Source organism: Adiantum capillus-veneris, chromosome 28 (assembly GCF_014529385.1).
Source record: "Adiantum capillus-veneris isolate H3 chromosome 28, ASM1452938v2, whole genome shotgun sequence".
NCBI lineage: Eukaryota > Viridiplantae > Streptophyta > Polypodiopsida > Polypodiales > Pteridaceae > Adiantum > Adiantum capillus-veneris.
Window position 1 is genome coordinate 62,081,003 of NC_140958.1, and position 62,079 is coordinate 62,143,081.

General features: G+C 40.8%; 1 protein-coding gene and 1 pseudogene across 5 annotated transcripts; one reads left to right on the top strand and one right to left on the bottom strand.

Annotated features, from left to right (window-relative positions):
- Positions 1-53,352: 53,352 nt before the first annotated feature.
- Positions 53,353-60,732, bottom strand: LOC147420552 (pentatricopeptide repeat-containing protein At3g26630, chloroplastic-like). 5 transcript variants are annotated; one of them, XM_086504724.1, is made up of 4 exons: positions 60,435-60,732; positions 55,110-55,180; positions 54,811-54,871; positions 53,353-53,528 (listed from the first exon to the last, which is right to left on the bottom strand). In XM_086504724.1, the coding sequence occupies exons 1-4, from the start codon at positions 60,466-60,468 to the stop codon at positions 53,506-53,508; spliced, it is 189 nt and encodes a 62-aa protein (XP_086360850.1). In that variant the 5' UTR covers positions 60,469-60,732; the 3' UTR covers positions 53,353-53,505. The 5 variants fall into 4 exon arrangements, with proteins under 5 accessions (XP_086360850.1, XP_086360851.1, XP_086360848.1 ...); XM_086504725.1 differs by lacking the exon at positions 60,435-60,732 and adding an exon at positions 55,795-55,967; XM_086504721.1 differs by lacking the exons at positions 53,353-53,528; positions 54,811-54,871; positions 55,110-55,180 and adding an exon at positions 58,665-59,696 and having other exon boundaries at positions 59,771-60,732.
- Positions 56,313-58,374, top strand: LOC147420553 (uncharacterized; annotated as a pseudogene).
- Positions 60,733-62,079: the final 1,347 nt, after the last annotated feature.

The window sequence follows — 62,079 nt, forward strand, 5'->3', positions numbered from 1 at the left end:
CTTAAATTTTACGAGTTACCTAAAGAAGGTGACACACTTTACTTTTTTCTTTGGTATTGTTCTTATCATAGACTTTGAAGTTTAAGGTCTTGGCACTATTTATTTTGTAGTGCTTGGCACAAAGGTCGCTTTTGTGTGCTGAAACTCGATGAGTGTCAAATAGTGAAAGGCCGAAGGTTAGAGAGGCTAAGTGTCACTCTAATGAACGAGGCCCTTTTGCAAACCAAGCGAAGGATTCAGTCGAGCCATCTCCCACCCCATCTTTTAGCGTGCAATCAAAGAAATACATTTGGTGGTTGGGTGCTATTGAGGTGCCCAAAGAGACCAATGGAGTACTTTCATGTATTTTTGAGAGAACTCCATGGATCACAGAAGTAATACACTCCCAAATTGCAGGTCAAAAGTTGGAGATTGAGGGTTTTGGTAGTTATGATATGGAGTGGCACTTAGGTGGGGATTTAAAGACCATAAAGTGTTTGCTTGGTTGCAAACAAGGGGCTTCTTCTCTCATGCCTTATCCATTTTGCACTCGAGGGTACAAACCTAATGGACAAAAATCACATAAGAGCACTGCAAAGGTCAGTTCCATGCTTCCATGGCAAGGGCATGGAGAACAACAGTTAGATTTTCGTGATGTCGGATATGAAGGTAGAGGATGGGAAGCGTCTATTCTGAGATATCCCATGCTCAATGCCCCAGACCCTGATCAAAAGGACCACACTTGGAATCCAATCTTTCCATTTCCTCTATCGAATATACATTTCTGTACATTACACGCATTCATGTGCAATTGGGTCCAATAGGAATTGAGAAGAAATTGGGATCCAATACGAATTGAGAAGAGAATTAGGGTCCAATAGGAATTGACAAGAGAATGAGGGTCCAATCGGAATTGAGAAGAGAATTGGGGTCCAATAGGAATTGAGTATTCCACCCACCATTTCCTATATAAGCACCCCCTCTCCTTTTACATATATTGCTAAGCTACTTGCATACTTGCCATGCTCAAGATTATTCTTAAGTAAATCAAGGTTTCCATTAAACCTTGCTCTTGCACTCTCCCTCTCTTGAAGGCCAAACCCTTGAGGGTTTTCTGAAGAAGCTCCTTTGTCCTTCCTCTTTATCCTAAATCCCTTTCCTTCTTCCTTGTGCCTCACATCTCTTCAATAAGGACTTCAACTCCACTTCCCTCTTGATTAGAGGAGGTAATCTTCACTTCTAGTAGGATTAATTAACCTAAACCATGTGTTTTAATACTAGGAAGGTTTATGTACATCATTTTAGGTTTAAGCTTTAATAGTAACCTTGGAATTACGGTTAAGTATTAATGGTAGTTATGCATCATTAAGTTAAGCTTCGAAGGTAGATTTTCATCCTTAAGCTAAGCTTTAATGGTAACTTTGCACTTAAGTGTAAGCTTTAGTGACTACCTTGTATTTTAGGTTTAAGCTTTAATGGTAACCTTGGAATTAGGATTAAGTATTAATGGTAGTTATGTATCATTAAGTTAAGCTTCAAAGGTAGATTTGCATCCTTAAGCTAAGCTTTAACGATAATTTTGTACTTAGGTGTAAGCTCTAGTGACTACCTTGTATTTTAGGTTTAAGCTTTAATGGTAACCTCACAATTAGGGTTAAGTACTAAGAGTATCTATGCATCATTAAGTTAAGCTTCAAAGGTAGATTTACATTCTTTAAGCTAAGCTTTGATGGTAACTTTGCACTTACAAAAAGCTTTGAAAGACAAGCTTGCAATTTAGGGTTTAGCTTCCATGGTGACCTTGTGTGTGATTAGGGTTAAGCTTCCATGGTGATTTTGTGTGATTAGGGTTTAGCTTTGATGGTGACCTTGTGTGTGATTAGGATTAAGCTTCCATGGTGTCTTGTGTGATTAGAGTTTAGCTTCCTTGGTGACCTTGTGTGATTAGGATTAAGCTTCCATGGAAACCTTGTCTCATTAAAGAGAGAAAGGTTTAGTCTCATTATGGTAATCAAGCTTAGGGTTTGCATGTCTCTTTATGGTAGGAAGAATGTATGGTTATAATCCTCTCTTCCAAGATTTAATGGAAAGCTCTAGATTCCCATTTTATCCCCAAAGCGAGCTTTAATGGAAAGCTCGAAGACTCCATAAATTATAGGATGACCTTCTAGCTTCCTAAATGGAAAGATAGGCACCATAAGAAAAGAGTAGCTGTCTAAACTCGATAGAAGTAGTTCAATTTTTGGTATTGAAGAGTATTTCTAAAGTTGTCAATTTCAAGTTTGTTTGCAAAATACGGGATGGGGAACATAGGGAATAACTTCGCGAAATTGATCTCCGTGTTGTTTTGAACCGAAAACTCTACAAGCTTCCATGGAGATGCCCCATGGATCACAAAGGATTGCAAAACCTGGGAATCGTACAAAACGAGGATTGAACTTAAAAAGTTGGCATTTTTGAAGAGACATTAACCATCAAATGCCTATGGCAAAAACTGGCTTGTATTTTCTAAATAAACTTGGCTGGTAGATAATTAATGAAAGTAGGAATTAAGGTTGATAAATGAATAAACTTGGAAATTACCAACTAGGAGTTAAAAAGGAATCTCGAGAGATGATAGAGATAGCCCATTGCAAAACACGGATTTAACTAGGAGTTTTGAAGATTGTCTGGAAATGACCAGAAACCAAGATGGATCTTCTTGGGGTCAATTTGATTGAAAGGCCGGCCCATTGAGAGGATTCTCTTGGGGAACTTGATCAAATTTTGTCCAAACTTGTTGAAACTTGCCCAAGGGCTTTAACAAGTTGTATACCTGCAAAGCCAATTCAAAAAGTGCAAAAAAGTGACAAAAGTAAATAATCGCGACTATTTACTTCTGCCATCCAAAGACTTCAAATTTGACTTTTGGGCTTTTACAGTGTTAGACCAACATAATATAAGGCCACTGGGAAATTTTGGGTTCAATCGGATCAAAATTGGTACAAATACACTCAGTTTACAGGTTGCAGATTAGACCTTTGATTTTGCTAAGCTGAATCTGAAAGTCAAAATTTTGACTTCCATAGCACGAATTGAAGTGAAATACAAAGACCAATCACTGGAGTTATCAAGAGCTCTATTGTCCTTATAGAAAAATAGCTAATTTGATGAATTTTGTACAGGAATCAGGCTGCAAATGAGCAATCAGTGGCTTGACAGAAAGTTGCAATTGAATCAAGTGGAAATTGACGACAAGTCAATCTAAGGTGAGTACTCAAACCAGGGCCTCATAAGTCTATATGAACCTTAGATTCGGTCGTGTAATAGGAAATCAAGGCCTATTGGGACAAAACACCAGTAAAGTATCCACTGAAGAAAGCGTGAATCAAGGCAATTCCTTGCACACAATTTCTGAAAAAGTCTCGGACCCTTTTTCAAATTCAACATCCGAAATGTCTTCTTACTCGACTCACTCAAAAACCGGAACGACAATGCGCTATAAGCATATACTCTCTTTTTACAAGACTAATCGTCATGGAGCCCACGTTTACTAGGACCCTAACGAAGAGTATGCTATTGGCATTGATGACCATGGTATTGAGTTCGAAGAAAAATATTAGGGCCAACAAACAAGGAAAAATGTACATGGATCGAAACGGAACTCAATATGTACAAGTTGAAAATCCTGATGTGGTAGACAAATGGGGATTAGAAGAAAACACTATAATCTCGGATATGTCAGCAAAAGAAGGACCACCAACTTTGGAATTCGAGGGATACGATCAAGTAGACTTGAAGCCTTTGAAATGGCTTAGTACAGATAATCCTAGGATCGGAGTCTATTGTTGGGAAGATAGAAACATAAAAGATCTTTTGTGGACTTCTCATGCTAAACCAGGACATTTAACACCCATGAAAATCATCTATATCTTCAAAATCAAAGATAAGGGATCTGTGGATCAACCAACTTACTTGTTTAGGAATTGTTATAACAACAATTTTGTTATGATGACTCTTGAGGAGATAGAACAAACCAAATACCAGGGGTATTCCATACGGGATTGGATATTGGGTCAAGGACCAAAAACCACTCCAGAGATGAACATCGTGAGAGATCATCTGAGAGTAATGTTTAGAGGTGTTCTGGCTCGCTCTCAGCAAAGTGAAATTCTCTCTGTCCGTAGTAGAGCAGAAGTGGATGGGTGGATCGGTCGATCCCTACACAGGGTCCGATGCTCTGTTAGTTATTTGTCATAAAAAAAAATTTAATGTTATGGTATACCCAAATTTGGTCATCGTATTAATATATGGTTGCCTATTTCATTTAGATAAGGCATTAAAAGATTCTCTGTTGTCATTCTATCACATCTCTGTGCACTCGGTTTCATCCTCCAGCATACTCTCTCTCTCTCTTCCCGCAATGCGGTGTACGCATATATTCACCCTTCACAATGTTATATTTTTCTTGACTACGCTTTCATTCATAACACCCATTTAGGGGTAGCACAATCATTAGGTGCCTTTGGATGTAGTCCAGCTCATGGCATAAACTCCATGCTTGGTCGGATGTTGAGAGCTCCTCTCCTATGCAAACGATTTTGCAACTCTAATGTATATTGAAAATTGTATAAAGGTGTAGATTGTATATTTTGTACATAGATCCTCAGGGAGGGGTATCTCTTCACCTGGTATCAGAGCCTATGCTTAAGGTTATCGGGATGGAGTAAAGCCTGATACTAGTCGGGCTAGTTATGCATCATATACACATTCATGCGTACTGTTTGGGAAAGGATATCGTATTCATGATGCATGAAAAAGTGACATTGTTTGGTGGTACTTGCTTGACTTGTCTTCTTGAATGGAAGTGTTTGGTTTGAGTTATGGTAAAGTGGTTGGAGTGTTCAACAACGGCGTTGTAATTTCTTTGAATGTTTGTTTTGTAGTAACAAATGGCTCCCAGGTGACGTTTGAATGCTTTAGCGATGGGACTGAGGTTTTGGCCATAGTGTTCAACAATATGGCAACACGGTTATCAAGAGATGAAAGGGAACTCTTTTACTTAGAAATTGGGACCAAAGTCTTTGGCATGCGAGGAAGCAAAACTTGTTGGTGGAAGAGCCTTGACCGTAGTTACCTTACCCATCACCAAGAACCCTTTCCTCAATTCTTTATCTACATTGATGGCAATCCAAGAGATCGGTTTGCCAACCTCGGGCTACTTCAACTCAAAATATGGTTAGGCCTAGACATGTTCTACTACTTGGCGATGCGCTTCCAAATGTTAAGGACTGTTGAAGTTGCTAAGAAGTTTGAAGCTCTTGCAGTTGTCATAGGGAAAGAAAAACTAGAAGATAACTATAGGCCACGTTGTCGTGTGGGAAGTCTAAGAGAATACCCTGTCATAAGAGCTAAAAGAATATTTAGAGACTTGGCTTTGAGACATCCATAATATTGTAATGAAATCATAAAAATAAAATTTTGATAAATAAAAGAAGCATAGACTCAATTTTGATTCAATGTGTACTAAGTTTTCTCTCTCTTTATCTTGTTTTTAGATGGATCTTTTTAATTGTTTTAGATGAACTTCCAAGTGATTTTGCGCAAAGGGTATTTTTCAATTATACTGTTAGATTCAATATCCATTTGGGAATTGAAGTGGTTCGAGCTTCAAAGGGGACTAGAGACTACCTTGTTCAAAACACTTACATAGCATGAGAGTTATATATTGAAGCCCAACTTGAACATCGAACACAAGTTCCTGATAGGTTTATGACCGATCCACAGCTTTGAGTCAAGGAAAAGATCCAAGAAGGTGATGTTAAAGTACAGAGATATGTTTTTTACCTTAAAGCTGTGCTCTCTTTTGGACATACCAAGTCAAGAGCTCATACTTAGTAAGAAGGCCCTCATGCTAAACCAAAGATATGGCTTTTGTGAAAAGGTTATAATCAGAGTATGGAAGAAGTCAAATGGTGGCAACCAATTCTATTATGTATCCCAGGAGAGTCTATGGGCCTATTTTCAAATACAATCCTCATAATGTCACTATTATCTTTGATGACTATGAGAAGTCGAGGTGCATTAGTGACTTTTTCCAAGCACAACCAATGGCACTAAACTCAAGTGGATATTTCTACAAAGATGATGTAAATAAACGTCATTCTCATGTAAACTGCTTCAATGGAATACCACCCACGGATGTATCACGAGGAGAGGAATGGTACGAAAAAAGACGTGAATTTTAGTGCACAAGTATAAGTTCTAAACTTTGAAACTCGAGGATGTGAACAAATATAGGAGTAGGACCTTGGTTGTAGGAACAAAGAATTGGTTCATAGGACCCTTTCGTATTTATGTATATTCCTAAAGACACTATGTATCTTTTTGGTTTTCTACGGTTATAAAAATTTGATTTTGATATGACTCATATTGTTTTGAGGTCATAATATTTGAGTTTGAATCTTGGTTTTATCATTCTAGCTTGAGTGATGGAGTGTGTGTGTAGATGATTGACATCTTACCTCAAGGGATATGGGTGGATATACTCTCCCGCTTATGGTGAAAGAGCATCTTGAAATAGAAGTGGAAGTGCAAAGGCTTGTCACTACCACGCATAATGGGGAAGAGAAGAAAAGGTTATTGTCCATGAATTGTATTGTACATAATGCATTCCAAGCTTGGTACCATTATGTTGCAGGAAACCCCATGTTTAGATCACTTGAATATAAACCCTCGCTTGTTAGGAGTATCAAGTGGATACAATCCAAGTTGAGAAAGGAGATAGTTATCACTAACCAAGTGTTGTACATAAATGCTTATGAACTTACCTTAAAACCGACAAAGGAAACATGGATAGCTAGGAACATACTACCCTTAGTAATGGATATGGGATGTTTCAACATTGTTATGTTCAATGTATGGGGCCGCCAATGCCAAACCAACGACCAACATTCATTTAGCCTGGTACCTTGGAAGTTGTTCTTTGACTTATTTGGAAAGTAACTAATCCACAATCCTTGCCATGTAAAAGTTTTATACAATGCCTATAATAGACCCCAGTTCCTTGCAAATTGTGTGAATATACACAGCTCAGATGGGTGGGACACACCGGAGGTGTTTCCAAAAGAATCTGCTTACTTTGATGAATACTTCGGGTACGAGAAGGCAATAGTTCATAGCAAAATGGGAGTATCTGTAACTAATTGATCCCTTACTCAACAATGGTATGACTCACATGCTAATGAGGAGAAGTTTTAACCAAAGATCAAAAAGGATTATTGGGATCACCCGTCCGATATACTCAAGAAATGGGATAGCTATGTTCCATTGGTGGAAGGATGTCACAATGGTTGTTACCGGGTACATTATGTCAGAGCCATTAGGATTTATTAGAACTTTCCACTTTGTGGACTTTTTAGAACCCCAAAGTTTTGTGATATAGAAATTGAGTTAATTTATTCGTTATCCTTTCTCCTATTTTCTCTATCATCTTATCTTCAACTGTCTATTCTATTTGGCTTAACACTAGAATGGCAACCTAACAGGACATAAAAGTGTTTTTTCCGGGTTTTGGGAAAAATTTCCAAAACCATACTAGATCCACTCGTTTTGAAAAATCCTTTCATGAGCTTATAGTTCAATAACTACTACATATGGAAAAAATGAGAAACTTGTAATTTTTCTCATCACTTGGTCACTACAAGCCTCCAAAGTTGATGGACCACTGCATTTTGCCCAAAACAGCAATTTCTTACGGTTGATTGCATATAAATAAGAGTGGGAATTTTTATAGGACATGAGATAAAATGCCCCGTTAACTTCAATGGGTTGGTGACCAAAACATATGGTTGCTTTTACCTCACTAATTTTTTTTGGGCAAAAAAAATAGGTACAAAAAAGTTGCATTTTTGCCATTCTGTGGACCTATCATCAAAGTTTCTATAGTCACGCTCAATACAGATACTATATACATGTTTTCTTGGTTCCCTTTGGGCCTTTGGATTCAAAAGGAGCCATGGAGCATGTCAAAAGGATAATGGATCTCTTAGAATTGGAACCTTGGGGTCAATGATAAAGTGCTAAATACAGCAAACATGAAAAAATTGGGTTTAGCATTATGACCTCTAGAAACCCATAGAAACTACTCAATATCTAGCCAAGTTTGTAGTCTATGATTAGATATGGTTACTACCTACAAAATACACACAATTGGTCTAAGAAACTAGCAATATTGAGAAAGTTATACTTGCTACTCTAAAATGTATCGTATTCTTCAGCAATCAAAAAAATCAACCATTATCATATACTATGATATATAGCATATTAGGTCCCCCAAAACTCAAGGAAGATTAACTTTATGTTATACATTACACTTAGATAATCAAAATTGAATTTGGATATCAAGAAAGCCACCAAAAAAATCATAAAAGTGCTAATTTTGGCAAAAAAACAGGATTATGCAATTCTTGTAAATTGGTCATAACTTTCAATTTTAACACTTAGCTCTCCCTACAAGCATCAAAACATGTTGAGAACTATGAAGGCCTAACCTCTAGCCATCTAAACCTCACAAACATGAAGTTTAGAGTGGTATAGTTTCCAAAATTGAAAAAAAGCCAAAAACAGGACCCGTTTTTTCACACAGTTTAGGTTCAAAAATATTGTGCAAGAGTAAGGTTAATGGTGAGATCGATACTCCAAAAAAAATGCTAAGTTTGTTTCAGCTCATAAGGCAAATCTGTGGATATATAGCACTTAGAAATCCATTTTCATACTCTTCAAATAATTCAAGCAAAATGGTCACTTAACAGGACACAAAAGTGTCCAAGGACGTAAAAGTGTCCTGGTACCATTCTAGTGTTAAAGGACTTTGAGCGGATTAGAATATTGTACTAAGTGTAACCTTGGTTGATATGGTGCAGTCAGTTACCATGCCTCCTAGAGTAAATGAGGTTGCTACTAATGCAAATGCGCTTATTTTTTCCTCGACACAACATAATTGATAGAGACATCGATGCTATGCTTTGCAAGTCTCAACCTAGAATTTTAGTGAGGAAGGCAAAGATATAGCAAAGTTCTTGAAGATTGGATTGAGCGCATGGATGAATACTTTGATTTGGCTCATTCGTTTGCAGTAAACAAAGCTATCATTGCTAAGTTCAAACTAGAGAAAACAGCCAAGGGTTGGTGGAGAGATTATTGCACAAAAAACAATGTTGATCCTAATGCTACAACTTGGGATTAGTTTATGACCGAGGTCAAGAAGAATTATCAGAACAAAGTTTATCATTCAAAACAGTATGAACGAGTTTCTTGACTGTACTCAAGGAATTAGAGATCTGGAATCATACTATCAACATTTCTTAACCCTTGTCAAGTATGCTCCAGCAAGCATGACTCAAGAGGTCAAGGTAGCTCGATTTGTGTCAGGGTTACATAATCCTATGAAGACTAGACTCCAAAGTCTGCATCTTACCAATTTTGTAGATGTCCTTGATGTAGACAAACCCATTGAAATAGAGTTATTCACTACCGGAAAGAGGAAACTAGAAACCTCCTCCCGTTCGTGAAATAAAAAGGCCTCATTCCGAGGAGGAACAAAGGTCTAAAAATCCAAAGCAAAGAAGAGAGAACTTATTACGTATAAAAGCCAGACAGGATCATTTGTGCTAGACTTGTCTTGATCTTGGTCTTCAGCCTAGGGATTGTCCATTTAACAATTCAAGCTTCATAGGATTGGTAGACAATTATGAACGTAGAAACTTCAATCCGAATCGGAATTTTGAAAATCTTACACCTAGACCATCGACTATTCAGAGGAACTTCAATCAACAGAACTTTAACCAAATGCAAAGACAATCTCAAAACACCAAGGGACCTCTAGACCAGGCAATCCACCTTTTGTCTAGAATGGACCGCATTCCAACAATAACAACAGTGGAAATGTTAACCGTCAACATCGTCCAGGAAGAGGAGGAAATCAAAGTCTAGCCAAGGTTCCATTAGTTGCCCAGGTACTATTCAATTGCCCAATTTTATTATAAAAATTGGATGGTAAGTGGGAGAGTTGACCACTAAAAGCAAAGGCATGCTTTTAGCAAAGTTCACAACAAAAATCTGCAGCTATTCCTAGCCCAAAAACTAGCCCTACTTTTCTGGCTCGGGCTTCACTCTGGCTTGTTGCAGTACCTATAAATTGACAGTTAGTGCTCAGTTTTCAGTGTCGTATGTTGCGTTTACTATGTCAAGGCTATGCGTATCTATTATATGGAGTGGTGCAAAATCTTCATCACCATTTCCATAAGCTCTTTTCTCTCGTACACGATGTGTTAATGATCACGTGCTTGCATAAAAAGCGCTTTTTGTTTCACGTCATAGAAGCGGTAGGAACATTGTTTTGGTCATAACTCACAAACCGTTATGAATCAGCCCGAACCCTTTTCACCAGAGATGAACACGTCATTTAGAACATTTTCTCTCTTTGGTGTCATGTGAAAATCACACACGATCTAAGAGATATGGTCAAAAAAACAGCTTGCGGACCACTACACAGTCAAATTTTATAAGTGCAGGCTCCTTGGAGAACCACTATATAGATTCACCGGATGGGAAAATTCACTTAACCAATTGAAAAGCTTGATAAAACTTGATGATAAATGTATTTAGGTCTATGTTATCACCTCGGATATGCAAGTTATTAATCATTCCATAACTGGTTTTACCTACGCGTGTAGGGGTGCTACCAAGGGGGAGTACCATATGACCTCGTGACTTAACCGAGCCACTCATGTATGATTTATGGTTTTTTTTGGTGAGTTGATTTCAGTATTAGATGCCCATAAACTTATGTGAGGGTATATGGTTAGATAACCCGAACGGCATGGGCAGATATGATTAAAGTGGTTTTCTTTTTGGGTTACCGTTTGTTGTGTAAGATCATATGGAAAAAGTGATGTGATAAAGTGCTAGTGTATAATATGTTACTGAACTTGATGCATTGGTTTGAGGTCAAATACTTTCATTTGCATTTATGCATGCTCCCGAAAATGTCAAAAAGATGTTTTTTTGCATATGTGTGAAGTTATGGTTTATGGTTGACCTAAAGGTGGGAGTTGCTTTGCATCATGTTTATGGTGATGGAATGTTATCATATGATGTACGGAACCTTATGGCTTGATGTGGATTCCTTATGTGCATGGGTATGATTGCTTTCCACCTTTCTAGGTCAAGACTAGCTCTATGTGCTAGAGAGGTGAAGTGCAAATGTGATGCATCAACTTGCATGATTGGATGTTGTCAAAAATTGGATTCTTATATCGTTTTTAGTTATTGTTAAAACTTATTTTATGCATTAAAAGCTCATGTCTTAAAAGTCATATGTGTGTGGGCTCCGATTAACTCCAGGAGATATGTCAAACTCCAAGTGTGGGAGTTGGTTCATTGTGAATATGATTTGTGGTTAAGTGCTAAGATCCCTCATGGATTACGGTTGTGATTTTATGGTGGAAGCCGGTGTGGCTCTTGGTTTTTTTTTATATAGTTATGCTGCCAAAATTTTTGCGGCCATGTTATGTTCTAAAGTGGTTTTGCGGGATGGGTTCTGCCTCAACCGAGTTGGGTGGAGTGCTCACACATGTGATGTGATTGGATTATGGTTTATGGTTTTAGAGTAGATCATGAAGTGATCTAGATGGTTTATGGTTGACATGTAAGGGTAGAGATCCTGTACATTCTAACTGCTTGGAAAAGATTGTTTGTGCATATGGAAAGCGCTATTGTGATTGGACTTACGTGTTATGTTTCTCATGGCAGCGTCACTATAAGACTAGGATCACCTACATCGCTTAGCCTTAGACAGCAGGGTCGTCGACTTGGGGCTTTACTGGATCGGGGGTGTTGCGTAGGTCTTCTTCGTTTTGTTAGGCTCATCTACATGGCTAACGCGGCAGGGATTTTGCCTTGGCTTTGCCTAAACACCCGGTGTTGGGCATCAAAGAGGCGTGGCACCTAAATTGGTACGGTTGGTGTTGATACCCTACCATCTACTTGTACTTGCAATCCTTTCAGAGCTCGTGTTCATGGTGGGAGGCGAAGCAGCCTTAGCTTATGTCTGGCTCAGGTAGGTTGGAGGTACTCACTCTCGGCAAAGTGAAATTCTCTCTATGTGTAGTAGAGCGGAAGTGGATGGGTGGACCGGTCGATCCCTACACAGGGCCCGGTGGTCTGCTTAGTTATTTGTCATAAACTTTTCTTTCGATGTTATGATATACCCAGATTTTTCCATTGCATTAATACATGGTTGCGTGTTTCATTTAGATGGGGCATTTAAATATTCTCTATTGTCATTCTCCTACATCTCTGTGTACTCTATTTCATCCTCCACTATACTCTCTCTTTCTCTTCCCACAATGCGGTGTACATATATATTCACCCTCCACAATGTTATGTTTTGTTTTAGTATGCTTTCAGTCATAACACCCAAGGATAGCACTAGTCGCTAGGTGCCTCTAGATGCAGTTCGGCTCATGGCCTAGCTTCCATGCTTGGTCAAGCGTTGAGAGCTCCTCTCCTATGCAAACGCTTCTGCAACTCTGATGTATATTGAAAATTGCATAAAGGTGTAAATTGTATATTTTGTGCATAGACCCCCCGGGAGGCTTATCTCTCATAGCACATCATCTGATTCAACCAATGCATCTAAACCTCCCTCTCAACCATGTAAAGCAGAGTTCCTCTCAAGAGAACCTAGTTTCTGGCGGATAACACATTGTATTGCTATACTTACAAGCTTACCTTTCAACCCTAACTGACATACCTGCCTTGAAATCTTGGACACAACCTAGGATTCTTCATCATCTGCAATAGAATACACTTGCTGCACTGGAAGCTCTTGTTAGTAGCAAACTAACTCGGACAACATTTTTCGGAGATTTTATTGTAAAAAAACTTATTATTTTGATAAATCAGGAATGTTGTAACTCCTACTTTCCAGATAAGCAGTGTAATTGATAAGCCGGGACTATAAGCTTTTAGATTGTATCAACCTATCTTTAGTTAGAGCTCCCAGATTATTAGTTTTGACCAAAGAAACCTTGGCTAAGGTATAAAAGCCAATTTTTGTAAGTATTTTGTAAGTTTTTGGATAATAGAACACAACGTGAGCTAACGATGCTCACTTCTCTCCTTCTCGCGCTTCCTACTATCTCCCCGATTGTCACATTGCAGTGCCGTCTGTTGCGTTACAACCGCAAAATAAAAGCTCTACGAGTTGACGTAAACATTTCATGGTAATCTGTAGCCTTTGGCGTCGTCGACTCACGGCCTAAGTTCATCATAAGTAGAAATTTAAGCTAGAAAATCATAAAATAAGTATAAGCGGGGTATTGGGGCATCATTGCTATAAGCATTTAGATGCATTCTGGGTCGAAAACGACTAGGTCAAAAACTCACTTCTCTTAATAATCGCGATTTGTACACTTGACCTAAAGTGAAATTTGAGACCATAAGCATGTGTTTTTAGGTCTTATAAACATGTCCTAGAAGTTTCGTAACGTTTGGATGTTGTTTGATGTTGTAACGGTTATGATTTGTTTGCCGATTAGCGACTAGCTTTTGGTGATTTCGGTCATTTGAGTGTAGCTTGAGTTAGATGCGAGTTGTATGTTGTTTTCCAAGATATTGATAGCCTCTTGTGGCCTATAATATGCACTAGTCGAATCAGCTTCGTTCCATGGATTGACAATTATGTTTGTGGTTCTCGCTATGTCTGCAATAAGATAGAAGTGAGGTTAAAAACCCGTCCCACATTTGGCACCGCTACCGGGGATCAAAGACACTTAAACTAGGAAAAATATGAGCGTCTTGTGTAGTTGTCCTTTAACTTCCTCTAAGATCACCTAGAAACAAAACTTTCTCTTTAAAACCGCATAGCTTAAGATTGTCGTCTTTTGCTTTGTAGAGGTAGCTTGGAAGTAGGTGTACTTGCTACGTACCTTTTAGGATTGTAGGATTGTAGGATTAGATTAGGATTTTGAAGATCATTGATGGACGAGACAAGTCTTAAGATCAAGGCTCAGAAAACCATAAAAAACAAAGAAAACAAGTATTTGTGGACACTTTCCACAACCCCATTGCAGTAGAATCTAGGAGTAGTGTAATAAGTAGAACCCGATGTGGGATCTCAAAACATTGCTCACCCTAGAAGAATCGATTGTGAGTTGCTTATGTGAAGTTGCAAAATTTCAGGTCTACGGCTGGAAACAGCACCAAAAGACTGTCAAAAACCACTGAATCCGGCTAGAGATTATGCTTAAAAAGTTGTATGAATCAGTGGGTAAGCTTAAGGACGCATTTGAGGAAAAATTTCAGGAGTTTACAAAAACTCGGATTATTTACGTTTTCTTGACATTTTATGCCAAATTAAGTTTTGACTTGACTCAGAGGCTTGAAATAGATCATAAAAAGACTGTTTACTGAAAAATTTGAAAAAAGTGTTCATTTTGGACCAAAAGTAAATAATCACGAATATTTACTTTTAGCTCAAAAGTAACCAAGGTTGATGCCAGAGACTCTATGCATGTGTAAAAACATCTTTTGTAAAGGCCTATAGAATTTGGATCACCAAACTGACTAAAACCTTGATAAAAACTGAAATCTGTACGGATTGTCGAGAACTTAAGTGTGTGACTTTGGAAAATCTTGTTCAAACTTACTGAAAGTTGACTCAGAGGCTTATATTGAAGTGTTAAACAAGTGTACATGCTCTGTTGACCAAAAAGATGCAAAAATTTACCAGAAGTAAATAATCACGATTATTTACTTTTGTCCCATTTCTCAACTTTTTTACCAACCTAGCATACCACTAGTTTTAGCATGTTATAATAATCACACAAATCAAATTTGGTAAGATTTGGATCATTGAAGTGAAAATTATGGGCAAATTTATAAAGTCAGTCTGTAGACACAAAACTGTTGACCAATTGAACAGGGATTATCCAAACTTGATGAAACTTGGCTAGGGGGCTAAAGTTGAGCTACTTAACCATTCTGTGTCAACTTTGTGGCAAAAATTTGCACAAAATATCAGAAGTAAATAATCGCGATTATTTATATCTGCTATAAAATTGGATATTTTTGCACATTTGAGCATACCTCAAGGACAAGCATATCAGGTAGAGTCCACAAATCAAATTTAGTGAAATTTAGATCACAAAAGTGAGACTTAATCCACATTCTCAAAAACTGCGTCTGCAGACACGAAATAGTTGATAACTTGGATATATTTTGTTCAAACTCAGTGAAACTTGTCCAGAGACCATAACAAGTTGAATACCTGGCAAAACAAGCCTAAAAAGTGCAAAAATTTGAGAAAAGTAAATAATCACGATTATTTACTTCTGAGACACAGAGACATAGTTTTAGACTTTTGAGCTTATACAGTGTTAGAACAACGTAATACAAGGTCACCGGTCAATTTTGGGTTCAATCGAATCCAAATTAGTACATGTTCACTCAGTTTCCAGGTTGCAGATTAGTTTCAATTACTGACTCACTTAGCTCAAATTGAAGTGATATACATAGACCAGTCACAATAGTTAGCCCAAAAAAAAAAGTACAGTCTTCGTGAAAGAATAGCTAACTTGATTAAAACTGATACAGGAATCAGGTTGCAGAAAAGGAATTAAAATCTTGACAAGAGTTGCACTCGAGTCAAGTGGAAGAAACTGATAACAAGTCAATCCGATGGTAAGTACTCTATCCATGGCTTCACAAGTCTATATGAACCTTAGATCTAGTCATATACTATCAAACCAAGGTATATTTTGAGAGACCGCTAGTAGAGTATCCACCGAAGAGAGTGTGAATCAAGACGATAAGTCTCAGACACTTTTTCAGAATCAACATATAAAATGTCTTCCTATTCGATTCATTCAGGAACCGAAACAACAATGCAATATAAGCACATACTTACATTTTAAAAGATGAATGACCATGGAGCTCATGTTTACTTGGATCCTAATGAAGAGTATGCTATTCACATTGATGACCATGACATAGAGTTTGAAGAGAAAATAAGGGTAAATAACCAAGGAAAAATGTATATGGATAGAAACGGAACTCAGTATTTAAAAGTTGGAAACCCTAATGTAATAGACAAAAATGGGGATTAGAGGTGAATATCTCATTCCGAATATATGGCAGCAAAAGAAGGACCACCGACTTTAGAATTCGAGGAATACAATCAAGTTGATTTGAAGCCTTTGAAATGGATTAGCACAGATAATCCTAGCATTGGAGTCTATTGTTGGGAGGATAGAAACGTCAAAGATCTTCTATGGACTTCTCATGCCAAATTAGGACAGTTAACACCCATGAAGATTATCTATATCTTCAAAACCAAAGACAAGGGTTCAGAAAATCTACCAACCTACCTATTTAGGGATTCTTATAACAATAACTTTTTTATGATGAGTCTTGAGAAGGCAGAACAAACCAATATGACCACTTAGCAAGCTTTAAGCAAGTGCTAAGAGCAGAATGCATATTTGATTTCCATACTCAATTTGAAGAATTTGGAATGACATTAGAAGGAAAACCACTGACATGGTTCCAAAACATTCCACTGAAGTCAATCATGGATTTAAATACATTAGCTCAAGGATTTGTAGCTGCATGTTCCAAAATGGGGAAGAATGAAGCAATACATTGCAAGATGCATAGAACTAGAAATACCTGCAGAAAAAAGATTAGTATCATTGTTTCTAGAGGGACTGCTAAACAAAGAACTTCATGCTATATTGTATAGCAAGAAATATATAACCCTAGAAGAGTGTGTATCGGATTCCATTGACTTGGGAAACAATTGTGATATTTTCAATGAAGAAGATGTCCCTAAGGATAATCAAAGTAAGAACAGCATCCGCCAAACCAACACAAGTGGGAAAGGCTGCTGCATCACCGCTTACATCCATAGAAGACATTCTCAAAACGATGAATGAAAATGATGAATAACATGCAAAAAGCACCTATGAGGGGACCAAGGCAAGGGATACCTCACAAGTGACAACCAATTAGGATGCAAAAATGGTGTGCAATCAAGGGTAAATGGACCAACCATGAGACCAATGAGTGCTATTACTGACCAAAGTATGATGGAAATGTTCAATATGTGCCTATGAGGCCACAAGGACAACCATGTACAGATATCAGCCTAATATGGCCCCAGCTCAAAGACCACCGATAGGTATGGAAAGACCTCAACCCGTGTTGGGTCAACAACCTCCATATCTTGGACATAATGGAGTGCCTGTAAAGTACATACATTCAGAGGGAATCATAGATGAACAAGCACTAGATCCCGTTACACCCTATGTTGAGCCTAGTCCATCTACAGTAATGATAGAAGGAGAGTGGTATAATTCACATCCACCACCAATGGAAGAACCTGTGACTTATGCTACACCAGAGCTTACACCGTTGTACTATGTAGCTAATCAAGGTGTTAGACCTCAAATGGTAAGACCCATGATTAAGCCAAGAACTGGAAATTTCCATAACCGTGGTGCAGATGATCACTGGAAAAATGAATGCCTAGAGCCAGACAAGAACATTAAGCAAGTTGAAGCTTTTTGTATACAATGTTGCAAAAAGGGAGGACACTTCCCTGAAGATTGTCCAAAAAAATCCTTTAAACAAGTGTAAAGGAGTAGTGAACATAGTCCAAGTGAGACCTAGTAGCTCATCGGAGAGTGAACGTATTGTTCCAATCAAGGTAGTCACTAGAGCCTAGGCTAAGAAAAAGAAACATAACTCCTCTGATGACTCGGAGAATACTAAAATTTCCTCTCAGAAGACCAAGAGAAGAAGAGCCAGAGGTATGAGATAAGAAAACAGAAACAAAGGGTTGAGGTTGAGGAGAAATCGAAGAAACTATTCCAGGAAAAGTGAAAGAAACTGGAAGTGAAATCAAGGAAGCCACGGTGAAATCTGGAGGATCAATTTTGGTAGAAAAAATTTTTGAGCCAGTCAATGCAACCTTGGAAGCTTACCAAGCTGACTTAAAGCAGGCCAAAACATGAAAAACAAATGGAAAAACTATCCTTCTCCAGATATGAAAGCAGCTAATCTTGAAGCTTATCAGAATCTGATAAGAATTACCCAAGAGATGTTCAAAGAGGGGCATTAAAGTAAAGAGAGATGTGAAATCAAAGTTCTGGAATAGGTTTTATACATCGTTCACTTTTGTGTATCAAGAAGATCCAAGCAATTATGCTATGGAGGTGACTAAAGCATTTGCTAGGGATCTTTCTAGACGAATAATTGAAGGGATATGTCGATTGGGATTTTTTTTCCAGAGAGTATGATCACACAAATGGATGTAGCCAAAGTGCAGGCAAAGAAGCAGAGATAAGATGTTTTCCATTCCTCCTTTTCCCCTTTAAGTTCTTGACAAATGATGAGAACTCCAAATCACTTGGTGGTAGGACACGAAACTCCGATCTCTAGAGTGGATGATATGCATATTTTTCTTTATTTTATCCGCCATATCTTACAAACCTAGCTACTATTTACAACATGGATGAAAGCAGGCATTCTTTAGTATTGCTTGAGTGTAATGAAGCTACCAGAAAGCTTGATTTTCATAAGACAAATGTGCACTAAGATGAAGGTGCCAACCTCGTAGTAGACATGCTCATCTGGAAATTGAAGGATACAGAGGTTGCATTACAGAAGACAAAAGACAACATGGATGTTGTGGATGCAGACAATGTGGAGCAACTTAGAAATAATGTCGGCATGTTAACACTGACAATCCAAACATTGCAACGAATTATTGTGGACAAGGCATCAGTTGAGGCTATGGCTAGGGCTCAAGAGGAGAGAGATTTAGCACATGAAATGGAGGAGTATACACCTACACATATGGATTTTCTGAGAATCATGCATGTCAAAATAAGTGCAATATTTTTATCTGTGCCTCCAACAAAAGTTCCACCTATGGATATGGGCATTGTAGTGCTTGCTTGCGTGTTGATGATGTACGACGATGTTGCACTTGGCATGTTTCTATTGCCCTATAATCATGCCTTTCATATGTATTGTTTTGATCACATTGTTGCAAGCAAAGATACATGCATGGAAATGGGATGCATGCAACCCATTTTGAGAGCTATGCGCACTTTAGTGACGCTCAACAATATTGATGCCAATTTCCAAGGAGTTCAGTCACAAATCAAACCATCGTCAGTGCTCTTAAGCAATTGTGATGCATCCAAAATCATGGACTATGGTATTCACCCTAACTTCTTTTTGTAGCATTGAGTTAAAATTTATTTTCTATCTATTGTTATCAAAGGAATCATGTTAACTGTAGCTTCTTGTATGGTAAGTATTAGTAATGACCATAGATAGATTAATTTCTGTTACATAGTGGTGGCTACCAATGATAGTGTGGTAGCTACTTTTGGTAGATAATGTAGCTACCACTATGAGACTGGAACCTACCAGGATCACATTTGTAGCTTCTAGTGGTTAAACTATCCATTGCCTAGACTAGTAGGGCTCCACTAATACATGATTGGTAGGTACTAGCCTAGCAAGGTAGCTACCACTTTTAGATTAGTAGTTTCCAGGACCATTCTCATCACAAAGTGGTGGCTACCAGTGTTAGCATGGTAGCTACCTTTGGTAGACAATGTAACTATCACCTTAAATTGGTACCTACCAACATTACATTGGTAGCCAGTAGTGGTTAGATTATGCATTGCTTAAAATTTGGTGAGCAATGTAGCTACCACTATGAAACTGGTACCTACCAACATTACATTGGTATCCAGTATTGGGTAGATTATGCATTGCTTAAACTAGTAGCCATCAGTACATGACTTGTAGGTAACTAGCCTCATAGTGGTAGTTGTCATGCTATTATTGGTAAAGGTATCTACCAATATGGTAGTGTTATCTACCATCCTGGTAACTACTAGCCTCATAGTGGTAGCTATCAGAATGGTAGTGGTAGCTACCAATATCATAGTGGTAGCTACCATGTTATTACTGGTAAATAATTCTACCAATTCAGTAGTGGTGGCTACCAATATGGTAGTGGAGCTACCGTTCTCCCATTAGATAGCATTCTCCCATGGAAGTCTTGCTCATAGCAAGGTAGTTACCAATGTCATCAAGGTAGCCACCATTGTAATAGTTACCCTTATGGTACTGGTAGGTACCCATATGGTATTGGTAGCCACTATTACATTGGTAGCTATCAAGCTGATAATGGTAGCTACTACCAGTCTCATAGTTGTAGAGCTTCTAGGTGTGTCTTGATCAAGGTATCTAGCAAGATGATAGTGGTAGATAGCAGTCTGTCATGATTTCCCTGGTAGAGTAATTACAACCACTCTTAGCCTGGTAGCCACCTTTACACAATTAGCTGGCATGCTACTCCTTGGAAAGGTTATTGCTAGGCTCTGATTATGTTAACTACCACTATCAGTTTGGTAGCAAGCAAACTAGCCAGCTCATTCAACTAGCTAACATGATAGCATTGGTAGCTATTAGGATATGATTGGTAGCTTCCATGATAGGATTGGTATCTACTTGCATAGTACTAGTAGCTCTCAGTGCTATCCTAGTAGATACCATTGTCATGTTGTAGCCATATGTAACTTTAGGTAGTGTCCTTAACTCCTTAATACTTGTCATGACTATAGAGACTGAGCTTGCCAAAAAGATGGAGATTGTAGGAGGTAAGAATTGTGAAGAACACTTTTTGGAGGCGCATGTACAAGTTGAGAGAGGACCTAAACATACTAGCGAAGAGAGACAGGCTTCGCACCTACAGAGGATGGACAAGGGCCAAGAGAGACATTGGAGGACCACGTGGACAAAGAAGCAACAAAAAATATTTCCAGAGATGCTGGAAGAAAAGGTGCTACTTCCATAGTCAGAACCCATTTTTGACATTTTTCAATTAGCCTGTCACCCTTTTTGTCTTTGTAATAGTTTACGATTTCCTATGTATTTTGAAAGCCAAAATTCAAATTTTTATGTCGTGACTATCATTGATTTTTATCTCTTTATTGTTTTTTATGCTCAAATACTGCCACTAGCTTCGATGGCAATCTAGATAATGTAATTGATGTGGTAGTAAAGGATATAGTAAAAGACTTTGGTAATTGTGAAGAACAATTTCTGGAGGTTCACGTACATGTTGAGAAGGAAGGTGTGTTAGACAAGGATGGTCTTGATAAGGAAGATGAAGCCGAAGATGATCCTTCACTAGAGAGAAGACCAATATTGTTGAAGCCATAGACACCAGTCCTTCCATCTTGCAAACCATACAGATGGTGCAAAGGGAAAGAAAGAGAAAGATGATAAGTGGTAATTTTGGTTCTATTTTATCCTTAAGGCAGATAATACTATGTAAAGTTCAATCTTGCTCATTGTTGCTTCTTCCCTGCACATGAGGCTGCTAGAAAGCCTACAGAGGATGTAGAAGGACCAACAAATACATCAAAGGACCTGACAAAGAAAGATGCAAGAGAAAATAGATCCAAAGATGTTGGAAGAAAAGGTGCTACTGCAATCAGAGTCAGAAAAAGACTCCAAACTTAGTCTCTGTATTTTTGCTTTGCGGCCTATCCCGATTTTTTGCATTTTCCATAAAGCCTGGCTTTGTAACACCACTTCATTTCCTCTGTATTAAGAAAGCCAATAATGAATTTTTTTGTGTCCTTTCTATCATTGTTTTTTATCTTATTGTTTTTTTTTATCCTTAGACGCTTCCAGTAGCCTCATTAAGGATCTAGATCACATCATAGATGTGGTAGTAAAGTCTGCAAACAAAAGACCCTCCTGATGTAGATACTTCATTTAGGATTGAGGGCAAAGTTCTAGGTGCTATCACTCTTGAGGACCAAGAGGATAAGGACACAGGTTTTGGTCTAAGTTGGGATTGTTAGAAGCTGGTAGGATTGCCTTCACTGCATAAGACACTCAGTGGGTTGGGTTATGGGCTAAATGTGGTTAGCAAAGGTGAGTTATTAAAGGAAATCAAATCTTTCACCACTAAAAAGTATGAAGCAATTGAGAACAATGAAGATGAATTTGTGGATATTGTTGATAAACTAGATGGTAATGCATCTAGAGCGATGGTGATGCAAGTTGTGCAGGTGGTGATACAGGTGGTGTTGCCTCTAGGGGTGATGCATGTGGGAGTGTTGCATATAGTGATGCAAGTGGTGATGCCATTGGGGGTGATGTAGTTAATGACCCATCTGGATGTGTTGCAGATAGTGATGCACAAGGTGATATAGGTGGCAATGATGCATCTGGGGCTAGTGGATCTGTGAAGTGCAAGGATGGGATGGTGTATCGCCATGAAAGGATGGGATGGTGTATCGCCATGAGAGGATCCAAAGAATACATTGTTTGAGTTGAAGCCCCAGCGGTAATCTTTGATATTAATGGTTTCCTACTTAGTTCAATAAATAGCAAGCAAAATAAATATGCACCTTCATACTAGGATCATCTCAAAATTGTGAAAATAGCAACAGGAGAGTTTGCTAGATTCAAAACGGATGCACCAACCTTCTTGGACTAGTGCCTTGAGCACTTTGATAATTTTGTGGACATGCTGTATGAGGAAGAAAGCAGAAAGTGGTGTCCTACTAACTTCAATAGATAGAAAGAACATTAAAGATGCACCTTCCTCTATTGGGATTATCTCACAATTGTGAAAACGGCAGCAAGGGAGTTTGCTGGGTTCAAAAGGGATACACGCGCCTTCTTGGACTGGTGCCTTGAGCACTTTGATGTTTTTGTTTAGACATGTTGTATGAGGAAGAAAGTAGAAAAACTCTTGAAAAGCTACTTCCCAAATCACTTTCCGAGGTTCACGGTAGCATTTTCACAAGAAAACTGCACAAGAGATAAGAGATTCACACTGCAAGGCAAGCCTGTATTTTACAAGAAGCTATCTGACTTCTGGGAGACAAGTTACTAGTACACTCTCACGTACACAATTGTAGTGGATGACTCAGAGTACAAGTCGCTGTAGAATCCTAAAGGCACGTTTTGCATAGTAAAGACAATGGAAGATCAAAATCCCATAGAGATTCAATAATATCTTACAACAAGTGTTAGATCTTGGATTTATGCCAAAGATCCCCTCCAATTTTTTATTCACTCACGGTTGTCACGAGTGATCGATGATGTGAGCATAGAAGTTGCAAGGAAATGGCACAGAGAATATGATTACTAGACATTTTATCTTGACATGTAATCAGAATAAGCGATGTAAACAATCAAGTATTTAATGTCGTAAGAGTATTTTTCTCTTCCTACATATCCTTATAAAGTCTCTCCTTAACCTACAGTAGCTCCAACTTTATCAATGGGTAGGGCAGTCACTTGTTGATGCCATTGAGCATTGATTTGGTTGAGAGAGAGCTGAGTTACATTTATTGAGTGGAGAACTCTCAACTCCCAATCCATTGTTGCTTTTCATTTAGCATCTACCACTTGGACAATCGTCTCTTTCAATGCATCTTCCTCAGCTTTAGAAAGCTGGACCATTGGCATTTTCTCGGCTTCAGTGATTGGTACTTGAAACTCTGATTCTCCTGCTAGCCCTTCTAACAGCTTTGTATCCATATCAACAAAAAAGATTGATGGTATGTCTATGGTTGGTTGTTTAGAAGTTCCTGCCTCCTCCTGAGTTTCTGTATGTCCCTCTCTTAGTGGCTGATTGGCTCTCTTCAATTCTTCTATGTCCTTGAGAAATTACTCTTCTCTTTGTATCCGCATCAATGCAAGGTCTCATCTTTGTGTTTGTTCCAACTTCAGCTCAAGCTCGAGGTCTTTGTTCCTCTTTTCTAAAGTCTTTTAGAATTCATATGTTCCCTTGATTGAGGCTACAGTGGGGTTTTCTCTTATCTCTCTTAGAATTGTTGCTTGATCATTGATTTGTTTCTCGGAGTACTGCAAGGAGGCATTAGCTACATCTAGCTGCATTTGGATCTTTTGTAATGGGAGAGTAGTGATTAAAAGTTCATTGGTTACTTCTGTCAGTTGTTGATCTTTGCTTTTGCATGCATCAAATAACTTTGTCACGAGCTCTCCCAGCTCTTCCATTTCTTTTTGTATTTTCTCCCTGGAAATCTCGTGTTGTTCTACTTCATTTTTCAGCTCTTTAATCTGCCTTTGAAGATCTTCAATGATGTTCATTCTACCGTCCAGCTCTTCTTGTAGAGCATCAATGACTTGTTCCATCTCTTTTGCCTTAGCACTACGGCTAAGTAATGTTGTTCTCATCTTGTCTATTATCAGCTGCATTTTCTTTGCATACTCATTTACCTGCATGATGACTTCATCATTGGTTTCCCAGTCTTTAGTTCTACTTGGGGTTTTTTAGAAGTTTCTGATGTTTTGGTTTGTGGCTCATTTGTTGGTGCAGTGGTTTCTGCTTGTGGCCGTGGAGATGGTTCTACTGCTTCTTCTCGAGGCTTTGCAGGTGTAACCGCTTCTTCTTCTTGAGACTTCATGGATGCCATAGTTGTTTCTGCTTCAGCTGTTTTGGCTTGAGCGGTTGTAGAGGAAGGTTCTGCTTCAGCTGTTTTGGCTTCCTTGGGTTGTTCGAAACTAGCTTCTTCCTGTTGCTCAGGTTCTTTTTTCTTTGTTGTGTCGCCTTCATTAGATTTATCTGTTGGTGAAGGCCTTGGACTCGGCATGGGCTGATCTTCTTGTTCCGTATTTGGTGAAGAGGGTCTTGGAAACATGTCTCCTTGATCAGGATGTGACTCGCTTTGTTGTGCAGCTTCCGCTTGTCTTTGCTGCTCATCCGCTTTTTCCATTGCTTTTCTTTGAGCTTCTAGAGCTTCTTTAATCTTTAAAGCTTCAGCTTCTGCATACATCCGCTCAAGTAAATCTTTGGGATCCTTTGGAACCTGCAGGGTTCTTGGTTATGGTCCCTTTACCTCCTTTGGACTCCATTTTTCGAGGTCTTCACTTGTAGCTTGGCGGCTCCTTTTGTATGTTTTCTTCTCTTTCAAATTTAGCCCTTTTTTGCTGCGGTTCCTCTTCGTGCTACTACTGCTTTCTATTTCATTGGTTCCCTCCTTACCCTGGTTTCTTTGTTGTGAGAGCTTTCACTGATGTGGGCTTCATGGGAAATTTCTACAGATTTCTCATCTGATTTATATACTCTTTTTGTTGATCTAGTGAGGTGAAATGATCCATGTGTTCTAACCTGGGGCTGGCGAAAAGTTGTCGGGCGGCCATTCCAATAGCATGATATGCTATTCTTGTTAGCACTTCTAGAGCGCCTAGATATGTGATCTTTCCCTTTTTCTTCGTGCCCTTCAATGTTGTAAGCATGTACTACGCGTGATCTATTGCTTGCCTAGTTGTCGACTTCAATACTTGAGTGAAAGTAGTCGCAACTGCATGGTTTGGAGTTGTGTACCATGAGCGGTCTCTTTGAGAGGAAGTGGAAATTTTGATGGTAGAGGCGAGCTGGATCCTCCACTTGCCTTTGGATGAGATTCGAAAATGTGGCAGCAGTATTCTTGGTAAAAGTACCTGCTGTCTGTCTATCCCTGGCCCGCATTGTCATGAATCCTTCTGTTGGCACCTTCAGTGCCTCGGTCACTATATCTTTAGTGATCACCACTTCAACCTTTTGTCCTTGTTGATCCGTGATTTGGGCCGATCCATCTTCTTTGATCATGGATAGCAATTCATATGCTTTCTGGAAATCCACTCCGCATGGTTTTTGGTCGTAGAAATCTCGAAGCCCTAACCTTCTGTTGGTTTCTTTGGTGTCTGGAATTGCAGCTATATCATAAACCTCCTTGGGCAGCATTTGCAATTCTACCTGGTGTCCTTCACTCTTGAATCTACCAGTGAATACCGTTGTGTTGTTTTCTTCAAGGTGCTCTTTAAACAAGTAGGTTTCCTTTGCCGTCTTCACTGAAAATTGAGTCTAACTGGTACGATGGAAAATCTTGTAGCTTATCTTTCTTGGACATCCTTTCCTTTGCCTTCTCAACCGCTTGCATTGCTCCTGTTAGGTGAATATAGTGTCAAAGTTAGAAATTATGCAGATTCCGCTCTAAAATGCCCTGACTCTGAATTGTTGGCAATTGATGTCCATTTTGCTTCAAATCAATTTAGGAGCATGCATAGATGCATAAAAACATGTAGAGATCAAAATCGTACAATCCAGGCAAAATTTGGAACAAAAGTAAATAATCACGATTATTTACAACTAGGGATTTTTTCCAACTTTTTACATTTTTGACATCACGGGCTTGAAACATATGGCATTTGAGTGAAGGTAGACTCATTTGAGTGCATTGGGTAGAAATGGTGTCAGATTTAGGCTTTTAGACTGTGAAACAATAGATATAAAGAGATTTTGGGTTTTTGACATCCAAACTTGCTCAAACTTGATTAATGTGCTTGGGACATCATGTTCTTTGGTTCCGTTTTGGTAAAAAAGTAAATAATCGTGATTATTGACTTTTTTATCAATTTGTACATTTTTTGGTGCAACTTTGTTCTAGGCATGATGTAGTGTCTGTGTGTGAGATATGGGGTGATTTGGATCAAAAAATGTGACAGTTAAGTCAAAAATTGGATTGAAAAAACTTTGGTGCGTTTTTTGACAAATTCAGAGTTTTCCTTTATCATTTTTGCTCATACTTGACTTGTGGCATGTAATAGATGTGTACAAGTGATAGTTGAAGTGAAAAGATGAATTTCAATCCAAATAAGCACAAAAGTAAATAATCATGATTATTTACAGCAGTCACTTTTTTTGCAAGAATTGACAATTTGATGACCTAAACATCTTTATTATATCTAAAACAACTCCTAACATGAATTTGGTAAAGTTTGATCCTGTCGGCATCACTTCGTGCTCTTGTTGACTCTGAAATCACCGATTTTTGTGACTAGCTGGCATGTAGAGTTGGTTAGTCACTTTTGAAGCTATGGACTTGTCCGCTACATAGTCCTGATGCTGCTCATCCAGTTTGGGCCCATTCGGAGTCAGTTTGACATCATATGTCAAATTTGACGCTTTGTAGCCTTAGAGCTGCATTCTGCTATTAGAGAGCTTGCCTTGAGTATTTCCATGAAACCGTCTACGTACATTGTGTATAGACCTCGTCTATAAGCTGTCCATGGAGTTAGAATCCAATTCTGACAAATGGCAAAAACCTAGATTATTTACTTGGGACCCCTCGACCCCTGCCAAATAGTCATCTGGTGATATGGAAGTGTTCTATTATATAGGGGCATGCTATAGTTCAAGTCTCGTCCAATTCGGTTGAGCAGACAAGTTACTATGGTCAATTTTGTACCGTAGGACTTCGTGCACAGCTAGGTTTCTAGGGTTTTTTCCTGAGCCTAGACTTGCTACTCGGGCATATAGAAATGTTCATTGATAAGTTTAGAACTTTATAAAAATGTTCATTGATAAATTTAGAACTTACCCCTCATGTCTCGTGTGAGACGACATTGTAAATGGACGACTGTAGACTCCAAAAATCACACGCGAAGAAGGCAGAAAGCTCTCTCCTCTAAGAGTGACTAGTGAAAATGAGGTGATTTTGGGCTACCTTGTCGAACTTCTCAAACCATTTTTCCCTAGATTCCCCTATTAGTCCTACCAGGCCGTGAAATGTATGTTAGACTCAAAAATTTCTTCAATCGGATTTCGTTAGCTCATTCTGCAAGAATTTACGAAAGTAGACCTTAGTGGCTTAATTTAGGCTTCCTGCTTCCATTTGTCGATTCGATTGAAATTTTTTGTGCTTGTCCCCCTTGTCGTCTTATTCTTGAGCGTATCTTCAGTTTCTCCATCTGAGCTCATTTGCTATTAATTATTACTTTTTGACCTTTTTATTGAAAAATGAAAGAAAATAATAAAATGCGCTAAAAAAGCAAAGTGAAAAATCAACAATTAAGAAATTCCATTGAGAAACACTGCTTTACTGTTTTTTGGTGGATTTCTCCATTTTTAAGTCCCAATATCAAGAAAAATGATGAAAATAAGAAAAAAAAACTATTTTTGGTATATTTTCTTATAGTATATACACTATTTACACTCATCGAGGAGATAATATCAGTTAAATTCCCATGTTGATGATTTTTTTAAGGGCATTATAAGGTACTTTTGCAAAAAATCACACGTTAACATCCAACTTTTTTCTCCCTCTTCAAACATTGCCCTTAATTACGTAGTTCCCTTCCACCCCTTCTAGATGGCGTACTCCGGGACGACTATGTGCATGGGTTAAACAATCGTGTCTATGCATAGCCTTGGTTGGCTCTACTATGCTTCAAAGATCAATGCAATTCAAACCATTATGTTGTGCAAGAGTTGGATCTTGAGTAATTAACTCAAGGGTTTCTGTTGTCGAGGTTTCCTGTTGTTGTTTCCCAAAGAGCAAATCTTGTAGTTTGTGTGCTCTTTGCTTTATTGTATCGTCAGGATGCTTTGGCACGTTGAATTCCTGAGTTGTCGGTATCAATGATGACGTTGTTGAGCTTTAACTCGCCACTAGTATCTTGGTTTTTCATTGATGAGCTGTTGTGGTTGAGTGTTTTGAGACTTAACACTCCACTACTTCATTGGTTTTACAGTTTTCGGAGAAGATAGGTGCTCCTTTTTCCTCCAAATCCATCTTGTGTTAGGTTCCCTGCTTGTAGATGCTCTTCTTTGTGTCTTTAACTTTGGAACCTTCTTTGGTACGGTAGATGATGTCTTGGACACCCAAATTTGAGATGGCTTGTCCTTAAGTTGTGCTTTTGGTACCCAGCTATGCCTGACTCCTTGCATGCTCCTTGTAGCATTTGCTTATCTAGAGGATGAAGAAAACTAATTGATTTGTGGTTTCTTTTTTTGGTAACTTCCTTTCCATTACTCTTTGCTTGGTGCAATTGGAACGGTGAGTTGTCCTCCTTTAGGTGATAGCTTGAGTTGATTGGTATCCCAAATCTAGTACTGCCTTGTACGTCCAAATCCATGAGATTCCAAGAATCATTTTTTCATTCACGTGTTCATCTGGTAAGCATACAAACTAATGAGGGCATGAACATCCATGTACTATCACATTTAAGTTGACTACTCCCAATGCCGGTGTTGGGTTCTTGTTGCATCCTTTGATAACTGATATTCCCGATGTCAAGGACTGATTCGTTACTTTCTTGCTTGTGGAATAACTAACTGCGTTTACTCGAGCTCCTGTATTGACCAATGCATTTATGCTATGATTATTCAGTTGTACTTTGATGCGAAGGTCCATTTGGCATCTAACAATTCATCATCTGTTGACACTGCATCCTTCTATAATTCCCATAGTCGTTCATATAGTTCCAGAGTGTTGATGAGAATAGGTATTTGTTGATTCTTGAGAGAAACTTTCCTTTTGAGTACTCGAAGCCAAGCTTCCTCTTGGGCTTTATCAATGACATGCTGTCGTTTCATCTTTCTTTGCTTTGCTGCATGCATCTTCTCTAACAATTCATTGGTTAGTGGCAAATTGTACTTCTTGAAATGGCATCCACTAATCCAATCGGCCATTGGTTGACCTTCTAGAGTGGAAACATTAATTGCTCCACTTGGGGATACATCTTCAATGATAAATGGTCCGTTTTCCTTTTTTCTTAAACTTGGGAATGTGTTGCTTATGGGAGTAGACTAAAACTAAGTTCCCTTTTTTCAAGATTTTTGGGACTCGATGTGAATTAAAAAACTATTTCTCTTTTTATTTTTGTGCATAGATGTAAGCTACATCTGTTAGCCTTTGCTCATCAAGCTTTTCTAATTCTTCAAGCCTCTCTGACAATTCATGTCCGGTCCACTCCAGATCCTTAGCTACCCTTAGTGTCAGAAATAGAAATTCTATCGGCAGTATGGAATTAAGACCATAAACAAGGTTGAAGAGTGTAGCATTTAAATCTGTCTTTAATGAAGTTCTATAAGCCCATAGAGCGGCATGTAGATTCATTCCCCAATCAATCCGTCCTGAACTAGCCACTTTAGTCAATATCGAGCTAAGAATTTTATTTGTGTGCTCAGCTTGTCCATTTGCTTATGGATGATAGGGAGCCGATTTGTTATGGATGACCATAAATTCATTCAATAGATACTCAATTACCTCATTGAGGAAATGAGTTTCCCTATCACTAACAATTTCTATTGGCAGTCCATATCTTGGCATCTACAAAAAGTGTTGGTCAGCATATGCCTGCCATTAAGATTGCTCTAGCGGAGGTTTCACTAGAAAAATGACCGCCAGCTAATCCAGCATGTGCTTGTTCTATAATAGGAATATATTTGTCTTCATTTGCACAAAGACGCAAATGTTGATCCTTTCCTCTTCGATATAATTGGTTTCCAATAAGAGCATAGTCTCTTGCTTCAGTTTCAATTGCTCTTTGGCGGCGTTTACTCATATCCTCAGGAAATGTTCGGCTTGATAAGTAACTAGATAGTTACTCCACTTAGAAACGTGTGATATCTGGAACAATGTCACATGAGGTATGAGTGCTTGTTTCTAGCAGTGAGGAAATTTTTTTACAAATGAGTGAACATCACTCCTCATGGTTGGCCAAAATACTCCAAGTCTCAAGATCCGCTGTATAGTTTGGTCTTCTGCAAAGTGAAGTCTTACTATGGTAATATATGCTTGACTTAGGTATTGGGGTTTCTCCTCAGGATTAATACACAAAAGTAATATTCCATCTCGATTTCTTTTGTATAGCCTTCCAGCTATAGTAATTGATACATAGCCGATTGCTCAATTAATCCGGATGTAATAGAAGTGGTATTTGCGAATCCGCTTGAGCTATGGTCGTCAATAAAACCATATTTTTCGACCATCGGGATATCATTTCCACAGAGAACAGATATGCATCTGGTAGATCATCATCTACCCCTTTTGGTGGTACTCTTAAAATAATCATTGACAAATGATCTGCTCTTTGGTGAGTGGTGCCCTTTTTTACAACCATAGTGAAATCAAATTTCAAAAGAATAATGAACCATCTCACTATTCTTCCTGTGTTGCATGGATTGTTGACCAAGTACAATAAGGCTTGGTGTTCCACAAAGAACACAAACTTGTTGGCTAATAGGTAATGTCTATACTTTTTTACGACATAGATAATTCCTAACCCTTCCCTTTAGGTGGTTGTATAGTTTTTCTCTGCCAGATTTAGCTATCTACTTTGAGGTGTTCAAAATAATCAGCCCGGATTGACAAATGTACACATAGATCATCCATATATATTTCCAAGAAATTCCAAAGATATTCTTTAAAAGCATGGCTCATCAATCTTTGAAAGGTGGCAGGAGCATTAGTTAACTCAAAAGGCATAACCCGATAAGCAAAAATATCCCATTCAATTGCAAAGGTAGTTTTATGCTGATCTTTGGGGTCAACCAAAAGTTGATTGTATCCCAAAAAGCCATCTAAAAAGCTATAAGATTCTTTTCCTGCAACTCGTTCTAAAACATGCTCAGTGATTGGAAGAGGAAAGTTGTCTCTAATGGTAGCTACATTCACTTTCTTGAGATTGACACAAACTCTTAAATTTCCTTTTTTTTTTGGGTACTACCACAATTGGAGACACCCAATCTGTGTGTTCAATTTGATAAATGAATTCGGCTTCCTTTAGCTTTCTAGCTCTTCTTTGATCTTTCTGGCAAATGTTTCATTATAAGTATATGGACTTTGTGTGCTTGGTTTCACATCATCTCTCATAGGTATGGTATGTTGACAGATTTCTGGATCAACACCCTTGAGATCGTTATAAGGTCAAGCAAAGATATCCCAGTATTCTTTCAATAAGCTTAACAAAAGCTCTTCTTCTTCTTCAGTCGTGTCCTTTGCAATGTAGGCAAGTCTAGGCTCTTCTCAACCAGATCTATATTTTTTGCATTTTTTGGTCCTTTCGTAGGACTCACCCCGTTTTCTTAGTTCCCTGACAGGTTGTTTGACTGTAATCTTTTGGTCTTGGAGAGTAATTTCTTGTAATGGGATGGAACACTCATTACATATTTACCCTCTTCCTCAGTTGTTTCCATTTTAGTGGTATACATCTCCTTTAGAGCTTTCTTCAACTCTTGATACTTCTTTTTTCGTTCAACTCGTGTCATGGTTGAATCCTTGTCCTGGTATTTAGGTTTTGCTTAAGTTTCCTTTCTCGTTTTTCTCGAAGTTTTTGATATTTCTTGCTTTTCGTCTGAAGGATCTCCACCCGTGATTTTGTCTTTGACACAATCATGTGCATCTATCTGCATCAAAAACTGTGTTCTACTAGAGACTGATGGCATGCGTTTAGATTTCAAGTTTCTGTCGTCTCTTTTTCTTCTATACATTTTCTGTCGTCTCGGTTTTTGGTTTGGAAATTCAAAAAACTTTTTATTCCCTCCTTTCACGAGTAATTTAGCTCTCACATGTTCTTTTTCTGACCCCGAATCATCAGAGGTAGCTAAATGTTCTTCTAGCTCATCTGTTGCATCATAGTAGTCCTTGGGTCTTTGAATTATGTCTTCAATGTGAAGGGCTGAAATCATTTGTATGGGAATTATTTCATAGCCGTCGTCATTGCAAAATTGAGTAGGCATAGACATATTCACACATACATCCATTGTTGCCAAAATTTGAGTCCACTCAAATGGCTCAAACAAATGCTTCGGAAAGGGTTCAGGTATATAGGCTTCATATGTGCAACCCCTTTCTAAGATACATTCTTCTTGTTTTAAGCTCCCATTTACTAAGGCTCCACATATCGAAATAGGTGTGTCTTTGCTCAACCAAGATGGAAGCTTCATTTCAGCCAACTCCGCCTCTTCTCCAAACTAGTAGTCCACAACTAGTCCAAGCTAGAGCCAAGTACTATTTTGGCTTCACCAATTTTCTAAGATTGAACCCATGCTACTATGCTACTTGTCCAAGATAGAACACGTCTCTTTCCTTTGTCTAAGCTCCAACAAAGGAGATCTCCTTTGAAATCCATGCTCTATTACTTGTCCATGCTAGGGCACATGCTCTATTACTTCTCCATACTGGAACAGATGCTCTATTGTTAATTTTGATAAACTAGAATCTTTGTTACACCTTTCTCTAAGCTCTACCAATTGTCCAAGCTTTCAAGAAAAAATGGGAACAAAACAAAGTGTGCAGGCTGAAAAAGGCATGTTATGGTTTGAAACAAGTATCTCATGCTTAGCATAAGAAAATACATGTGTATTTGACTTCACATGGTTTTTAGAATAGTTGCCTGAGAGCACCAAACATGAGGGTGATGTACTTCCCATTGCACCCTTAGATCCATCAATTTCTCTTTCGCTTTTATTAACTTTTGTAGCTTATCATTGGCCAACTGTCACCATATCCTCCATTACTTGCTAATGTCATACATGCATCATACTTTGCTTAAGCATGAAGCATTGTATAGCATAAATGCATACAAAATCTTCTTTTGTACCAAATACTACCCATTTGGACTTGAGATCCCCAACTATTTTACTTGTCATAAGTGTAATAGGTGCCGCTTTCACTTTTCCTTTTTCTACTTGTTCTACTTGTTCTAGCTTGGCATAGCATCATTGATGCCCATCTTCTTCCTACCAAATTATCCACTTTTTCATTAGTATAAGCTCTCCATGACATATCACACTTTGAACCACATTCAAAGCTTCCTTTACTTGAGCCACTTGCTTAGCTACCTCTAATGACATGTATCCTGTCTACAATAACACTTCAAAAGTTTTTGTCATCTACCATTCTACTAATTGCTTCCAATTGGTTTTCCTTTTCTTGCTTTTTGATGTATTCACTTCTAAACCCATCTTTTCCCTTTGGTTTTCCTTTTCTTGCTTTCTGATGATTCACTTCTAAACCCATCCCCATCCCCCCCAACCCTGAGGGGCCTTTGATGTCTACGTAGGTGTAGAAATTTCCTTTGATGAAGCCATAGCTTTATAAGCATGTGATCACCAGAAGCCTATATAAGGTGCAATTTTAGAAATTGATACATGTCTCTTTTATTCTCATCCACTACCTTTTTCAAAATTCCTAGAATAACTTTACCAAAACTTTCTATGTACCTATGAGCCTTTGGATAATATGGAGATGATATTTTTATCAATTGCCCACCATATGAGTCGTGACCTTTACTATAAAAGAAAACATTAAAAAAGGATTCCTTGATCATGAAATACTCAATTGGGTGGTACAAACTGAATGCATGTGACTGATGCAAGCCTAGGCTAGGTCGATGTCGACAACGGGGATGACGAGATCGACTCAAGGGCTGAAATCTGCAATCTTTTATCTACTGACCAAAAACGCTATGGGCTGAAATCTGCTACAATCCAAAACGCTGGTTTTGGGGCTGATTCTGTTGGTCTTTGTCGCTGAAAATCTGCAGGTTTTAGGGCTGAAAAATGAGGCTCTTAAGGGCTGAATCTGCTACTTCTTAGGGCTGAAATCGCAGGCTCTTCATGGCTGAAAAACGTTGCTCATACCTGCTAAAAATCGCCATGCTTGAATTGTCAAAAACGCTAGAGATGTGGGGATCAAAAAAGCTAGGTGATGGGCTATGCCGGCGGTGAAGATCTGATGCAAAAACGCCAAAGGGCTGGGCTTGCTAGCGATGGTGCATCTGCTGGAAACGCTATGAGATGCTGAAGATGGAAACGCTAGGGGAGGTTCTTTTGGCTTGGTACCAACTTACTCAATTTGCCCTACCTACTTTCCAACAAAAGTCACTTAAAAATGATAAGTGAAAAATGTCCAAAAAAAAAGGTAAAATAGACTAAAATCACTGGAAAATTCCCCTGAAGGATTCTGATGGATTTTGATGGGAATGCTTATGACCATGCTGTGTGCAACCAAAGGATATGCATCTATACTAAGTGACTGGGCATGCACGGTCTACGAATAGACTCACAAAAGTGCCAGATCACTTCTAATCTAGACTGACTGGACTGACTGAACCCTTGTCGTGTTGTAGCTTGTCCACGGACACATAGGGTTGGATGTGTCACGTGACATCCCCTCCTTTTCAAAGTGAGGTACTGGTACGGAACTGTATGGCGTCGAGGGAGATCGCCAATAGCATCCGAAATCCTGGAAGGGACTCTTCGCCAGCCCACGCTGATGTGTGGGTCGTGCGGTACTTGAACTTCATAAAGATCTGCAATGCTTGCTTCTTTGGGCCGCGCCGAAAGCAACACAAAGTCTCCTGTGGCTCCTTCAATGCTTCAACTTCGTCGAGTGTCATGTTTCTTTCTTCCTCAAGAATCTCCATAGCTGAGAATTCATGAAACCACCTCCAACACAAAACCATGAACATACCTATTCCATGTAAAGTGAGTGGAAAAAATATTGTCTTCCTCAAAGACTGTGCATGCAATGTAGATAAACAAAGAGACGGAGTGCCAAACGGTTCACCACACACACGCAAACAATGAGATCGAATCTATCTCTTTTGATCTAAAGCAATCAATTGTGGCAAATCACAACGAAAATGCCCATGCTTGGTGCTCATACTTTCATGTGCTCTTTCTACCACTGTGTCGTGCCAAGGAAGAGACAGGGAATGTGACTTCCTTGAATGTATACTTTTCAGCTTTTCATGAAAAATCCGCATACATTTGTGCTCATTCATGAGTGAAACGTGCTCAATGTACAATGTCATGCATAGGAAAAGGGATCACATACAGACGCTGACTAAAATACAGGTGTCACAAACGGGAGCGCATAAGAATATAAAATATACTCGGATAAATAGAATTTATCATTTAATACTGAAGCCAAAGGATATAGAGAGAAATAAATAGAGAGAGAGAGAGAGAAGATCGACACAGTACTGGGGACCAAAAGATGGGCTGATCCCCCCCTTAAGAGAATTCTTTACTCGGGAGAATCTTTTTACAGCACAAGAATCGAAGAAAACCCCTCCGTTCTAAATCTCTGACACGATGGTCGTTCTTTCTCGTAAGGGAAATCCGAGAGACGAGCTCTCAATCCTTTTTCCGTTTGTACTCGGAGTTGAGACTCTGCAGACAATTTCTGAATTCCGTTTCTGGAATTCCCAAGCGTCGGCCGAAGCCTTCTCACTTCTCCTTCGCGATGAAGTACCTGCAAACACACACACAAACACGCGACAACAATTCGTATGGCGAATCCACAGCAGATACCTGTCGCTCTTTCGCGGGAAAAGCGTGTTAGGTGCAGGGGAATGAATGTTGTATTTTCTCAAGATTAGTGATCTTATTGCTCAAGGTTCCTTCTAGTTCTTAGGGAAAGAGAAAGCTTTCCGTCTTATGGAGAATGCTATGATCACGAACAAAGTGAGTGAATATTGTGCGTGCAAGTGAATGAGACTGAGAGAAGGAGAGAGAAGAGATACGACACCCGAGAGGTTGTAAAACCCCCCTCCGAAGGCCCAACTCTCGTCGGCAAGAGTGGTCTACTTTGATTGCACAAAGGTGTACAATGCGTATACAATGGACTGATGCAATGGGACTATGCCGATGACGACGACGATGATGACGACGACGACTTGATGGCTGAAATCTGAGTTCTTCTATTCGCTGAATTTCGGGACTGTTTAGGTGGCTGAAAATGACTGTTTTGGCTGCGTTTTCTTGGGCTAAAGTTGGGGGCGGACTTCTGCAACCGATTGGGGGCTGATCTGCTACTGTTCCGTATGCTGAAAATCTGCGTTTTTAGGCTGCAAACCAAAAACGCTGACCTGCTGTCCTAGCGTTAGTGATTTGCTGAGCTTCTGTTGCCGAATGGCTCGAAACAAGAAACGCTAGGGCTGATATGCATCTGCTGATGAAAACGCTACAAAGGCTGATGTTTGCTCTGCTGAATTCAATGAAGAAAACGTTGAACCTGCTGTTGATGCTAGCGTTAGTAAATGCTGAAAAACGTTGAGGTGGTCAGGAGGAAAACGCTAGGCTTTGATGCCTTCTGACATGCTACATGCTAGGGGAAAACCGCCAAGAAAGGGAAGCTTCTATGGCGATGGCTAATGCTGAGGATGGGGACTGCCCGGCGAGGATGGAGTCCAAAAACGCTGGGGGTGCTATGGGGGGCCCTTGAGAAGTTGCCTGTTGAGCAGGAAGCTCCTGTTGCCTCTTCTACCAGAAAGTGCTAACTTGAGTTTGCTTATATATTAACTTAGCAAAATTGCCCTACCTACTTTTGTTGGAAAGTCACTTAAAAATAATAAGTGAAAATAACCAATAAATAGGAAAATAGACTAAATGCAGTGGAAAATTCCCCTAACTGATGCTAATGGATTCTGATGGGAATTCCGATGATCATGCTGTGTGCAACCGGAGGATATGCATCTATGCTAAGTGACTGGGCATGCACGGTCTACGAATGCCAGATCGCTGCTAAATCTAGACTGACTGGACTGACTGAACCCTGCTGTGGTGTAGCTTGTCCACGGACACATAGGGTTGGGATGTGTCACGTGACATCCCCTCCTTTCCAAAGTGAGGTACTGGTACCAAACTCTATGGCGTCGAGAGAGATCGCCAACAGTATCCGGAATCTTGGAAGGGACTCTTCGCCGGCCCACTCTGATGTGTGGGTCGTGCGGTACTTGAACTTCATAAAGGTCTGTAACACTTGCTTCTTTGGGCCGCGCCGAAAGCGACTCAAAGTCTTTTGTGGCTCCTTTGATGCTTCAACTCCGTCTAGAGTCCTGCTTCTTTGTTCTTCAAGAATCTCCATAGCTGAAAATTCCTGAAACCATCTCCAACACAAAACCATGAACATACCTATTCCATGTAAAGTGAAGGAAACAAATCGTGGCTTCTCTAAAGACTGTGTATGCAATGTAGATGAACATAGAGACGGAGTGACACCCCGTTCATCAAACACATGCAAACAATGCGATCGAATCTATCCTGTTTGATCGAAATCAATCAACTGTGGAAAATCACAATGGAAATGCCCATGCTTAGTGCTCATACTATCATGTACTCTTTCGGAAACTGTGTCATGCAAAGGAAGAGACATGGAATGCGACTTCCTTACATACAAACTTTTCAGCTTTTCATGAAAAATCCGCATACATTCGTGCTCATCCATGAGAGAAACGTGCTCAACATACAATATGTCATGCCTAGTAAAAGGGATCACATAACGATGCTGACTAAAATACAAGAAACCTTCACGAATGAAACACTCGAACAATGTGTGCGTATCAATCATGCGAACACATAATACTTCCTGTGATGGTTCTTTGGACCAAGGCCCGAGAGCCAAGATCGGTTCGTCCTGAATGATGGAATCGTCCTGTGGGGGTTCTTTGGACCTCGACTCGAAAGCCAAGATCGGATCTTCGTGATTGATCAAATCTACAACGAGACTAGCTTCGCTAAGAAAAGCATCCACTAACACATCATCCTTGTGAACAATCACATCATCTTCATGCAATTCATCATGTTTGTCTTTTTCATCCAAATCATCATGCAAATCATTATCAATCAAATCGTCATGCTTCTCATAATCATGCAAGTTCTGTGTGTCATGCTGTGGAGAAAAAAAGACTGAGAGAGTCTCCTTATCTCAAATCCTTTCAACCTTGTCTTGCATATTAGCAATGAGAGATGGAGAAGAAGCAGTGTCCACTCCATGAAAGACAGTAGGAGAATCACTTTTGGCATTGAGAGTTAAAGTGCTAGCCTCCCAATCAACGAGAGGGTTTATTTCACGAAACCATTTCATGCCTAAAATCATATCACATCCTGAGAGAGGAGAAACAACAAATCTTCTAGTGAAGGTCGTCTGTTGAATTGCAAACAGCACATCAAGGCACTCCTTCGTGATGAGAGCGTCCATACCAGGGCGAAAGCCAGAGACCTCGATAGAAGATCTCGGACTTACTTCGAGGCGGGCTCTCTCAACAAGAGAGAGACTGATCACATCATACATACTACCTGGGTCAAACATTATGACAAAACGGTGCCCCGACGTACGACCATAACATTTAATGAGAGAATCATCAATAGGAGGGTCTTGAGAAACTTTGGGCACAATCGTGTTATCATTCATTGCATTGACATATGTAGAGGGTGCTGTGGGTTCTTTGTATTCATTTGATTCAAGCTTAGGACATGTTCTTTTTATGTGACCTTTACTGTGACAATGAAAACAACGACCTTCTTTAGAATAAGTGCTTTGTTCTTCCGACGTGATGTATCCTCCTACAATTCCTTGTGCTACCTTTCATATGGAGTAAGCTTAGGTTTAGCAATTGTGTTAGCCTTACCCTTAGATTCATTGAAAGAATTCTTTGATGAGATACTGTTGGTAGATTGGTTAGAAGAGTTATCATTCTTATCATTCTTACCGTTCTTACCGTTCTGAGGAGTCTGCGAGGTACTTGTGGAAGTCTTGTTCTCCTTAGGCTTTCCCTTGTTGTGCTTCATCTCCTGTGCGAGAGCAATCGCTAGCGCCTTGTTGAGATCGATTGGATCGAGTACCTCGAAACCGTACTTGATATACTCGTCCAATCCAAAGAGAAAAGCCTCTTTGCGCTCTTCATCCGACATGCATAGTTGGGTACCTAGCTGCAAAACATGATTAGAAAAAGACATCACCGGCATACCATTTTGCTTGAGAGCACGCCAATGGTCTTTCAATCGTGCGAGGTACTGAGGTGGCATAAACCGCGCCTTGAGCTTGTCTTAGAAATCAACTCAACTAAAAGAGAGGGGCGTGAAATCGTCGGCTGCCTCTAGGTGCGCGGCTAGTTGTGCCTCTTGCCATGCATGGTACCAATTGATGGCATCACCGGCAAGATACATAGCTGCCGTCAAAACTTTGTTATTTCCTATTTTCTTAGTTGTCGCAAAATAAGCATTAAATTGATGCAACCAAGAATGAATAACTGTAGCATCCATCTTACCGTCATACTTACTGAAAGTCAACTTTTCTGTAACTGGATGGTTGAAATCTGCGTCGTGGCTTGCGCCACTTGACGAACTTCCACGATCTTTGGGTGGTTCGGTCTTCGAGGCTAGGACTTGGGCAATCAATTCTTGAGTGCGTAGCTCTCGTCGAGCTTCATGCTCAGTCTCTAAAGCCTATCTACGAGCTTCACACTCGGTCTCCAAAGCCAATCTATAAGCGGCACGATCGGCCTCCAATGCTACGTTTCTTGTTGCCGCTTCTTCCTTCCTTAGTTCTTTTCTTTCTTTTCTTGCGTAGCGCTCACGTTCTAAAGCAAGGCGCTTGTCTTCCTGTCTATCCATCATGGCCATCATCTGCTTCATCATTGCCTCCATAGGGTCTGGTGCACTTGGTGGCGTAGATGGCGAAGGGAGAGGGTTGAAGAAATCATCTCCGGGTGGGGACGAATCTTCGTAGCCTCTCTCATGCTCATCACCTATATGCGAAGTATCCATTCCGCTTCGGGTGACGACCATGCACTATGATCTTGGGGTCTTAAGCTCGCGAGGAACTTGGGTTCTTGAGGGTCTTGAGGTTCTTGAGTCTTGAGGGTCTTGGGTTCTTGAGGTTCTTGAGGGTCTTGAGGTTTTCTTTCGCTTGCAAATCGCGTTGAGAAGGATCTTCTCTTCATCCGAGTTCTACCCTTTTCTGCGGGCGCACCCCTTGGCGGCCTTGCGCTCACACCAAGGTTGCTTTTTCCCACCTCACGTCGATTGGCCGGCCGCTAAGTGCACGGTTCGCTCTCAATGAGTGAAAAGAGACAAGGGGAGGCTGGACAAGCCCTTCTTTCTTGGGATTCCTGTCACTCTTCAACAAAACACGATTAAGAATCGACACGCCCAAGCGAACTTGGGTTCGTGCGACCGCAACAAGCAAAAAAATTCTTGTGGTTCTTGTGGTTCTTTCCTTGAGTAATGCAAAACACTTCCAAAGCTCTGATACCAATGTTAGGTACAACGGAATGAATGTTGTATTTTCTCAAGATTAGTGATCTTTATTGCTCAAGGTTCCTTTTAGTTCTTAGGGAAAGAGAGAGCTTTCCGTCTTATGGAGAATGCTATGATCACGAACAAAGTGAGTGGATATTGTGCGTGCAAGTGAATGAGACTGAGAGAAGGAGAGAGAAGAGACACGACACCCGAGAGGTTGTAAAACCCTCCTCCGAAGGCCCCACTCTCGTCGGCGAGAGTGGTCTACTTTGATTGCACAAAGGTGTACAATGCGTATGCAATGGACTGATACAATGAGACTATGCCGATGACGACGACGATCATGACGACGACGACTTGATGGCTGAAATCTGAGTTCTTCTATTCACTGAATTTCGGGACTGTTTCGGTGGCTGAAAATGACTGTTTTGGCTGCGTTTTCTTGGGCTAAAGTTGGGGGGACTTCTGCAACCGACTGGGGGCTGATCTGCTATTGTTCCATATGCTGAAAATCTGCGTTTTTAGGCTGCAAACCAAAAACGCTGACCTGCTGTCCTAGCGTTAGTGATTTGCTGAGCTTCTGTTGCCGAATGGCTGGAAACAAGAAACGCTAGGGCTGATATGCATCTGCTGATGAAAACGCTACAAAGGCTGATGTTTGCTCTGCTGAATTCAATGAAGAAAACGCTGAACCTACTACTGATGCTAGCGTTAGTAAATGCTGAAAAACGCTGAGGTGGTCAGGAGGAAAACGCTACATGCTGAGGATGGGGACTGCCCGGCGAGGATGGAGTCCAAAAACGCTGGGGGTGCTGGGGGGTACTGCTGAGAAGTTGCCTATTGAGCGGGAAGCTCCTGCTGCATCTTCTGCCAGAAAGTGCTAACTTGAGTTTGCTTATATATTAACTTAGCAAAATTGCCCTACCTACTTTTGTTGGAAAGTCACTTAAAAATAATAAGTGAAAATAACCAATAAATAGGAAAATAGGCTACATGCATTGGAAAATTACCCTAAATGATGGGAATTCCGATGATCATGCTGTGTGCAACCGGAGGATATGCATCTATGCTAAGTGACTGGGCATGCACGGTCTACGAATAGACTCACAAAAGTGCCAGATCACTGCTAAATCTAGACTGACTGGATCGACTGAACCCTGCTGTGGTGTAGCTTGTCCACGGACACATAGGGTTGGGATGTGTCACGTGACAAAGCGACTTCCGTACTTTGTAGTCTCGCAATCTCTTGCGTTATCTCGCGGCAGAGTCTTCTCTTACTGACGTTGATAACTCCCTTTCAGTGAGGGCATGTGGTGCTTTTATAGCTCCTTCGCCACGGCACGAATAGCTGCTCGCATAGAGATCACGGCCTTTTTTTTTTCTTTTTTTTGCTGCTCTACCCGAAATGAGAGAATTCGCTGGCTAGTTTTGTTGCTTTATTTTCCAAGTGGCTGCCCACTTAATAGCATACTTTAAAATTGATCTGAACCTGCCCAAAAACTCAATAAAACCTTATAAGTTTAAAACAATGCCTTTCACAACACTTCCCAGGCGTCCCTGGATGCAACCACATGCACGAATGCAATGCAAACATAGATTCCTCGCGCGAAAGCGTCTGCTCTTCCCGGAAAACTCGTTCAAATATTCCGCTTTTTAAGAAAATCTTCTCAGAACCCATCTTTATTCTTGTGCTTGCGTCTTTATGTGTATTCCTCTTTTCCAGTTCGGATTTCCTCTCGACTATGGATATCCCCTTTCCAATGCACCCGTCACCCACCTTGTGATGCATCAGGAATACCCATCACCTAGTCCTTTTCCACCGAACTTACGGTACAATTCCCTTCACAATGCTCTATGTCACCCATCCTATGACGCATCAGAGATGTCCGTTCCTGGATGGTCGGATACCCGATGCTCCCTGTCACCCATCGCTCTCGTCATTACTTTGAATGACGCACTAGGAATAAAATGTACTCGGATGTCTCCAGTGAGAAAAACCCTCTCACTTAAAATTCCAATAATTCATTTAGAATTATTTTTCCTGTTGATCCAAGCGAGAAAACCCTCTCACTTATAAATCCAATAATTCATTTAGAATTATTTTTATGTCAGATAAAGCCAATTTAGCAACATCCCTCTCACTTATAAACAGTTGTCCTCAACTGTAGAGGTCGAACTGAACTGGCAAGGAGAAACCGGAAAGATTCCAAATCTTGCTCAATGGTGAGTTGAGCTGGTCCTTTCTCAAAAGAGAGCTTAAAAATTAAATTAAATAGAAATTCAATAATTCAATACTTACCTTACCGGTTCATGTCATTCCTCTAGTACCTCGAGGATATCCTTCACCAATCATCAAACTTACGAGCCATGTAAGAACTCGTCATTCGCGTCTTTCCAACAGATCGGAAGTTTCCTCATCCGAGAATCTATTAACTCAAGTCTACCTTCTCAATCCGAGAAGAATAATCCTCCTAGAAATCAATCTAGGTATCTGTCCTTGCGGATAATTCTACGTTGTTAGTCTTGAGGGTATTAAACCTCTTGTGTCCTCCCACATAAGGAATGCCCAAAGCATAGAGTATTAATCTCAATGTCTTCCTTCACAAACAAAGTCTGGGATCGCCTTGAAGAAGATTCTTGTTTCGGGCCATCACTCAACGTAGGCGGACGGTTCCAATCCGAAGATTCCTTGTGCACGGTGGCACTTCCTTCCAATCTTTTCCTCCTGCGAGTTATTACCACCAGCAGTGTTTTCCCAGCGCCCGTTAGAATCTGTTCCTTTCAGAATCATAAAAAATGATTCACCTTACAAGCATCAATGACGCCTTGCAAAATCTCAGGCAGATAGGATTCTAGCCATAGCATTTTCTGAACGTACGTTCAAACCCGGTTCCAAATAGAGCGAATCCTCTTTGATTCTCAGGGATGTTCTCCCATATGTAATTATGAAACGGTTGACGAACTATATTCTTACGAACATAATAGTTCGAATTTATTCCAGCAGCGTGTAAATGCTACTTGACCTGCTCATGGAGAAACATATACCGCAACCAAAAGTTGCTACTGTAATGGTAAAAGCACATAGCGTACTTAATGATCAACGACCACAAGAAAACCTCTTCTTTGTAGAGAAACTCAAATTCCTTCTACCGAACACACCTCAAATAGAGATTCACGTGTCGGAATATCCTTGCGCGCAAAAAGGCGCTCAAGAGAGTATAACAAACTCTCGTCCAATTCCTGAAAAGGAAGTTGGTTCATCTCATTTCGTTCAGCAGAAAAAAAAATCGATTGGTAGATGACCCACCTTAGCATAGGTCTGCATCTTCGTGTGTTATGCATGTACCCAAAGGTGTACATAAGTTTCAATGAGCCTGGGAAATTACCTTCCCTTCGTAAGATCCTTAGAGGGAAGACGCTCAACCTAACGATCCCTTGGCTCAATCTCAGAGCAAAACCCGCTCATCAAATAAACTAGGATTTCAATCCTTGGAGTCCTCGAGCACAGGCCGTAGCCGTCGGGTGTTCCTTCCCTCATAAAGAGAGTGTTCATTCACTTGTGCGAAAAGCACTACCATATCTTCCCTTACCCGGTAGGGGGTGTGGGCGTAAAGAGTATTCAAGCTTAATGAAAGCTTTTCTTTGCTTGAAAGCTCAGAATGGTTCCTTCATAATTTCCTTTCTCAGAGAGGATCAAGAATAGAGCCACCTTGGCAAGAGTGAACCACTACTTGCTTTGACTTGCTCGTGTTCTTATTGGGCAAACCGATCCCAATCTTCTTGGATGCCTTCCTCAAAGCGTAGAGGAAAAAAATTTATCGAAAAATTCAGCCTTGAATTGAATCCAAGTTTTGTTGTAAGTTCCTTGCAGAGCTTTGGTATACCACCAAGTACTTGCAATCCCCTTGAGGTGTTTGGTCACATGCCTCACCTTCAACGCTTTTTTTTCAAAAATTGCCGTTTACAAAGGCAACTTCAAACTTGTCGAATGAAAGCGGTAGCTTTCCGGGCATCTTCCATTCCGTCAAAAGTATCAAACTTGACCGATGTGTTCTAAGGTCTAAAGACCTTCTTCATATCCTTCCGGAAATGACGGGATTTCATGGCTATAGTTTTGGATTGATGTTCATGGATATTTTCTGGATTCTGAAGGATCTTGAGCATTCCGCTCCTTGGATTCTCTAGGTTCTTGAGCATCATGCTCTTGTCGCCTTCTCAGAGAATCCCAAGTCTTGTGTCGACTTCTTGCAGAGAGAAAAAATTTTCCAACTCTGCGAGCTTTTCTTGCAGGACTTAGGTTTCCGCCTGCTTACTTCTCTCTTGGCTTGTCATGGCTTCTTCCCGTATCTTCCCAGAGTCGTCCTCCTTTACAGAGAAAGAGAGGAGACCATGCTCTGATACCACTGTCACAAACGGGAGCGCATAACAATATAAAATATACTCGGATAAATAGAATTTATCACTTAATACTAAAGCCAAAGGATATAGAGAGAAATAAATAGAGAGAGAGAGAGAAGATCGACACAGTACTAAGGACCAGAAGATGGGCTAGTCCCCCCCCTTAAAGAGAATCCTTTATTAGGGAGAATCTTTTTACAAGCACAAGAACCGGAGAAAACCCCTCCATTCTAAATCTCTGACTCAATGGTCATTCCTTCCCGTAAGGGAAATCCGAGAGACGAGCTCTCAATCCTTTTTCTGTCTGTACTCGGAGTTGAGACTCCGCAGACAATTTCCGAATTCCGTTTCCGGAATTCCAAAGCGTCGGCCGAATGCCTTCTCGCTTCTCCTTCGCGATGAAGTACCTGCAAACACACACGCAAACACGCGACAACAATTCGTACGGCGAATCCACAATAGATACCTGTCGCTCTTTCGCGGAAAAAGCGACTTCCGTGCTTCGTAGTCTCGCGATCTCTTGCGTTATCTGGCGACAGAGTCTTCTCTTGCTGACGTTGATAACTCCCTTTCAGTGAGGACATGTGGTGCTTTTATAGCTCCTTCGCCACGGCATGAATAGCTGCTCGCGTAGAGATCGCGGCCGGTTTTTTTTTTCTTCTTTTTTTCTTTTTTTGCTGCTCTACCCGAAATAGGGAGAGACAATTCGCTGGCTGGTTTTGTTGCTTTATTTTCTAAGTGGCTGCCCACTTATTAAGTGGGTGGCCGGCATACTTTAAAATTGATCTGAACCTGCCCAAAAACCTTATAAGTTTAAAACGATGCCTTTCACAACACTTCCCAGGCGTCCCTGGATGCAACCACATCACGAATGCAATGCAAACATAGATTCCTCGCGGGAAAGCGTCTGCTCTTCCCGGAAAACTCGTTCAAATATTCCGCTCGTTAAGAAAAGCTTCTCAGAACCCATCTTTATTGTTGTGCTTGCGTCTTTATGCATATTCCTCTTTTCCAGTTCGGATTTCCTCTCAACTATGGATATCCCCTTTCCGATGCACCCGTCACCAACCTTGTGACGCATCAGGAATACCCATCACCTAGTCCTTTTCCACCGAACTTACGGTACAATCCCCTTCACGATGCTCTATGTCACCCATCCTATGACGCATCAGAGATGTCCGTTCCTGGATGGTCGGATACTTCTTCCCGATGCTCCCTGTCACCCATCCGATGTGACGTATCAAAAGTACCCGTTCTTGGTGGCCTTACAAATATTCCCGTTCACAGTGCTCTCGTCATTACTTTGGATGACGCACTAGGAATACTTTGTACTACTCGGATGTCTCCAGTGAGAAAAAAGCTCACTTAAAATTCCAATAATTCATTTAGAATTATTTTTCCTGTTGTTCCAAGCGAGAAAACCCTCTCACTTATAAATCCAATAATTCATTTAGAATTATTTTTCTGTCAGATAAAGCCAATTTAGCAACAACAGGAAACGATCACGAATGAAACACTCGAACAATGCGTGCGTATGAACCATGCGAACACATAATACTTCCTGTGAGGGTTCTTTGGACCTAAGCTCGAGAGCCAAGATCGCTTCTTCTTGAGTGATCGAATCGTCCTGTGGGGGTTCTTTGGACCTCGACTCGAAAGCCAAGATCGGTTCTTCGTGATTGATCGAATCTACAACAAGGTTAGCTTCGCTAGAAAAAGCATCCACTAACACATCATCCTTGTGAACAATCACATCATCTTCATGCAAATCATCATGCTTGTGAGAAATCACATCTTGATCATGCAAATCATCATGCTCATCATTATCATCCAAATCATCATGCTTATCATTGTCATTCAAATCATCATGCAAATCATTGTCATTCAATTCATCATGCTTCTCATAATCATGCAAATCCTGTGTCATGCTTGGGAGAAGAAGAGACTGAGAGAGTCTCCTTTTCCCGAATCTCTTGCATCGATGCCTGCACTTGAGAAAAAAGTCGCAAGAACTCTTTCATGCGTCGCTCGCTTTGTTCTTGTCTTGACTTTCTTTTTGCTTTGTCTTCTGCGTGCCTGCGATCCATTTTTGTTTTTCTTTCTGCGTGTCTGCGTTCCATTTCTGCTTTTCTTTCTTTGCATTCGCGATCAAATTCTGCCATTCTTTCTGCATTTCGTGCTTCGCGTTCTAACTTCCTTTCCAGAAACATATGGTCTAAAGCCTCCATAGGAGTTAGTGCAATCCTTGGCGTAGATGGGGAAGGGGGAGGGTCGGAAAAACCTCCTGGTGGGGAAAATTCTTCTTCGCCTCTCTCATGCTCATCACCTCCAAGGAAAGTATCCATTCCGCTTCGAGTGATGACCATTCTGAAGTCGTGGGTTCTTGTGGGTTCTAGTGGTCTTGGGTTCCTAGGTTCACGAGGAACTTGGGTTCTTGAGGGTCGTGGGTTCTTGGATTCTTGAGGGTCTTGAGGTTCTTGAGGTTTTCTTTCGCTTGCACATGTTTGAGAAGGATCTTCTCTTCACCCGAGTTCTACTCCTTTCCGCGGGCGCACCCCTTGGCGGCCTTGCGCTCACACCAAGGTTGCTTTTTCCCACCTCATGTCAATTGGCCGGCCGCTAAGTGCACTGTCCGCTCTCAATGAGTGAAAATAGACACAAGGGGAGGCTAGACAAGCCCTTCTTTCCTGGGATTCCTGTAACTCTTCAAAAACACGATTAGGAATCGACACGCCCAATCGAACTTGGATTCGTGCGACCGCAACAAGCAGAAAAAAATTCTTGTGATTCTTGTGGTTCTTTCCTTGAGTGATACAGAACACTGCCAAAGCTTTGATACCAATGTTAGGTGCAGCGGAATGAATGTTTGCGCTTTGCTCAAGATGAGTGCTCCGAACTGTGCTCAAGGTTACTTTTGTTCTTATGGAAGGGAGAGCCTTCCGTTCTTAATGAGAGAATGCTATGATCACAAACAAAGTGAATGGACACTGTGCGTGCAAGTGTATGAGACTGAGAGATAGAGAGAGAAGAGAGATACGACACCAGAGACGTTGTAAAACCCTCCTCCCAAGGCCCCACTCTCGTCGGCGAGAGTGGTCTACTTATGATTGCACAAACTAGTACAAACTGAATGCATGTGACTGATGCAAGCCTAGGCTAGGTCGATGTCGACGACGGGGATGACGAGATCGACTCAAGGGCTGAAATCTGCAATCTTTTATCTACTGACCAAAAACGCTATGGGCTGAAATCTGCTACAATCCAAAACGCTGGTTTTGGGGCTGATTCTGTTGGTCTTTGTCACTGAAAATCTGCAGGTTTTAGGGCTGAAAAATGAGGTTCTTAAGGGCTGAAAACTGCTGGTCTTTCCAGGCTGAATTTGCTACTTCTTAGGGCTGAAATCACAGGCTCTTCATGGCTGAAAAACGTTGCTCATACCTGCTGAAAATCGCCATGCTTGAACTGTCAAAAACGCTAGAGATGTGGGGAAAGCTAGGTGATGGGCTATGCCGGCGGTGAAGATCTGATGCAAAAACGCCAAAGGGTTGGGCTTGCTGGCGACGGTGCATCTGCTGGAAACGCTATGAGATGCTGAAGATGGAAACGCTAGGGGAGGTTCTTCAAGCTTAGCGGGAATCCACCAAGGGTCTTGTTGGAGAAGTTGCCTGCTGAGCTTGGCTCATGTTGCCTCTTCTGCCAATTAGTGCTAGTTTAGGTTTGCTTATATACAAACTTACTCAATTTGCCCTACCTACTTTCCAACAAAAATCACTTAAAAATAATAAGTGAAAAATGTCAAAAATAGGTAAAATAGGCTAAAATCGCTGGAAAATTCCCCTGAAGGATTCTGATGGGAATGCTTATGACCATGCTGTGTGCAACCAGAGGATATGCATCTACACTAAGTGACTGGGCATGCACGGTCTACGAATAGACTCACAAAAGTACCAAATCACTTCTAATAGACTGACTGAACCCTTGTCGTGTTGTAGCTTGTCCACGGAAGACATAGGGTTGGATGTGTCACGTGACATTGATAACATGTAACATCCTGGAAGTTACCCCTGCTCTTGCTCCTGTTCTTGCCTCTATTGTTTGCATTATTCTTCTTTTCAGACCTGCCTCTTACATTATACGTTGACCCGCTGCTTTCACCGTTGGTCTTTCTTCTAATCTCTTCATTGAGAATAGAACCTCGTACACCATCAACTGTCAAAGCAACATTGTTGCTCAAAGAGACAACCAAAGCTTCCCAACTGTCAAGCAAAGTCATCAATAAGAAGATAGCCTTGAGCTTATCACCAAAAGGCTGCAAACTAGAGTCTTGCAATTGACTCAAGACACCTGTGAAAGCACTCAAGTGTTGAGATGCAGGCTTGGACTCATCCAACTCCATGTTTACAATCTTTCGCATAAGATGCATTTGATTCACAAGAGTTGTGTTCTCATACGTATCTGTCAGTTTCTTCCAGATAGCATAAGCAGTGTCAAGACGCTTAATGTCCATGATCACATCATCAGACACCGCCATCTTAATGCGAGCAATTGCTTTCTTGTTAAGCCTAACACAATCTTCATCTGACAAAGCTCCGAAAGTGCCATCATCGCAATCTTTCAGGAATAGAATTCCCTGCATTCTATCTTTCCACAAGTCAAAGCCAGAGCCATCAAACCTTTTGATTTCAAGGAGAGACTTCAACTCACTGCTTGTAGACGCATTAGAGGCCATTTCAGTGCAAAAATACTCAAAAATTCACTGCTGTATTTTTTATGACAGCAGGCTGAAAACTGAGATTTTAGCCTCTTACCGGCTTAATACTCAGTGTAGAAGAGCAAGGGATGGTAATATTGTGTTACCGGCACTTTAACACAAGTATGTAGCTATAAAGAAGGATAAATTTCAGTAGTAAAAGCTGAAATTTTAGCACACAAATAGGAAATACAATCCTTGCATGAATACTCTCACTTCAGCAGTATAACCAAAATACATATGCATCAACCTCAAATCTGCAAAGGGATTAAAAGTTGCTGAAAATACTACATCAACTCAATGGCGAGCATCTCATATGTAAAATACTTAAAAATAAAATGTGCACCACATAAAAACTTTCCGATCCGTATAAACCTCAGTTTTCACGTAATTTCTTGAAAAACTCAAGAATAAATCTCAAATTCTCTGCTCAACCTGTCCACAAATTGCAATACATGCACAAATGTCTACAAGAAAGTAAGAAAATTTCAGCAAAAGCCCCAATTTTTCTTCAACCTCTAGGTGCAATTTCCACCTATAATGCATCAAAATGCTGTGAAATTGCTGAAAGTTCAACCACCTGTAAGATCTCCCTTTCTGCTGTGATTTATTTCGCCTGCTAATCCCTGTTGTTTCGCGAAAGCAAGACTCTGACAGTCTCAAAGCTTCCTCAAGAAGCTGTGGTCTGTAGTGAGAGGAGAGAGAACACACATGACTGAAAATCGTAGAGAGAGAGGGCTGAAAATCGAAGAGAGAGAAAGTGTCTGCCTGCTGCTTCCCAACGCAGAGACGTGCACGAACTGTGCTCTAATACCAGTTTGAAGGAGCGCTTGCAACAGGCAAAGGGTAGCGTTGATGTTTTCCTGCAGACGACGAGCGTAAGAGAGAGAGAGAGAGAGAGAGAGGCGTACGCAGATAGGGTAGCGTGTTCCAATTACCACGCATTATTTTTTATGGTATATGGGTACAAATATGAAGGTCACTTTAAGTGACCCTAGAGGTGGTTCACACCCAAAGAATAATAAAATATATACAAGGGTGGCCAGAAGGCATTTAGACCCAACAAGTCTCCCCTAATGGTTGATGTAGCCATCTCTAGTAGAGGTGGTTGTAGCCCTATGGACAGTTTTATTAACTAATTTTAGGATCTTTTTCTCGATAAAAAGGGGGAAATAATGCGTTCGGGAAACTGTTGTGAACATGCAAAAGTTTCAAAATTTTTGAGTAGTTTCCTAGCTTTTAGGCCTATGTTTGGTGAGAATGACAAGTTCATCAGGATTTTTAAAAGCCCCTTTTCCCTAACATGCAAAGTTGAAGCGTTCCTTTTCATGCGTGAGAATGCGAAGAGGGCTAGTTTCACCAAACTGTGAAACTCACCGTGTGGAAGCCCTCTAAGTGTGCTAAGCGCACGGTTGCACAGTTACAGAGTGACTCTCTAGCCATTGTACTCTAACTTCATTAATATAAAAAGAAGTACCGAAAGAGGCATCAGACTTTAGGGCAACCATGAGTCTTCATGAAGGGAAGCACTAGATTTCTACGTTTATGACTCTTTTCAACACGAGGAGAAGATCTCCTATTCTCTAATCCCTTAGGAAAAAGTGAAACACATGGGACACAAATTCATATGCTTCGCCACAAGCAACGATGTGCCTACTCAGATGAAGATTTAGAAAAACGGAGCATTCCTTAGGTTGTTGAGTTAACTTCTATTGGCCTCCACTGAGTCTAGGTTATTGACTGCAGACTGCCAATTAGCACTTTATGGCATATGTGAAATCAATGGAGTTGTGCTATGCCTTGGCTCAAGACTTGCTACATAGAAAAAGTGAGCTACCAATTTCCAAACAGTTGGCCTATCTTCTATCAATTTAATTCCTAGCAAAATACTATGTAAAGTTGTCACACATTCATGTGAGTCAAGGATGTTTGCATGTCATCCTCGCAGCCCTGATAGTGTCCTAGTCCCACAGGCTAAGCCTTTCCCTCGTACAAACAACGTTGTGCATATCAGTTGTTTTTGATCCAGGATTCAGGCGAGGCATGGCGACTCTTCCATGAGCACTCCCCCCCGCCAGTCATCACTACTACAGAGGTATGGGGTCAGTATGCATCATCTCTCTACACCGTCTAGGGGCAGCTACCTCTTCCAAATCCGCCAGAGCCATGCCCACACACATGTGCTTTCTTTACCGCCGAGATGATAAAGAAAGCCATTGATAGGATGAAGACTAGGAGAGCATATGATCACGATGGCCTGGTAGCATAGCATTTTATACATGCCAAAGATTTCCTTGCAGAGCTTCTAGCAGTGATGTTCAACCGTGCCATGGGCGAGGGCCTACCTGATACTTGGAGTTTGTCCACAATCAATGAAGTTTAAGGTTTTGAAACCAGGCCTAGATTGGATGAAAAAGTAAAGGCTAAGGAGTCAGGACTAAGAATCCATGTGACAATATGCCAGAATGTATGATCTCCATAATAAACATCATAAAATGGGGATCCATTCCAAACCACCATGAAACCAAGAGCAAAAAGCTTACATACAAGCATTTCAGACGAAGCCAAGTTAAATGCGCCAAGCTCTGGTTATGGTTTACAATGAGGCCAGTAGCAAGGACAAACCCTCTTGAACGCTTTGAGGCATCTTGAACGGTTGAACCTTCATTGTTAGAGCTGTCCATAGCAACCCATCCTACAAGTGCGTATACAGACTTCATCCAACTGACCTGACTTCAACATATACTGTGAAGATCATCTTAAATTGAGTGTTATAGCCTGAGCACAAGGTCCAATACCTCTAGAACTCTTTGGCCATTTGAAGCAAGGCACAATACTCTCTTAAACAAACTACTCTAGAACTGCCCAAAGAAAAAATCACGTCAGAAGTGCACCTGACCAGCATCAGCACAATATAGGTATGATGAGCGCCATGGATTTTGTAGTCCATATGCCCAACCCTCTTGTCGAGAGGAGCTGTCTTGAACAGATGAGTTACCAGTAGAAATTGAACAGTTTCCCCAAAATTGTGCACTCACCGTTTCACTTGCACCTGTTCAAGAACATGTCAATCCTGCTGTACATTTCGACGTGCTCATAATTTCATTGAGTCCCTGTGAGTTCTAAAGTTCTGGAACCACTCAACAAAAGAAATAAAGCATCAACTGGCAGATGTTTGACAGAATAGCCTACTTGGCATAGAATCGACGTCTAGTTGTAGAATCTTTCCCAACAAAAACATTTTGTTTTGTGCAAAATTGAGAGGATCACCGGTGCTTCCACCATTACCCATCATAAACTACAGATGGGTAATGATGAGTAGAATAAGGGAGCCCAATAGTAAAAATACGTCCCACTTCGTTTGGGTTTGCAGTCAAAGCCTGTCAAACCAACACGCCAGCCGTCCCAATAAAAACTTGAAATAAGTAGGTAGAAAGAACCCTCTGACCACTTCTACACTCTAGGTAAAAGTTCCTCCATTCACTGAAAATACAGGAAACACACATCACAATCACAAAAAACATGTTAATGTAAATTAGGACATAGGGGCATAAATGCAACATGCATGGGAATCGCAGAAACCACCCACGTGAATGCACCTCAGGGTTCCTAAACCCTAAAGTAGGCCTAAAATACTAAACCCTAAACCTAATCTTACATTCGATCCTAACAAATCAACAAAATCCTAAACTCAATTAACATAAAACCAAATTAACTAAAGCAAATTAATTAACTTAATGACACTTAACTAACCAAAGAAGTAAGAAGTGGACTTCTGGAAGATGAGGTGTGGGCTACCATGCTAGTGCAAAGACCTTCATTTACAATTTAAAGTGGGATGTACACAGGAGGAACACTATTAGTGGCTATTGATGCACAGATCAGTGCTAGCAAGCAAGAGCTACTTAAAGAGCATGTCTGCAGCTATGAGCTCGACAATATGGTTCAGGCAAAGACCAAAGAGATAGAAAGCCTGCAAAAGAGAGGTAGATAATTTCTCAAAGAAAATACAGAGAAAACAGGAATACATAGGCTGTCAGGACAAAGAGATTGGACCTCCAGAGGTGAAGATGAACTTGATGTAGTGGCAGAGTAATCTGCAATGATACTTGATACCTGGCTACGAACAGCTCCAGCCTCTGGACCTAGTTCTGAAAGGGTGCATCCAGCATCCGCAATGCACGGACATCTTCCACCGGAGTCGGGCCATATGCTTTTATCTCAGTTGTACAAAACAAAGAACCTATGCTTTTATCACAGTTGTACGAAACAAAGAACCTTCCCAAAGCTTATTCAAATCCATTCAAGCTGTTCTAAGTCAGACTAGGCGGCCGAAGAACTAGTCTTGCTTGGTGGGCCTTTGCCGTACATAATCTGACAGATCTTGGAGCGCATCTGGTTACTTGGTTAGTTGGTTGTCATTGTTTTCGCCTTGGGTTTTGTTGTGGTGACACAAGAAAATGAGTAGAACCTATTGATAGGCACCAATAATAGCTTAACTTGGGACTTGATGAGCATTGGAAAGAAGCAAGTTGTGTCCCAGAGTGCTCCATATACAACGAAGAGCTACTAAAGAGGGTAATTGAATCGAGCAAAAGGGTTGCAACTTAACCTACTTTGGTAGTTATTTGTAGATTGTACCATTCAACCTAGTAATATTGACCATTTAGTCTCTAAATTGTGGAACCATCTTTGAGACGCCCATCTTATTCTCAATCAAGCATAGTCAATTAACAGACTATAGAAAATGAACTACACTACCGACCTGATAATCCTGTACGAATGTCATCCAATTGTGCCAGCCGACGAACAATGTTTGAGTCGAGCTACAAATAAGCAATGTGAATAATTAAACATATCGTCTTGCAATAAAACGTCACAGATTGAAACTGCAAAGCATATGGTGCACGTCATGCAGAGGTGCCATACAAAAGTATGGTGGAGAGTTGGCATTGTGGTCTCTCCAAAAGTTATAAGAAACGGAAGCCGTGCCCTGCCCCGTAGCATTTATGTGTTGCGCCAAGCAAACGCATAGTCATGGGAAGCTGGATACAGATACCGAACCTTGTAGTGTTGTCGAGTTGAAGTCGTGCTTGTGCAATTGAAACGTCCACTGTTGTGAATATATGTTCTCCCTGGTCAGACACAAAATACACGTTAAGACAAATAGAAAAGATGCAGGATATAGAGTAAACTTAAAGAGAAGCGGAGCTAACTTTATTTTCTACATCATAGACGTATTGGACTCCTACGTAGTGCGAGAAGTGCCCTCACTTTGCATCCTAAAACCAATGAGCCAAATCTTTGTGGCCCAGTCCTTGTTGGGCATATCTCGCAATCAATGCATTTCAAGAGACGGCATTTCAGACATACATGTCAACCAAGGCAGTGCCATATGCCTTCGAGGGGATTTAATATACGGCCAAAGCACTACGAAGATTAACGAGGCCTTTCCCTCGAGTCCTTGACTAGAACTCTCCTTGTGTTTAATTTTTTTATGTATGTGTGTTAAGGTGGTAGAAGGTGACCTCCTCGTACTGTGGGACCAACAGTGTGCTTGGTTGGCTTTTGGCTAGAGAACAAATACAGCCTTCAAGAGAACGCAGCGTTTCCTTCAGCAAGGTCTCCTATGGAAAATTCGCAGTGGTGATGGAGCAAGGGGGCATCATCATGTATGCTTCCACACCGCTCCCTTGTCTTACAAGGTGGTGGGCTTCTCATCCATAGATGGGAACAACATGACAGTCACCTCTATCCACTACCCTTCTCGCTACACGGACATCACCTTGACATACAACAGTGAAGGGGGAGTTGTGATCTTTTGATAGAAGCGCATCAGCAAAACGCTTAAATGCTACAACTCCTTCCAACAACAACAACATTCACATTTTCTTCAGGCTCGATTAGGATAGGAACTTTTGCCATCTACATTGCCAACAGTCTCATAGCAACAACAGAAAAATGTGTTGAACGGACCTGCAAAGGCAACACACACAACCGCCTATTGCCATGGAGAAGTGATTGTTGCAATGAGCCAAAGAGTGATGTACATGAGGTACTCTTCTCTAACTCACAACACTCTTCCTACACATAGAGAGACATATCCACTAACACACACACACACACACACACACACTATACACACATACACTTGCCATACCTCTTGCAAATACTTACATGCCACACTCTTTGTCATGTTACAGTAACACATGCACACACCATGTCTATCATGCATGCACATTGCCTAAAGAAATATGAAGCTTGCGCAGTTTAGCAAACCTCTACATGGCTTCATGTCAACTCTCAGGGTCCTTGCCAACAAAGATTGGCAATTTTCAGGCATTGACAAAGATGGATTTCACTCACAATCTCCTATCCGGCCCTATTCCTGACTCCATTGGCCGCTTCCAAAACTTAACCACTCTCATCATGCCCTACAATCTTTCCAATGGGTCTCTTTTGGTTTCGATGAGGAACTGCAAAAGTCTGCAAATTGTGGATCTCTCTTTAAATCAGCTTCGAGGTCTGCTTTCGGATGAGCTTGCGAACCTTCAGCTTGTCAGTTCCCTGTCTTTGGAGAATAACCATTTCAATGGGCCGCTACCATCTTGGCTGGGCAGCTGGACAAGGGTAACTTCTCTCTTGTTGGCAACCAATAAGTTCTTAGGGAGCATACCAAAAGAGTTGGGTGACTTATTCTTCACTCATCACAGTAAGCTTGGATGGTAATAAACTCTCATGCTCTATACCTGGTGAGCTCTCCAAGCACCCCACCTCTCACATCCATTCTTGAATAGGGACTTCTTTAATGGCACTATCGATACGACATTTTGAAAATGCACTGCTTTGTTAGACATAGAACTCACTAGCAATCAGCTCACAGGGAACATTCCAGGATACTTTGCAGGGATGGAAATGCTAGTGGCAATGACCCTTGCCAAATGAGCTTTGGGAATCCGAATCCCTTATGGAGATATCAGCAAGAGACAATTACCTCACTGGAAGTTTGTCTCCCCTTGTAGGAAACCTCAAAATATTGCATGAGCTGTGCTTGGACAGCAACCTTCTCGAAGGGCCCCTCCCGGCCGGCTGGGTATGTTGGCGAATCTTACCACCCTCACTCTTAGCTCCAACGTTTTCACTGAAGAAATTCCTCCTGAGCTTGGGAGGTGTTCACAGCTTGCAACCCTTGATTTGGGCAGTAACAATCTAGGTGGCCAAATACCCGAGGCAATTGGGAACCTACCTGGGCTAGATTGCCTTGTTCTATCGCATAATCAGCTCGTTGGAACAATTCCAGACAAGATATGCTCTTTTACTACAGAATTCCACATACCAGACTCCATGTTCACCCAGCACTTTGGAGTATTGGATCTCTCCTACAACAAGCTTAATGGCAGCATATCTCCTTAAATCGGCAAATGCTCTGTTTTGGTCTATGTGTTGCTTCCAGGTAACATGCTGAGTAGCAGAATTTTGGGGGAGCTTTCTGTCCTCCATAATCTTACTATCCTAGACCTCTCGCAGAATCATTTGGTTGGCAGTATCCCTCCGTGTTTGGGAGAATTGGGCAGGTTGCAAGGCCTGAACTTGGGCCACAACAAGCTCACCGGCCAAATCCCTGCAGATCTCGGTAAAATACGTAGCCTGGTGAAGCTCAATGTTTCCCACAATGAGCTCTCTGGACATCTGCCTATTCCTTTGGGATTTCTTTCAAAATTATCACACTTGGATTTAAGCCATAACCATCTGACAGGGGAAATTCCTTTGTGAGTATGCGAGGATGGTGTCCATCGTGGGCTTCTACGTCAACAATAATAACCTAACAGGAGGCATCTCCAGCTTATTCATAGACAGCTTCTTATAGAATCAAGCACAATCTGTAGATTTCAGTAGCAACTATTTTGATGGTGTCATTCCCAAAAGTTTGGGAAAACTTTCCAGCCTTTTCTACTTGGATTTGACAACAAATCAATTTCATGGCTATTGGTGTCTTTCAAGTGGCTTATCTAGATTTTTCTCACAACCACTTATCAAGTAGAATTCTAGATGAGCTTTGTGAACTTAATGGGCTTAATTTCCTTGATCTTTCCCAAAATGAGCTCGAAGGAGATGTTTCGCCATTTCGCAGCTGTGCCAGATTCTCCTCTAGTTCTTTTCTGATGAATGGTGCTCTCTATGGTATTGAACAAGTATACTCAATTGACGGGTTGAATTTTCCATTGTAATGAAATAATGGCTGCCTTCTTGCGCTCATCGACCTATCAGAAGGCATGCATCTGTGCGTGATAAGTGGACTGTCTCCTTGTTCTTATCCATCACCTCATCAGGAGACATGCAGCTCGGGGAGAAATTTCAAGAGGGTGATGATCTTGCAAGGGAACTGCTTCAAATTGGATGGTCAGTAATGTGCATCATCGATAGTGAAGATGCAAATAATGGCTCCCTTCTTGCGCTCATCAACCAATGCAGCAGGAGGCCACTAGCCTACCAGGGTCAGAAGCAACGTCAAGAAGAGTCACAGAGACCCGAAGAATCAGCTTGGCCAAGACCCAACGCAAGGAAGGAGGGTTCGCAAGGTCCTCTTCATCTTCATGCTCCATAGATTCTTCAATGTCTCTTTAAAAATACTGCTTGAGAGAAGATGCTGATCTGCAATGTGCTACGATTGTGAGAGAAGCCATGTTTAACAAGGCTTTAAAATGCATGCATATGTGATTGCATCTGAAGCTCAATACATGTCAACCAATGCATAGGTGATTGCATCTGAAGCATCAATTCGTATCTGAAGCTCTACGCATCTGTTGAAAAAAGCCCACAGCTTCCTAGCACCACATTTGGCATACACGTCAACCAAGGCAGTGCCAAGCACGACATTTTTTATCAACAGCCCCTGACTACCAATATCTCTGTGAACTCTTTTTCCCTTACCAACATCTTGCATCATGCTAGATGCCTTCAAGCTGCACGTGTAGGTCATTGCATCAAGAGCTCAATGCCACATGCCTTCGAGATAAAAGCGTAAGGTGACTGTATTTAAAGAGTTGCCTTCTCTTTGCATCTGCTGAAAACAGCCCAGAGCTTCCTGCCCTGCCGCTGTTGGGCATATCCCGCGATCAGAGCATTGCAAGAGACGACATGGAAGCTCATCAAGCACTTTTTGTGCTTTATAAAGTACACCACATTTGGCATACATGTCAACCAAGGCAGTGCCAAGCACAACTTTTTTTGTCAACAGCTCCTGACTTATAAAATCATCATGAACTCTTTTGCCCATACCAACATCTTGCATGATGTCGAATACCTTTAAGCTGCATGCGTAGATCATTGCATCCCTTATCTTTGCATCTGCTGAATGATGTTTTTTGTCTTTTTCCCACACCAACATCTTGCCTGATATCAAATGCCTTCAAGCTGCACGTGTAGGTCATTGCATCGCAAGACAAGATCATGCTTTGCAAACCCTCCGACTAGCTCATGTAAAAGGGCATGCCTTAGCTCTTGATGCATACCACTGCAAGTTTATTGGTGTGCGCTACTTTTTGGATTCGATCATTTTGGTTGGACGGAATCTCCTGCCACTCTTGTGAGAAACTGTTGAAACCTTGCTTGTCATGCTTGCAGAGTCACAGTGGCCAGCTCTGTGCAGACCTTCAAAACGCAAGCACAAGTTAATAAAAAACTAAATTGGCAGCCTAAGATTCAGGGCACAAATGAGATCTCACGTTTCGTGGCTCATGTGAAAGGGCCTGCCTTCGCCAGCAGTTTGTCAACAACGCTGGAGGAATCTCCTGCCACTCTTGTGAGAAACTGTGCTTTACCATGCTTGCAGAGCCGTGGGGTGACCAACGCAGGCACACGTAATAAAAAGCAACAATATTCTTGTTACTTGTTTTTCTGCGAGGCTCCTGGCCATGAGATTCCAGTTGTGGGCAATGGCTCTGATCATGCCAAGTGGCCACTTGTGGGCTCAAAGATCCAAAAAAGGACCTTTGGCTCACCAAGTAATCACCAAGTAAAAATGGAAAGGGGCATCGATCCTCCATGGCAAAATTTTATTGGTTGCAGTTGAGGCACTCTTTTGCCGGGCCCTCGATTTTTCTTTCGACCCCCCCCCCTCCTTCGGAAGAGTTGATGGCCTCTCTCAGCTCCCTTCACTTTTTCACTTTTCCTCCTCCACACTGTTCACACTAGGCGGCAGCAGATTTAGGAAGGCTTGTTTCTTTCGCCGGTTCAGTCTGAACCCAGCCTCAGGAGTTGAGCTTCTATAGATGTTCTATTGGCATTGAGCGACACATTGCGTAGAGGTGCGCACGCCTCAATGGTGGATATGCCATTGCATTCACTAGAACAGGACAAAAATTAAACAAAGGGGTGAGAACAACTTACAGCATGCAATCGCTGTTTCAAATATCTGGCACATTGATCATTAGAAACATAAAAGAGCTCAGAAGCTCCTTGTATTCAGCAACTTGAGTCGTTTTGCACAAAGGAAGTGCAGAAGGCCAAAGACGACTTCAAAGGAACAGGAGCCTCTGCGCGTACGACACGAAAACAGAAACAACGAACATTGCCAATGTAATTGAAAAATGCTAGTGCTAAACTTCGAGGTCTCTGTGTGTATCAAATTGGGGTGTAATTACACATAGCACAAAATATACAAGCAGACTTAATTGCTCGCTCTCTCTCTCTCTCTCTCTCTCTCTCTCTCTCATAACAGGTCTCGAGTTCAACTCTCCTCGTCGGATAGATCTTTAAGGTCTCTTGGGATAGTTTCCTACGACGTTAAAATTCTCTTCTTATTCTTCTTCTTCTTCTCTCTCTTCTCTCTCTCTCTCTCTCTCTCACACACACACACACATAAAACACCTTAGAAACAAAAGACATAGATTTTGTTTTGTCTTGCATACACCTCCTGCTTCATCTTTTTAATGTTGTGATGGGCAAGCTGAGTGTAGTCCTCTATTTCTTTAATCTCGGCTACCTAGGAGTTGATGGCTTCCGCTTTCTCTACCTTCTCCTCCCCTTTGGTCTCATCCTTTGGTTGTTCTTCAGAGTCTTCCTCTTTGTCCTTCTTTGTTGGCACTGTCGAAGGCAGTTGCTATTGCAACGATTCGATTTTACTACAAAAAGTGTGGCCCTGTATTTCGGGTCAGTAATAGTAATCTCCTTTTAAAGAGTTAAGTCCCTTTCTCTCTCTCTCTCTCTCTCTCAACCTCCAATCATGATGTGAATCATTTGTACCTACATCTAGACTTCAAACGAGCACCTATATATGTTGATATGGTGGACCAAATGTTAAGCATGACAGAGCATCAAGAGAACCCAACATTAGAATGCAAGTGGAAATTTTTCAAAGAAGTAATTTGCTCTTGTGCAGGGAATGCTTTTCGGTGAAACACGTATCTTACAAAAGATCTAAGAAGGGTAGCACCAAGAAGAAATGGTTCGACATGGAATGTAGTCAAGCCTGAAAACACTTGCTAAGGTTGGATGCAAGCAAAGACAAGGAAAGTTACTTGGAACATTCACACACATACAAAGCACTTGTTCAAAAAAAGAGGAGAAGGTGGGAAGTCAAAAAACAACTTCTTTTAGCGCAAGAGAAAGCACATGCATGTGGCAAGTTTTGTCAAAATCTAAAAGGCAAGCGTGTTGAGAGTTTTGGTGACTTGACTCTTGAGGATATGTATATTGCAAGAACCTCTATGAGCAACCCAATGTTCATAAGATGGAGTGTTGTAGCTCTCTTCCGTTTATGCCTCCCTTCTTTACCATTGAAGATGTATGTTGCACGCTTGAGAAACTTGTTACCCGCAAGGAAGGGGACCTTCAAAGTGTCAAGGCTGAAATGATTAAATGGACAAGCAAGAAAACACGATATTGGATATGTGATATGTTTAACCTTGCACTTAAGCATGGCATGCCTCATGATTGGAGTGAAAATTGGATCAAACCTTTGCACAAAGGAGGAGATGTAAACAATGTGAACAACTATCGCACTATAATGGTTGGTTCTTTGATGTAAAAGTTA

Coding starts and splice junctions, on each gene's coding strand:
- LOC147420552 (XM_086504722.1), bottom strand. CDS start 59,433: ATGTTGGTGTGGGAAAAAGACAAAAAACATCATTCAGCAGATGCAAAG.